This window comes from Gouania willdenowi, chromosome 4 (genome assembly GCF_900634775.1).
Source record: "Gouania willdenowi chromosome 4, fGouWil2.1, whole genome shotgun sequence".
NCBI lineage: Eukaryota > Metazoa > Chordata > Actinopteri > Blenniiformes > Gobiesocidae > Gouania > Gouania willdenowi.
In genome coordinates this window covers 2,070,285-2,131,232 of record NC_041047.1, presented here as the reverse complement: position 1 = coordinate 2,131,232, position 60,948 = coordinate 2,070,285, and the positions used below count along the sequence as shown (strand labels likewise).

The 60,948-nt window shown below is 39.9% G+C and overlaps 3 protein-coding genes across 3 annotated transcripts; all 3 read right to left on the bottom strand.

Moving 5' to 3' along the window:
• Window positions 1-1,653: 1,653 nt before the first annotated feature.
• LOC114462184 (urokinase plasminogen activator surface receptor-like) lies at window positions 1,654-6,702 on the bottom strand. Its single transcript, XM_028444879.1, has 12 exons — window positions 6,666-6,702; window positions 6,391-6,558; window positions 6,153-6,269; window positions 5,855-6,057; window positions 5,631-5,735; window positions 5,341-5,508; window positions 5,121-5,237; window positions 4,598-4,825; window positions 4,375-4,479; window positions 4,118-4,285; window positions 3,903-4,019; window positions 1,654-2,426 (listed from the first exon to the last, which is right to left on the bottom strand). The coding sequence occupies exons 5-12, from the start codon at window positions 5,653-5,655 to the stop codon at window positions 1,918-1,920; spliced, it is 1,437 nt and encodes a 478-aa protein (XP_028300680.1). The 5' UTR covers window positions 5,656-5,735; window positions 5,855-6,057; window positions 6,153-6,269; window positions 6,391-6,558; window positions 6,666-6,702; the 3' UTR covers window positions 1,654-1,917.
• A 1,042-nt stretch (window positions 6,703-7,744) lies between these two features.
• LOC114461629 (uncharacterized) lies at window positions 7,745-13,543 on the bottom strand (the record flags this gene model as incomplete). The annotated part of the gene is made up of 17 exons (XM_028443862.1): window positions 13,409-13,543; window positions 11,968-12,084; window positions 11,671-11,883; window positions 11,250-11,354; window positions 10,970-11,137; window positions 10,732-10,848; window positions 10,433-10,636; window positions 10,209-10,313; window positions 9,919-10,086; window positions 9,699-9,815; window positions 9,177-9,404; window positions 8,954-9,058; window positions 8,679-8,846; window positions 8,443-8,559; window positions 8,144-8,347; window positions 7,920-8,024; window positions 7,745-7,797 (listed from the first exon to the last, which is right to left on the bottom strand). Coding segments are annotated over exons 4-17 (1,902 nt in total), but the record flags the coding sequence as incomplete, so codon positions are not given.
• Window positions 13,544-16,191: 2,648 nt separating this feature from the next.
• Window positions 16,192-51,688, bottom strand: LOC114461628 (mucin-17-like). The gene is made up of 55 exons (XM_028443861.1): window positions 51,610-51,688; window positions 50,994-51,104; window positions 50,754-50,921; window positions 50,553-50,669; window positions 50,283-50,414; window positions 50,049-50,153; window positions 49,791-49,958; window positions 49,198-49,314; window positions 47,606-47,779; window positions 46,373-46,477; window positions 46,102-46,269; window positions 45,882-45,998; window positions 44,726-44,917; window positions 43,573-43,683; window positions 43,302-43,469; window positions 43,082-43,198; window positions 41,926-42,117; window positions 40,773-40,883; window positions 40,501-40,668; window positions 40,283-40,399; window positions 38,446-38,658; window positions 38,242-38,346; window positions 37,970-38,137; window positions 37,654-37,770; window positions 37,303-37,515; window positions 37,099-37,203; window positions 36,195-36,362; window positions 35,977-36,093; window positions 33,285-33,497; window positions 33,081-33,185; window positions 32,808-32,975; window positions 32,492-32,608; window positions 32,141-32,353; window positions 31,937-32,041; window positions 31,033-31,200; window positions 30,815-30,931; window positions 28,124-28,336; window positions 27,920-28,024; window positions 27,647-27,814; window positions 27,331-27,447; window positions 26,980-27,192; window positions 26,776-26,880; window positions 25,872-26,039; window positions 25,654-25,770; window positions 22,964-23,176; window positions 22,760-22,864; window positions 21,856-22,023; window positions 20,145-20,261; window positions 19,848-20,060; window positions 19,644-19,748; window positions 19,371-19,538; window positions 17,659-17,775; window positions 17,157-17,261; window positions 16,652-16,767; window positions 16,192-16,254 (listed from the first exon to the last, which is right to left on the bottom strand). Exons 1-55 carry the CDS (start codon window positions 51,656-51,658, stop codon window positions 16,192-16,194), a joined length of 7,815 nt encoding a protein of 2,604 aa, XP_028299662.1. The 5' UTR covers window positions 51,659-51,688.
• Window positions 51,689-60,948: the final 9,260 nt, after the last annotated feature.

Here is a 60,948-nt window from a genome sequence, read left to right as displayed (position 1 = left end):
AAAAATAATTTGTATGTGTTAGTAGGCAGTCTTCAGTTTATTATCTTATAAATCTAAAAGTACTAGTGCAGTGTCTGTAGGAAGACATCTGCATCGCAGAGAGAGAGAGAGAGAGAGAGAGTGAGAGAGAGAGAGAGAGAAAGATCGTCACTGTAGATGTAGGAATGATGACATTATCATTGTTACGGTAGGACTCTAAAGGAATTTGTGAATCATGTATGAAATAATTTATTAATGGTATAATTGCAGTCAACAAACAAATCCAAGCAGCAGCCATGTTGAAAGTCTCAGGTCAGTCTGATCCTGAGATATTTGAGGAACACACACACACACACGCACGCACGCACACAGAGATTCCTTGCTTTATAGATAGATGAAAATAGTGAACAGGTAATTTCTCAGTGGTCATCATTTTTATTATTGTTAGCATTGCTGCTAACTGTGCGCCTTCCTGTAAAACAGTATCGCAATAATTGTCGTACCGTGAGGTTAATACCGTGATTATACCAAGCCGCGAGATTTAGAAATTGTTAGATCCCTATTCATTCATCATCAGCTGACTGTAGATCAGTTCATCAGATATAAATATATATCTTTCCTAAAGGATGTCATCGCTAAATGAAAGGATTAATTTATCCATTAATACAATAATCTTTATTTCCTAAACTCAGTCGTCAGATCTGCACCAACCAGAATCTTCTAACAATGGGCAGCTCATTTTCTAAGAGATCTGATTGGTCAGGAGGCGGGCCTTTAGCACTTGCTCAGATCTGATCCACTTCATAACCTGGTCCAGACTGGGTTAGGTGTTCATCCTAAGTTACCATGGTGATTTAACCTAAGTTACCATGGTGATTTAGCCTGGTACAGGACACACATAAGAGGAAATCCAGCTTTGTGGTACAGGCGCCTAAGGTATAGAGCAGAAGTTGGCAACTTTTATCACAGATAAAAATGTGTTTGTTTGATCAGAGAGTCACATGATCAACATTCATGTCAGCATTTAGTATAATGAGTGATCTTAATTAAGCAAAGAAAGAGTTGCTATAGTAATTGTTTTTCTCTCATTCTGTGTATGTTTGTTGTTGTCTTGCTCGTTGTGAATCATTTTGTGTATTTTTGTTGTCCTTTTGTGTATTTTTCCTGTAAAATATATGTTTTTTGGAGTCATATTGTGTATTTATGCTGTCATTTTTCTTTTCTTTAATAATTTTTTTCTGTATTTCTGTTGTCGTTTTGCTTGTTTGTTAGTACTGTGGGTTTGCAGAGTCATTTTTGTGACTTCCTTGTCTTTTGTCAACTTTGTAGTCATTTTTTCTAATTTTGTATATTTTCTGAGTAATTTTGTGTATTACTGTTGTTGTTTTGTTCATTTTGTAGTCTTTTGTGTGTTTTTGGAGTATTTTCTGTGTTTTTATCCTGTCTTTTACTGTATTTTCCTGAAATGTTGTAATTATTTGTATTTTTTTTAACGTACTCTTTCTCTTGTTTTGTGTATTTTTCTGTCATTTTGTACATTTACTTTGGGGGCCGCATAAAATTAGACAGAGGGCCGCCAGTTGTTGGAGTATTTCCTCTCTGGTCCTTTCAATGACAAACACAAAATCAATCTGAGGATGAAGATCTTATTCAAGAAAGAGAAATCAACTAAAACTGGTTGCAATTGGAATTTTATTGAATGACGTTAATGAGAAGAAAATCAAGAGATTGAAATAAGGCAAAATCAAAAATCTGATGAACAGATAAAGAAATAAATTATTGCACAAATTAATCACAGCAAGATTAAAGAGCCCAACATCCCTTTCAACATTAAAAGCTAAAACTCAAAAATAGAGACAAGTCTGGAAAAGAGCGCAGTGATGTGATCCAAACTGAGGTGGGGAAGTGGGTGTGTGTGTGTGTTGGTGGTTGGTTAGGTTAGCAGTAGCAGTGACGAGCCTGGTGTTTTTGCAGCTGCCTCAGTTGTTGCTGCAGTTCCTTTATTTGGAGCTGGACTTGCTTCAAGTAGTATTGCTGTTGCTTTAGGAAGTTCTGAAGAGGCTCCAGAGCTTCTTTTGCCTTCAGCTGTGTGCGGAGCCACTTCAGCAGGTCTTGAAATTTCTTCACTAAACTTTGCAATTGTTTGAGCAGGCTTTGTAGTTGCCTGAGCAGAGTTTGTAGACTCTTTATTAGGCTTCTGAGAGTGGCATTGGCTTTGGCCGGACACTGTTTCGGGCTACACACGGGCTCTGAGGCACACTTTGGAATTGCAGTGGGAAATACAGGTGTCGTCAGATTGTTGCATAAATTCCCATGGCAGCATGTCATCCCACTGCTTATTCTATGAGCTTCGTCTTTGTACAATATGACGCCCAAAGCCTCAGGAGAATCACACACCTTAGAGGATGTGCAGCCAAGGAGCGGGACTGTGCCGTAGGAATCAGTAACTGTAAAATAAAAACAAGAGACCTGATTAAGTCTCCTTATTTGGTCCACAAAGAATTAAAAAATGGACAGATGTTATTTTGTTTTTCTTCTTTTTTTTATTTGTTTATTTATTTTAGGGACAATGCATAGACCTTCTGCATCAGGTGCAAAGGATGTGTACGCATTAAGCATGTGAATCTCCATCTGACAATGATTCGATACACACCTCGATACACTGCCAGTGATACGATACATTAGCAATACATTGAGTTCCCTGGTGATACGATGCGATACGATTCACCCGTTCAATACGATTTGATGGCGATTCAATTCTACACAATGCAATTCAATATGATGCAAAAAAATTATACCAAAAATGTAAATAGTAAATAAGTAGCTTCAATTCAGTATGGTACTAGAGGCAGAGGAATTATTGTATTCCTTATAAGCAGCAAATTTAACAAAAAAGTACACATTTTGCTTATAATCACTACTGCAACTTTGTTTCAAAAAACACAACAAAAAACAGGCCTTTTTACAAGTAGCCTTGGGATTTGGAACCAGATTCAACATAAGGAACAGGAATGGATGACCGTATCGATACGAGTCAGGCCCTCAGTTAATGCAAAGTTTATCAGCATGACAGTATTTATAAACCACCTGCATCTGCTCAAGTTTACCATCTTTCTACTTGTGATTTAAAGATTTTATGTGCGTTATGAATCTCATCTATAGCTGCTGCTGCTCTCACTGACCGTTGTGTTTTTGTAACTTTTTTTTTTTACTTACCGGTTTCAGTCCCTGTTCAAAACAAAACGCAAAGCAATGTGCCTTGGAAACACAAGATAGAATGAAATACAACATGAAAAAACCCTGAAAACAGGAACAAGTGGGTCAGAAAATGTATGGATGGATTGATGGATGAATAAAAAAATCAGTGCAACCATGGATTTTACTGATGCAGGCACGCAGTGACCGATGCATCTCGATTTCATCCATAAAATTTACCGATGCACACTGAATGAATGGATACACTCGCATCGTGCGAAGAAATGTGGTGTGCATGGCAGACTGCCCCCCCGTTTCATGCTTTGTGGTACAAAACACTAATACAGTATGTGGGGGGCATCTCTAATTATCTGTAGTTCACTATAAAACCTCTTCTTTCCTCAATTAATCATCAAATGTAATTTGCATATCCTAATGTGGGCGTGGACAGGGAGGGATTGAGTACTCCAACATGTTAGCTCATGTTCATGTTGATTTGCTTGATGAAAGGAAATGTGTTTGGATTCAGAGATCTATAGATCTCAATATTTTGGTGCGTATGACAATTTCTGGAATTCAGTGTATGCCTTTTTTCACTCAAGTCTTTGTACATGACGCCCCTGATTATGAACATCCAAGTTTGGCCATGTTAGTATAATAAAGCCCAACGACAGGTGTTCACTGGTCAGAGAGGAAAAATGTTATACTTTATCCCAGTGCAGACTCACCTGTGGCACTAAAACATTTGTCCTCCTCTCCGTGACATTTTCCAATAAGAGAACATTCAGTGCTACCAGGAAGGCAAAAGTAACAATGTCGCCCATTTTCTGGCTGGGTTGGATGAACTGACACAAAAAGATACAACAAACATGAATAAATTATTTTCCCGAAAAGGCTGTGATAACATATTTTCTGTTCATTAAATTGTAAATATTTAATTTACCAGCAGGCACTTCATAGTTGCAGTAATCAGAGTCGCAGCATTTAATAGATGTAATAGCACGTGAAGCTCCCACACTGACAGAGAAGGTGTGATAGCCTGTGGCTGGACATTTGGAGGTCGGTGCACAGCCTTTGTCGATTTTCACTGCTGGATGTCCTGGAACAGTGGCTACAGAGTGACAAAGAAACATGTTAAAGTTGACTTATTGCACAGAGAACATTTAATGACTATAATATAAATAAGACAATTATGTCTACCTTGAGTGACAGCGTTTACACACATGGTGTCATAGGGACACGTCACTGGTACAACATGTGAGCATGAATAGTCATTTGGATCTGCACAGCTATGACACTGACGTCCTGTGGGAAAGAAGAAAGCATTAAAACTAAAAAGTTACAGAACATTTCAATAACAACCATTAAACCATAACAACATTAAAACTATTTGGAACTAAAGTCAATAAAAACTGTGGCCTACCTCCAGAAAGGGGGTTTGATGTAGTTGCGATCGGAGAAGGAGGGGTCAATATTGGAGGGCCGACAGTTTTTGGGTGGTAATTGCATGAATCTCCATGGCAACAGTGCGGACCGCTGCTGACGAGGTACGAATCATTTTTGTACAGTAGGGAACCCAACTTAGAACCAGCATCACACACGTTGGACGATGTGCAGCCAAGAAGTGGAAACGTGCCAGATGAAGTCGTCACTGTGGACCAAACAAATGTGTTTGAATTATTGCTGGTTTCCACTTCTGGAATTAGGGCTGTGATCAGCAGTGTGATGGTTTTCTCAACGCTAAACATTCCTGTGGGAAAATGTCAAACTGATGCAGACCCTAAAACGATGAGGAAAGCTTATTGGTGCACAGCAGTTTAGCCTATTATCTTTGAACACCATCAAACTGTAGAGGTTATATTAATCAATCATTAGAGACCCCTCACAGCACTGATATGGGCAGGTTGGCCAAACTAAAGATTTTTGTAAGTCCTATAAATTCTCACCAGTTGCTTTGAAGCATCTGTCCTCTCCTTCATGACACTGAAGCGTTAATGAGCAGTCACTGGTGCCAGGAACACAAAAGAAACACCGCTGACCTGAATACGGTCGAGGTGGAGGCGCTGAAACACAAAACAACATCAATGAACATTGGATTAAACCTGACAGTAGCATATCTAACTGTAAAACTATCAAGGTTTCTGATATGTAACAATGAGTATGTACCAGGCAGAGAATCATAGTTGCAGTTGTCCGTGTCGCAGCATTTCACAGTGGCATAAGTATGAGAAACACCTGCATTGACTGAGTACGACTGATAATCTGTAGAAGGACACCTGGAGGAGGGGGCACAGCCCTTGGAGATATACACTGCTGGATGATCTGGTGAATTGGCTGAAAGAGTTGATAGAAATAGGACTTAAAAGAGGACAGAAACACCATTCAGAATAAACACTCATTGATGTCACAGTAAAGTAACAGATGCATGAAACAAAGCAGTGAAAAAAACACCTCACCTCTGACAGAAGCTGTGAAGCACATGGTGTGGGGGGGGCATGTCACTGAGACTTGGTGTGAACACAGTGGATCATGTGTTAGGTCACACGCTTTACACTCAAGTGCTGGAAAGAAACAAGCATCACTGTAACTGTGGCCATGTTTGTAGTGGTGTAAAATGTGAGTCTATCATTGTAGATTCCTCCAGACTTTTATTTCTCTGTGGGTTGTAACTGAGAGATACCTTTGGGCGTCTGCGGCACCGTTGGTGGTATCGGTGTAGTTTTTGCTGAGTGAGCGTTGCACAAAGCTCCGTAACAACACGTCGGTCCATTGCTGATGTAATGAGATCCTTCTTGTACATGAGGTTTTGCATTGTTGCAGCAGCGTCACACATGTTTGAAGAAGTGCAGCCGAGAAGTGGAGACGTTCCAGATGGACTTGTTACTGTTATTGAAACGCATGTTTTAGCAAATGAAGTCAGTGCAATGGAAGTACATGAAGACAGGACAAATGTTCTTGTACAGAACACAAGAACTAACCAGTGGCATAGAAGCATCTGTCCTCATCTCCACGACACTGGACAGTGATGGAGCACAGATAGGTACCAGGGATGCAGTAGTGACATTTCAGAGTGTTTGGTGGACGTGGAGCAGGAACTGAGAGAGAAACAAAGAAAATACTTCAACTAAGAACAGAATCTTCTTGATAACATTAATTGTTACTTTTATTTATTGTTAGACACAGAAATTCTAGAGAAACAAATTTATCTGTATTTACCAGGAAGAGTTTCATAGTTGCAGTAATCTGAGTCACAGCACTTGACAGATGTGAGCACGCGTGAAGCTCCCACATTGATGGAGAAGGTGTGATAGCCTGTGGCTGGACATTTGGAGGGCGGTGCACAGCCTTTGTAGATCTTCACTGCAGGATGTCCTGGAACAGTGGCTACAGAGTGCACATGACACATGTTAGATGTTGATTTAAAGCACAGAGACCTTAAAAGCACATGCCTTTATTTATGATAAGACGGACAAGAAAATAGAGACAAATACCTCGAGTGACAGCGTTTACACACATGGTGTCATAGGACACGTCACTGGTACAACATGTGAGCATGAATAGTCATTTGGATCTGCACAGCTATGACACTGACGTCCTGTGGGAAAGAAGAAAGCATTAAAACTAAAAAGTTACAGAACATTTCAATAACAACCATTAAACCATAACAATATTAAAACTATTTGGAAACTAAAGTCAATAAAAACTGTGGCCTACCTCCAGAAAGGGGGGTTTGATGTAGTTGCGATCGGAGAAGGAGGGGTCAATATTGGAGGGCCGACAGTTTTTGGGTGGTAATTGCATGAATCTCCATGGCAACAGTGCGGACCGCTGCTGACGAGGTACGAATCATTTTTGTACAGTAGGGAACCCAACTTAGAACCAGCATCACACACGTTGGACGATGTGCAGCCAAGAGTGGAACGTGCCAGATGAAGTCGTCACTGTGGACCAACAAATGTGTTTGAATTATTGCTGGTTTCCACTTCTGGAATTAGGGCTGTGATCAGCAGTGTGATGGTTTTTCTCAACACTAAACATTCCTGTGGGAAAATGTCAAACTGATGCAGACCCTAAAACGATGAGGAAAGCTTATTGGTGCACAGCAGTTTAGCCTATTATCTTTGAACACCATCAAACTGTAGAGGTTATATTAATCAATCATTAGAGACCCCTCACAGCACTGATATGGGCAGGTTGGCCAAACTAAGATTTTTGTAAGTCCTATAAATTCTCACCAGTTGCTTTGAAGCATCTGTCCCTCTCCTTCATGACACTGAAGCGTTAATGAGCAGTCACTGGTGCCAGGAACACAAAAGAAACACCGCTGACCTGAATACGGTCGAGGTGGAGGCGCTGAAACACAAACAACATCAATGAACATTGGATTAAACCTGACAGTAGCATATCTAACTGTAAAACTATCAAGGTTTCTGATATGTAACAATGAGTATGTACCAGGCAGAGAATCATAGTTGCAGTTGTCCGTGTCGCAGCATTTCACAGTGGCATAAGTATGAGAAACACCCTGCATTGACTGAGTACGACTGATAATCTGTAGAAGGACACCTGAGGAGGGGGCACAGCCCTTGGAGATATACACTGCTGGATGATCTGGTGAATTGGCTGAAAGAGTTGATAGAAATAGGACTTAAAAGAGGACAGAAACACCATTCAGAATAAACACTCATTGATGTCACAGTAAAGTAACAGATGCATGAAACAAAGCAGTGAAAAAAACACCTCACCTCTGACAGAAGCTGTGAAGCACATGGTGTGGGGGGGGCATGTCACTGAGACTTGGTGTGAACACAGTGGATCATGTGTTAGGTCACACGCTTTACACTCAAGTGCTGGAAAGAAACAAGCATCACTGTAACTGTGGCCATGTTTGTAGTGGTGTAAAATGTGAGTCTATCATTGTAGATTCCTCCAGACTTTTATTTCTCTGTGGGTTGTAACTGAGAGATACCTTTGGGCGTCTGCGGCACCGTTGGTGGTATCGGTGTAGTTTTTGCTGAGTGAGCGTTGCACAAAGCTCCGTAACAACACGTCGGTCCATTGCTGATGTAATGAGATCCTTCCTTGTACATGAGGTTTTGCATTGTTGCAGCAGCATCACACATGTTTGAAGAAGTGCAGCCGAGAAGTGGAGACGTTCCAGATGGACTTGTTACTGTGATTGAAACGCATGTTTTAGCAAATGAAGTCAGTGCAATGGAAGTACATGAAGACAGGACAAATGTTCTTGTACAGAACACAAGAACTAACCAGTGGCATAGAAGCATCTGTCCTCATCTCCACGACACTGGACAGTGATGGAGCACAGATAGGTACCAGGGATGCAGTAGTGACATTTCAGAGTGTTTGGTGGACGTGGAGCAGGAACTGAGAGAGAACAAAGAAAATACTTCAACTAAGAACAGAATCTTCTTGATAACATTAATTGTTACTTTTATTTATTGTTAGACACAGAAATTCTAGAGAAACAAATTTATCTGTATTACCAGGAAGAGTTTCATAGTTGCAGTAATCTGAGTCACAGCACTTGACAGATGTGAGCACGCGTGAAGCTCCCACATTGATGGAGAAGGTGTGATAGCCTGTGGCTGGACATTTGGAGGGCGGTGCACAGCCTTTGTAGATCTTCACTGCAGGATGTCCTGGAACAGTGGCTACAGAGTGCACATGACACATGTTAGATGTTGATTTAAAGCACAGAGACCTTAAAAGCACATGCCTTTATTTATGATAAGACGGACAAGAAAATAGAGACAAATACCTCGAGTGACAGCGTTTACACACATGGTGTCATAGGGACACGTCACTGGTACAACATGTGAGCATGAATAGTCATTTGGATCTGCACAGCTATGACACTGACGTCCTGTGGGAAAGAAGAAAGCATTAAAACTAAAAAGTTACAGAACATTTCAATAACAACCATTAAACCATAACAATATTAAAACTATTTGGAACTAAAGTCAATAAAAACTGTGGCCTACCTCCAGAAAGGGGGTTTGATGTAGTTGCGATCGGAGAAGGAGGGGTCAATATTGGAGGGCCGACAGTTTTTGGGTGGTAATTGCATGAATCTCCATGGCAACAGTGCGGACCGCTGCTGACGAGGTACGAATCATTTTTGTACAGTAGGGAACCCAACTTAGAACCAGCATCACACACGTTGGACGATGTGCAGCCAAGAAGTGGAAACGTGCCAGATGAAGTCGTCACTGTGGACCAAACAAATGTGTTTGAATTATTGCTGGTTTCCACTTCTGGAATTAGGGCTGTGATCAGCAGTGTGATGGTTTTCTCAACACTAAACATTCCTGTGGGAAAATGTCAAACTGATGCAGACCCTAAAACGATGAGGAAAGCTTATTGGTGCACAGCAGTTTAGCCTATTATCTTTGAACACCATCAAACTGTAGAGGTATATTAATCAATCATTAGAGACCCCTCACAGCACTGATATGGGCAGGTTGGCCAAACTAAAGATTTTTGTAAGTCCTATAAATTCTCACCAGTTGCTTTGAAGCATCTGTCCTCTCCTTCATGACACTGAAGCGTTAATGAGCAGTCACTGGTGCCAGGAACACAAAAGAAACACCGCTGACCTGAATACGGTCGAGGTGGAGGCGCTGAAACACAAAACAACATCAATGAACATTGGATTAAACCTGACAGTAGCATATCTAACTGTAAAACTATCAAGGTTTCTGATATGTAACAATGAGTATGTACCAGGCAGAGAATCATAGTTGCAGTTGTCCGTGTCGCAGCATTTCACAGTGGCATAAGTATGAGAAACACCTGCATTGACTGAGTACGACTGATAATCTGTAGAAGGACACCTGGAGGAGGGGGCACAGCCCTTGGAGATATACACTGCTGGATGATCTGGTGAATTGGCTGAAAGAGTTGATAGAAATAGGACTTAAAAGAGGACAGAAACACCATTCAGAATAAACACTCATTGATGTCACAGTAAAGTAACAGATGCATGAAACAAAGCAGTGAAAAAAACACCTCACCTCTGACAGAAGCTGTGAAGCACATGGTGTGGGGGGGGCATGTCACTGAGACTTGGTGTGAACACAGTGGATCATGTGTTAGGTCACACGCTTTACACTCAAGTGCTGGAAAGAAACAAGCATCACTGTAACTGTGGCCATGTTTGTAGTGGTGTAAAATGTGAGTCTATCATTGTAGATTCCTCCAGACTTTTATTTCTCTGTGGGTTGTAACTGAGAGATACCTTTGGGCGTCTGCGGCACCGTTGGTGGTATCGGTGTAGTTTTTGCTGAGTGAGCGTTGCACAAAGCTCCGTAACAACACGTCGGTCCATTGCTGATGTAATGAGATCCTTCCTTGTACATGAGGTTTTGCATTGTTGCAGCAGCATCACACATGTTTGAAGAAGTGCAGCCGAGAAGTGGAGACGTTCCAGATGGACTTGTTACTGTGATTGAAACGCATGTTTTAGCAAATGAAGTCAGTGCAATGGAAGTACATGAAGACAGGACAAATGTTCTTGTACAGAACACAAGAACTAACCAGTGGCATAGAAGCATCTGTCCTCATCTCCACGACACTGGACAGTGATGGAGCACAGATAGGTACCAGGGATGCAGTAGTGACATTTCAGAGTGTTTGGTGGACGTGGAGCAGGAACTGAGAGAGAAACAAAGAAAATACTTCAACTAAGAACAGAATCTTCTTGATAACATTAATTGTTACTTTTATTTATTGTTAGACACAGAAATTCTAGAGAAACAAATTTATCTGTATTTACCAGGAAGAGTTTCATAGTTGCAGTAATCTGAGTCACAGCACTTGACAGATGTGAGCACGCGTGAAGCTCCCACATTGATGGAGAAGGTGTGATAGCCTGTGGCTGGACATTTGGAGGGCGGTGCACAGCCTTTGTAGATCTTCACTGCAGGATGTCCTGGAACAGTGGCTACAGAGTGCACATGACACATGTTAGATGTTGATTTAAAGCACAGAGACCTTAAAAGCACATTCATTTTATATATTTGGAATATAGAACTGGAAATAAAGGGAACAATTACCTCGAGTGACAGCGGTTATACAAATGGTGTCATACGGACACATCACTGGTACTACATGTGAGCATGAATAGTCATTAGGATCTGCACAGCTATGACACTGACGTCCTTTAAAAAAAGGAAACAGGAAATAAAATATGCAGACCGAGGAACTATAATAAATGTTGATTGAAATAGTTTAACTAAAGAAAGGAGAAAAACATTTAGTTTCATACCATTTTATTGCACAGTTTTGGATACATTTTCAAATTTACAAGAGACAAAAAAATTGTCAAAATACACATAGTCCAATAATTCTTCATTGTTGTGAGTTAGACAAGATTATGTATTGAGATTTAAGGCATGGCCACATAAATGACAAGTGTAAACTCGGGTGGATTTAAATACATGTTCTATTGTATTGTATTTCAAGGCCCTGCTTTACCTCTGAGTGGGGCGGCAGTCGGGAAAGAAGGTCTCGTCAAAGGTGGGGAGAATGATGGGTACGTATTACATAGACTTCCCTGACAGCAGATTGGACCGCTGACGACTTGAGAACTACCGTCACTGTACAGAACGTTACCCAGACTTGAGGCATCATTACACAAGTTTGAAGATGTGCAGCCGATAACTGGGGATGTTCCAGAAGGACTGGATACTGAGAATGAGAAAGATATAAGATACGATCATGCAATGATTAAAAAGTACAATATTTTTATACCATGATGATTTAAAGACTCACCAGTTGCTGCAAAACACCTGTCCTCGACTCCGTAGCACTGTGTCGCAAATGAGCACTGAGTGGTCCCAGGAAGGCAAGCGTGACATTGACGGCCATTTAAAGGCAAAAGAGCAGGAGCTGAAATAGATTATAATCATTTATCAGACGTTTTTATCCAAAACGACATACAACACGAGCAATTAAGGTTAAGGCACTTGCTCAACATCCCACAGTGATAGACAGGGTCAGGTTAGAACCATTAACCCTACGTTTACATGCCTGCTTCCATTCCACGCCCACTGCCATAAAACAGATTAATCTGTTAGGAAACTGAAAACATATGTAGCCCAGTAGGAAAATGTTCACTGATTAAGGAGGTTATTTGTTTTATTATTCTCTGTACAGTTGAAAACAAATGTATTTTTCTGTTACTTGAAAAGGAATGTTTATTTTTGTATGTAAACTAAACCAATTGTATAAGGCAAAGAATATGTTTTGTTTGGTTTAAAGAGTATATGTGTGGTGACCAGAAGTGACCAGGGGAGGTGCTGTGGAGGAAAACAGCCGCGGAAAACGGGAGAGAAGAAGAGAAGAAAAAAACGGGAGAGAAAGAAAAGGAGATAAAGTTGAGAGAGAAAAGTAAAAAGGAAGTCCATGTTAAGAGTTCATGTTTTAGAGGACCAACCACACAGAAGAGGACGTGAGATTGTCAACCCGACACAGTCTACTGAGCGGACTCTGTGTGCGAGTTGGTGAGAGTTGTACATCAGCCTGTTAGCATTTAGCTTAGCTTGTCCAGCAGAGTGATTCAGTGCTACGCGTCAATCAGCCATCCACCTGTCCTGCTCGGGGAACGAGAGGAGAAACTAGGCTGGTGTGGTGTGAAGTGACTGCTGCTGTCGGAGAGAGGATTTTCACCGTTGGAGGAGCTAACACCACGTGGAGAGTTTGGACCTTGAATGCACCACGGAGATCCGCCATTTTCTATCGGCGTGGAAGTGAGGGGAGGAGAACACCCTGAAATACAGGCCTGAACTTGTTTTATTTTTATATGCCGGCTTTTTGACGGTTTATTTAGTTTTAATTTTATTTACAGTGGGCCCACATTTTGTGAGTGTTTTATTTTTACCTTACCTAACTCTTTGATTACCTAAACATTGGTTTTTTATGTTTGGTTAATTCAAAAAGAAAATAATAAGTTTGATATAAAGCATTATTAATCCCAACTTTTGGTGTTTATTATTTCTGCCGAAATTCTTAATGGGCCATAATTTTTCCTGTTTGATTTCATCTTAATAGATCTGCGGTTGTATAGGCTAATTAAAAATTCAATATCATTTAATAAAGACTTCAGGGCCTTGCTCAAAGAATTAGAGGAGCAAGAGCGCTACACATATCTTTCAAATCCTCCACAAATAATTTTAACTATTTTCACATCTGTAATTCATGTTGCTCCACTTACCAGATGCAGGTCCAGAATTGCAATTATCTGAGTTGCAGCATTCAGCAGTTTGAGTCACTTGGATAATTCCCACATTGGCTGAAAATGTAAAGGAGCCTGTGGCTGGACACTGGGAGAGGACTGTGCACACCCTCTGAAGACGTGAGTGGTGGAAGTCCAATTAGCTGAGCTGTAGATGTAGAGTAAAGATTGATGAAGTCAAATGAAATCCTTAAAACATTATAGCATAAAGTATCTGTGGTTAAAATAGATGTAGTGTAGAGATGTTACCTACCTTGTGTGTAAATGGTAGCACACATGGAACCAGAGGGACATGTTACAGATGTCTGAGTGGAACACAGGGGATCACTGGGATCTGCACAGCTCTGACACTGAAGAGCTGCAATATAGAGAAAAATGATCATTAGTAAAACAAAGAACATATGTCAATAGAGAGACATAAGGTTACTTTTCTATCTCATAATAACAATATGTGTACCTGGCGGGGTGGTAACAGGAGGTGGGGAGAATGATGGGTACGTATTACACAGACTTCCCTGACAGCAGATTGGACCGCTGACGACTTGAGAACTACCGTCACTGTACAGAACGTTACCCAGACTTGAGGCATCATTACACAAGTTTGAAGATGTGCAGCCGATAACTGGGGATGTTCCAGAAGGACTGGATACTGTGATTATAAAAAAAAAATTAATTGTTAATTTATAAGTAAAAATATTTCTTTTTTTTAACATGATGACTTTTTGAAGACTCACCAATTGCTGCAAAACATCTGTCCTCGACTCCAAAGCACCTAATTTGAAACGAGCACTGAGTGGTTCCAGGGAGGCAAGCGTGACACTCCTGACCATTTAAAGGCAAAGGAGCAGGAGCTGAAAGAGACACACAACACAATTGTACATTAAGTACCTCAACATTTCTATTGAGTGTTATTGGAAATCATTACACCAGAGGTGTATTCCAGAAAGGAGGTTCAACAAACTCTGAGTCTATCCATAAACTTTGGGTCAACATACCCCACTATGGGAAACTCAGGGAATCCAATTTCATTACAGCATGTATGAAGTGGATCAATTAACTCGTAGTGTGTAAACCTTGGGTTACTTACATGCACGAGCGTGATAAAAAGCCATCATCAATGAAGCAAAGACAACCACGAGCTACCATGGCAACCAGCCGAAAGAGAGTCATTTATTTCACCCCGATGGATTAAATAAGCTGGTGTCTATAGGGGATATGAGCATGTTTTAAGGTGGGTTCACACAGAACGCTACTTCAGCGACTATAGTCACTTAAATCGTCCGTGATGAGTCGCCTGCACTTTGTCTCGCTTTTTGGTCACTTCATCGCTTCATCACGACAGTGACGACCGGGGAATAATATGAATAGTATGAATAGCATGTGTCTGCGGAGCCGACAGCAGCGCTGGGAGGGCAGCAGCACTGAGATGGCTGATCACTTTTTCAACAGCCATACGTTTACAGCACTTTTCATAGACAGCTCCAGCTGTTACTTACAGTTTAAATGATCAACTTACAGAGTTACTAAAGGATGAGTTAACTCAAAATATACTTAGAATTTAAAATTTGTATTCAAGGAGTATGCTTACTTTGATTTGGCCCCAGTAAGTAGAGGAAGTGTACAGCCCTCTGCTGCAGCCACAGCTCTACAGACAATGACAACCACTTGACGTTGCGTCATTTACATTGATTTTGAATGTAATGTAGTCATCAGAGTCATCTGGATGTGCAAAAAAATAGTATTCTAGACGTTACAAGTAAATGTAATAAAATGATGACCCAGGTCATATTCACACTCCTGACCCAATGCTTTCAAGTGCACCTCCTTAACCCCTGCCCAACCGCCAAAACATTTGATTGTCAGACTTACTCTACAGTTAATAGTATATCCAGCTGTATTACAGGAAGAACTAATGTAAATCCTGAGCCTTAAATGTGTATCCTTTAAATTGACATATAGCTCTTTACATTTGCATTAGGTTTGTTTCCAGGGAACTTTACTACAGACGTCCAGTCGGTGTGTTTAATGCATATCAACCTTACAGAGCCTTTCCCTAAAAGCTCTGCTTCACCAATGTTGAAAAAAAAACAATTGCAAAAAGAGTAAAGCAGCACATTAGTAACGATGTGAGCATACGTTCGCAATGTGTGATGTTTACTAATGTGTATCAGAGAGAGTATCAAGATAAATTAAAGTTTTCCTTGAGAAGCGGTGTTTAAGTGGGCGGAGCCTGGTAGAAACCAGGGTTTCTTAGACAAAATCTTGCCAGCGAGCAGGTTCAGTCATGGAAAATGTTACCATCTCGACCAGACTCAGAATAGAACCTACCTCGCTTTAACAACCGCAAACTCAGAGTTTCCCTTGTTTAGGCCCGAAGATACTCAGAGTTTGAACATAACCCGCTCTTTCTGGAATACCCCACTGTAGTTTGAGTTGCTCCACTTACAGATGCAGGTCCAGAATTGCAATTGTCTGAGTTGCAGCATTCAAGCAGTTTGAGTCACTTGGATTAATTCCCACATTGGCTGAAAATGTAAAGGAGCCTGTGGCTGGACACTGGGAGGACTGTGCACACCCTCTGAAGACTGTGAGTGGTGGAAGTCCATTAGCTTGAGCTGTAGATGTAGAGTAAAGATTGATGAAGTCAAATTAAATCCTTGAAACATTATAGTATAAAGTATCTGTGGTTAAAATAGATGTAGTGCAGAGATGTTACCTACCTTGTGTGTAAATGGTAGCACACATGGAACCAGAGGGACATGTTACAGATGTCTGAGTGGAACACAGGGGATCACTGGGATCTGCACAGCTCTGACACTGAAGAGCTGCAATATAGAGAAAAATGATCATTAGTAAAACAAAGAACATATGTCAATAGAGAGACATAAGGTTACTTTTCTCTCATAATAACATTAGGTGTACCTGGTGAGGTAACCTGTGGTGGAACAGTCGTTGTAACAGGAGGTGGGGAGAATGATGGGTACGTATTACACAGACTTCCCTGACAGCAGATTGGACCGCTGACGACTTGAGAACTACCGTCACTGTACAGAACGTTACCCAGACTTGAGGCATCATTACACAAGTTTGAAGATGTGCAGCCAATAACTGGGGATGTTCCAGAAGGACTGGATACTGAGAATGAGAAAATGTATCAATCAAATTAATGTTAATATCAGAACTTAAGAGGATTCTAAAGAGATGTATTATTTTAAAACTCACCAGTGCAGCAAAACAACTGTCCTCAACTCCGTAGCACTGTGTCGCAAACGAGCACTGAGTGGTTCCAGGCAGGCAAGCGTGACACTGGCGGCCGTTCAAAAGCAAAGGAGCAGGAGCTGAAATAGACCCCACAACACAATTATTTGTTTACAAGCTCAGAATGTATTAAATAAATCGGTCTGAAGAACATGTTTGCAATTTTAACATCTGTAATTCATGTTGCTCCACTTACCAGATGCAGGTCCAGAATTGCAATTATCTGAGTTGCAGCATTCAGCAGTTTGAGTCACTTGGATAATTCCCACATTGGCTGAAAATGTAAAGGAGCCTGTGGCTGGACACTGGGAGGACTGTGCACACCCTCTGAAGACTGTGAGTGGTGGAAGTCCATTAGCTTGAGCTGTAGATGTAGAGTAAAGATTAATGAAGTCAAATGAAATCCTTAAAACATTATAGCATAAAGTATCTGTGGTTAAAATAGATGTAGTGTAGAGATGTTACCTACCTTGTGTGTAAATGGTAGCACACATGGAACCAGAGGGACATGTTACAGATGTCTGAGTGGAACACAGGGGATCACTGGGATCTGCACAGCTCTGACACTGAAGAGCTGCAATATAGAGAAAAATGATCATTAGTAAAACAAAGAACATATGTCAATAGAGAGACATAAGGTTACTTTTCTATCTCATAATAACATTAGGTGTACCTGGTGAGGTAACCTGTGGTGGAACAGTCGTTGTAACAGCAGGTGGGGAGAATGATGGGTACGTATTACACAGACTTCCCTGACAGCAGATTGGACCGCTGACGACTTGAGAACTACCGTCACTGTACAGAACGTTACCAGACTTGAGGCATCATTACACAAGTTTGAAGATGTGCAGCCGATAACTGGGGATGTTCCAGAAGGACTGGATACTGTGATTATAAAATAAAATTAATTGTTAATTTATAAGTAAAAATATTTCTTTTTTTTTTAACATGATGACTTTTTGAAGACTCACCAATTGCTGCAAACATCTGTCCTCGACTCCAAAGCACCCTAATTGAAACGAGCACTGAGTGGTTCCAGGGAGGCAAGCGTGACACTCCCTGACCATTTAAAGGCAAAGGAGCAGGAGCTGAAAGAGACACACAACACAATTGTACATTAAGTACCTCAACATTTCTATTGAGTATTATTGGAAATCATTACACCAGAGGTGTATTCCAGAAAGGAGGTTCAACAAACTCTGAGTCTATCCATAAACTCTGGGTCAACATACCCCACTATGGGAAACTCAGGGAATCCAATTTCATTACAGCATGTATGAAGTGGATCAATTAACTCGTAGTGTGTAAACCTTGGGTTACTTACATGCACGAGCGTGATAAAAAGCCATCATCAATGAAGCAAAGACAACACGAGCTACCATGGCAACCAGCCGAAAGAGAGTCATTTATTTCACCCCGATGGATTAAATAAGCTGGTGTCTATAGGGGAATATGAGCATGTTTTAAGGGTGGGTTCACACAGAACGCCACTTCAGCGACTATAGTCACTTAAATCGTCCGTGATGAGTCGCCTGAACTTTGTCTCGCTTTTTGGTCACTTCATCGCTTCATCACGACAGTGACGACCGGGGAATAATATGAATAGTATGAATAGCATGTGTCTGCGGAGCCGACAGCAGCGCTGGGAGGGCAGCAGCACTGAGATGGCTGATCACTTTTTCAACAGCCATACGTTTACAGCACTTTTCATAGACAGCTCCAGCTGTACTTGCAGTTTAAATGATCAACTTACAGAGTTACTAAAGGATGAGTTAACTCAAAATATACTTAGAATTTAAAATTTGTATTCAAGGAGTATGCTTACTTTGATTTGGCCCCAGTAAGTAGAGGAAGTGTACAGCCCTCTGCTGCAGCCACAGCTCTACAGACAATGACAACCACTTGACGTTGTGTCATTTACATTGATTTTGAATGTAATGTAGTCATCAGAGTCATCTGGATGTGCAAAAAAAATGTATTCTAGACGTTTCAAGTAAACGTAATAAAATGATGACCCAGGTCATATTCGCACTCCTGACCCAATGCTTTCAAGTGCACCTCCTTAACCCCTGCCCAACCGCAACATTTGGATTGTCAGACTTACTCTACAGTTAATAAGTATATATCCAGCTGTATTACAGGAAGAACTAATGTAAATGCTGAGCCTTAAATGTGTATTCCTTTAAATTGACATATCCCTCTTTACATTTGCATCAGGTTTGTTTCCAGGGAACTTTACTACAGACGTCAGTCGGTGTTTTAATGCATATCAACCTTACAGAGCCTTTCCCTAAAAGCTCTGCTTCACCAATGTTGAAAAAAAAACAATTGCAAAAAAGAGTAAAGCAGCACATTAGTAACGATGTGAGCATACGTTCGCAATGTGTGATGTTACTAATGTGTATCAGAGAAGAGTATCAAGATAAATTAAAGTTTTCCTTGAGAAGCGGTGTTTAAGTGGGCGGAGCCTGGTAGAAACCCAGGGTTTCTTAGACAAAATCTTGCCAGCGAGCAGGTTCAGTTCATGGAAAATGTTACCATCTCGACAGACTCAGAATAGAACCTACCTCGCTTTAACAACCGCAAACTCAGAGTTTCCCTTGTTTAGGCCCGAAGATACTCAGAGTTTGAACATAACCCGCTTTCTGGAATACCCCACTGTAGTTTGAGTTGCTCCACTTACCAGATGCAGGTCCAGAATTGCAATTATCTGAGTTGCAGCATTCAGCAGTTTGAGTCACTTGGATAATTCCCACATTGGCTGAAAATGTAAAGGAGCCTGTGGCTGGACACTGGGAGGACTGTGCACACCCTCTGAAGACTGTGAGTGGTGGAAGTCCATTAGCTTGAGCTGTAGATGTAGAGTGAAGATTGATGAAGTCAAATTAAATCCTTGAAACATTATAGTATAAAGTATCTGTGGTTAAAATAGATGTAGTGTAGAGATGTTACCTACCTTGTGTGTAAATGGTAGCACACATGGAACCAGAGGGACATGTTACAGATGTCTGAATGGAACACAGGGGATCACTGGGATCTGCACAGCTCTGACACTGAAGAGCTGCAATATAGAGAAAAATGATCATTAGTAAAACAAAGAACATATGTCAATAGAGAGACATAAGGTTACTTTTCTATCTCATAATAACATTAGGTGTACCTGGTGAGGTAACCTGTGGTGGAACAGTCGTTGTAACAGCAGGTGGGGAGAATGATGGGTACGTATTACACAGACTTCCCTGACAGCAGATTGGACCGCTGACGACTTGAGAACTACCGTCACTGTACAGAACGTTACCCAGACTTGAGGCATCATTACACAAGTTTGAAGATGTGCAGCCGATAACTGGGGATGTTCCAGAAGGACTGGATACTGTGATTATAAAATAAAATTAATTGTTAATTTATAAGTAAAAATATTTCTTTTTTTTAACATGATGACTTTTTGAAGACTCACCAATTGCTGCAAAACATCTGTCCTCGACTCCAAAGCACCTAATTTGAAACGAGCACTGAGTGGTTCCAGGGAGGCAAGCGTGACACTCCTGACCATTTAAAGGCAAAGGAGCAGGAGCTGAAAGAGACACACAACACAATTGTACATTAAGTACCTCAACATTTCTATTGAGTATTATTGGAAATCATTACACCAGAGGTGTATTCCAGAAAGGAGGTTCAACAAACTCTGAGTCTATCCATAAACTCTGGGTCAACATACCCCACTATGGGAAACTCAGGGAATCCAATTTCATTACAGCATGTATGAAGTGGATCAATTAACTCGTAGTGTGTAAACCTTGGGTTACTTACATGCACGAGCGTGATAAAAAGCCATCATCAATGAAGCAAAGACAACACGAGCTACCATGGCAACCAGCCGAAAGAGAGTCATTTATTTCACCCCGATGGATTAAATAAGCTGGTGTCTATAGGGGAATATGAGCATGTTTTAAGGGTGGGTTCACACAGAACGCTACTTCAGCGACTATAGTCGCTTAAATCGTCCGTGATGAGTCGCCTGAACTTTGTCTCGCTTTTTGGTCACTTCATCGCTTCATCACGACAGTGACGACCGGGGAATAATATGAATAGTATGAATAGCATGTGTCTGCGGAGCCGACAGCAGTGCTGGGAGGGCAGCAGCACTGAGATGGCTGATCACTTTTTCAACAGCCATACGTTTACAGCACTTATCATAGACAGCTCCAGCTGTACTTACAGTTTAAATGATCAACTTACAGAGTTACTAAAGGATGAGTTAACTCAAAATATACTTAGAATTTAAAATTTGTATTCAAGGAGTATGCTTACTTTGATTTGGCCCCAGTAAGTAGAGGAAGTGTACAGCCCTCTGCTGCAGCCACAGCTCTACAGACAATGACAACCACTTGACGTTGCGTCATTTACATTGATTTTGAATGTAATGTAGTCATCAGAGTCATCTGGATGTGCAAAAAAATGTATTCTAGACGTTACAAGTAAACGTAATAAAATGATGACCCAGGTCATATTCGCACTCCTGACCCAATGCTTTCAAGTGCACCTCCTTAACCCCTGCCCAACCGCAACATTTGGATTGTCAGACTTACTCTACAGTTAATAAGTATATATCCAGCTGTATTACAGGAAGAACTAATGTAAATGCTGAGCCTTAAATGTGTATTCCTTTAAATTGACATATCCCTCTTTACATTTGCATCAGGTTTGTTTCCAGGGAACTTTACTACAGACGTCAGTCGGTGTTTTAATGCATATCAACCTTACAGAACCTTTCCCTAAAAGCTCTGCTTCACCAATGTTGAAAAAAAACCAATTTCAAAAAAGAGTAAAGCAGCACATTAGTAACGATGTGAGCATACGTTCGCAATGTGTGATGTTACTAATGTGTATCAGAGAAGAGTATCAAGATAAATTAAAGTTTTCCTTGAGAAGCGGTGTTTAAGTGGGCGGAGCCTGGTAGAAACCCAGGGTTTCTTAGACAAAATCTTGCCAGCGAGCAGGTTCAGTTCATGGAAAATGTTACCATCTCGACAGACTCAGAATAGAACCTACCTCGCTTTAACAACCGCAAACTCAGAGTTTCCCTTGTTTAGGCCCGAAGATACTCAGAGTTTGAACATAACCCGCTTTCTGGAATACCCCACTGTAGTTTGAGTTGCTCCACTTACCAGATGCAGGTCCAGAATTGCAATTATCTGAGTTGCAGCATTCAGCAGTTTGAGTCACTTGGATAATTCCCACATTGGCTGAAAATGTAAAGGAGCCTGTGGCTGGACACTGGGAGGACTGTGCACACCCTCTGAAGACTGTGAGTGGTGGAAGTCCATTAGCTTGAGCTGTAGATGTAGAGTGAAGATTGATTGTTACGTGCATTTACACATTGCACTGTTGTGATCATTGGTGACCCCTTCTCTTTTGTTTCAAGCAGGCTCTAATCAACTGGCTGCCGCAGCTCTCACCTATCCTTGTTAGGTGGCCTGCACTAAATAAGGGTTTGGGCAGCACACTTGGAGAAGAAGTCGGGTGAGAGCTGGTCAACCTGTGCTGCTGCTGCAACTTGGTGACTTTGTGATTGTTCGAGTGGAAACTCAAACTTGTTTTGATCTCGGTGTGGTGGTAAGATGTAGGGCCAGGTAAGACGATGTACCTCCTACGCTTTGCACACCTAGTAATCTAAATGTCCAGAAACATTAGTTTAGTAGTTGGTGCCATCCCATGTAAATTTTGGCCTCTCCTTTAGTTCGTCAGTAAGAATTGTTATTTATTCTTTTTCAATATTGCTTAGTGTTAGAGTTTGATAGGCCCTGGATTGTTTTTGTTGTTTCATTTATTTGGCACAAACTCCCAGCCCTCACCTTCCCCACTCGGGAAGTGTTTGGCTTCGTATGTGAGAATTAAATGAATCCAACAAAATTGACTCGTCTACTTGGCTTTATTTTGACTGTTTGTTGCTACTCAGGTGTCGTTTCAGCAGTTGGAGCATAACATTAATGAAGTCAAATTAAATCTTTAAAACATTAAAGCATAAAGTATCTGTGGTTAAAATAGATGTAGTGTAGAGATGTTACCTACCTTGTGTGTAAATGGTAGCACACATGGAACCAGAGGGACATGTTACAGATGTCTGAATGGAACACAGGGGATCACTGGGATCTGCACAGCTCTGACACTGAAGAGCTGCAATATAGAGAAAAATGATCATTAGTAAAACAAAGAACATATGTCAATAGATAGACATAAGGTTACTTTTCTATCTCATAATAACATTAGGTGTACCTGGTGAGGTAACCTGTGGTGGAACAGTCGTTGTAACAGCAGGTGGGGAGAATGATGGGAACATATTACACAGACTTCCCTGACAGCAGATTGGACCGCTGACGACTTGAGAACTACCGTCACTGTACAGAACGTTACCCAGACTTGAGGCATCATTACACAAGTTTGAAGATGTGCAGCCGATAACTGGGGATGTTCCAGAAGGACTGGATACTGAGAATCAGAAAATTACAAGATACAATTAAGAGAAAACATGTTGATTTAATGCAATATAATCAGAGCTCAATTTGGGCTGGATCCTACCGGAGCACAATCTGGCACCTCCCAGATTTTGACCAGCACTTATTTGATTGGATCCTGCCCCTGTTTTTTTTTTTGTTTTTCTTCAGCACCTCATCTGCTTTTAGGTATTTTGATTGCATTTTGAAGTATTATATTTGGATAGCTGTGTCTTTTATTGAGTTGAAATCACTGGAAATGTCATTCTACACACAAAATTAAATGAAAACTCAGCACGACTGAGAGTAAACAATGTCAAACCACGCCCCCACGCTACGTCCTAAGTGTGATTTTGCGCAAAAATTGTTTCTCTGTCACCTTGGAAGACAGTAGATAATGGCTAAAAGAAAGCAGTTTGATATAAAGAGTTTTTTAAAGTCAATAAGTAAAGCTAAGCCTGAGGTTCAGAAGTCCAAGCTTGTTTCTGTGGAAATCACAGAGGAGAGCAGCAGCACATGTAGCAACGATGCTAATGCCAGAGAACCAGACAGGACACAGGAGGAGAACTATCCAGGAGACATGAGAATACCTGTCAAGTATCCTGTTTTGGCCAGGAAACTCCCGTATTTTACCCCTCTTTCCCGCCATTCCCGTATTTTAATGTAATAATAATTAAAAGATGCCTCACTAAACTGAACGCCGTCACTAGCCTCACGAGAACTGCCACCTTAAGTGACCTGAGTGGCAGATCTCGCAAATTAGTGTCGACAGCGGCAACAAACCAGGAAACAACTCAGAACAGAGATGATAAATGAAGACGTTCTGGTGAAAAAAAACAAAGAACTCGTTTAAATACGTTGTAAAATGTGACATAGAGTTTATCTTCATAAAGACCATCAGGATTGGACACAGTTACACGTTCTGTTGGATTAATAACTGAGATTTTAACGTCTACCACAGTGGAAGGAACCGCGTAAGCAGTGTTTGGCATAACGACGTTTAAAATAATGGCGTTATGTAACGGCGTTTGTTTTTCAGTAACGGGGTAATCTAACTAATTACTTTTTACGCCGTTACAACGCCGTTATCATTACTGAACGTTAAAAGTGGTGCGTTACATGCATTGATTGAATAAACTGTTATCTGAAAGCAACCATGGCTTCTTACTCAGCTGTTGTGAGGAGGTGGGTTAAAAACAAGGTGAGCGATTATAATTGGCTTAGGCGGCGTCATGTTTCATGGTAGCCAATCAGAGCCAGTGTTTTAGGATTTATGCTGTAAAAGTTTGTAAATATTTGGTATTTGTGGGTTTTTTGTTCTGAAAGCGTAGTGGCCTCTGTGATGAGAGTGGCTAAATTAGCTGTGATTTTGTGCTGTCTTTGGTGCTGAAACATGGCAGATTAGACAGCTGTCACTCAGAATGAGAGACGGATGCTCCGCAACGGGCAATTGTCCGTGCTTCTTTAACGCTGATTCATGATTCTTCTATTAAACATTTAGGTTAATTGGTTGTTTGTGTTCACGTGATATTATTGACTAGGGATGTAACGATTAATCGTAAGGCAGTTAAAAATCGATTCATAGGTATCACGATTGACATCGATACTTTGAAATTTGAATCGCAGTACTTTTTTTAAACAGCAGAGGGCGCTACATTTTTATCCCTTCTCTTGTCTAGCAGTGTACCGGCGGGCAGAATCTGCTACTACTTTGTTTCTGGCTGCCTTCTACTCTTACATGTTAATGTTACATGTTAATGAATGATTTATTGCCCCTTTAGCATTGAAAGAAGATCTGTAATATTACGTGAATATCTGTAAAACTCACGTTTTTCTATAAGCTCTGTCAGCAAGCACATATCATCTCTTCTTCACTGCACAGAATATCTGCATGGCAACCGGCCACTAGGTTACCAGCGCCCTCTGCTGGTCCAAACAAATATCTGACGTAAATCAGTGCATTGACGGGTTTTTTTTTTTTTTTCTTTAAAGTCCAACGGTTAAGGCACAAAATACATTTTCAGGTGCACTTTTAAAAAGAAAAAGAACTATCATGCAGTTTTGTATTGTTTACTATAGAACCAGAATTTAAATTAATAAGCTTCTTCTTCATTTGTATTATTCCTTTATTTATTTCAAAATTTATTTTTAGTTAAATTGCATTGATTTGAATAGTTTATCAAGGGATTGTTTTGACAATAGAAAATAAAAGGAAGATAATACAGTATTTTCTAGTTTTTTTCCCAAATAAAAAAGGAATATTTTTCAGTCATCATTTGACTACATTCCCATTTTGTAAAATAAATCGTGAAAAAAATCGTATCGTGAACCCAGTATCGTGAATCGAATCGTATCGGGAGTTGAGTGAATCGTTACATCCCTATTATTGACCCATATAGTTTAAAAACGGCGCTTTAAAAAAGTATTCAGTTTTTTAATTTATTAAAGGAAGATTTGGATTCAAAGACTCACCAAATGTTGCAAAACATCTGTCCTCGGCTCCAAAGCACTGAACTTGAAACGAGCACTGAGTGGTTCCAGGGAGGCAAGCGTGACACTCCTGACCATTTAAAGGCAAAGGAGCAGGAGCTGAAAGAGACACACAACACATTTGTACATTAAGCACTCCAAGATTTCTATTAAGTGTTATTGGTAATCATCACATCTGTAGTTTGAGTTGCTCCACTTACCAGATGCAGGTCCAGAATTGCAATTATCTGAGTTGCAGCATTCAGCAGTTTGAGTCACTTGGATAATTCCCACATTGGCTGAAAATGTAAAGGAGCCTGTGGCTGGACACTGGGAGGACTGTGCACACCCTCTGAAGACTGTGAGTGGTGGAAGTCCATTAGCTTGAGCTGTAGATGTAGAGTGAAGATTGATTGTTACGTGCATGTACACATTGCACTGTTGTGATCATTGGTGACCCCTTCTCTTTTGTTTCAAGCAGGCTCTAATCAACTGGCTGCCGCAGCTCTCACCTATCCTTGTTAGGTGGCCTGCACTAAATAAGGGTTTGGGCAGCACACTTGGAGAAGAAGTCGGGTGAGAGCTGGTCAACCTGTGCTGCTGCTGCAACTTGGTGACTTTGTGATTGTTCGAGTGGAAACTCAAACTTGTTTTGATCTCGGTGTGGTGGTAAGATGTAGGGCCAGGTAAGACGATGTACCTCCTACGCTTTGCACACCTAGTAATCTAAATATCCAGAAACATTAGTTTAGTAGTTGGTGCCATCCCATGTAAATTTTGGCCTCTCCTTTAGTTTGTCAGTAAGAATTGTTATTTATTCTTTTTCAATATTGCTTAGTGTTAGAGTTTGATAGGCCCTGGATTGTTTTTGTTGTTTCATTTATTTGGCACAAACTCCCAGCCCTCACCTTCCCCACTCGGGAAGTGTTTGGCTTCGTATGTGAGAATGAAATGAATCCAACAAAATTGACTCGTCTACTTGGCTTTATTTTGACTGTTTGTTGCTACTCAGGTGTCGTTTCAGCAGTTGGAGCATAACATTAATGAAGTCAAATTAAATCTTTAAAACATTATGGCATAAAGTATCTGTGGTTAAAATAGATGTAGTGTAGAGATGTTACCTACCTTGTGTGTAAATGGTAGCACACATGGAACCAGAGGGACATGTTACAGATGTCTGAATGGAACACAGGGGATCACTGGGATCTGCACAGCTCTGACACTGAAGAGCTGCAATATAGAGAAAAATGATCATTAGTAAAACAAAGAACATATGTCAATAGAGAGACATAAGGTTACTTTTCTATCTCATAATAACATTAGGTGTACCTGGTGAGGTAACCTGTGGTGGAACAGTCGTTGTAACAGCAGGTGGGGAGAATGATGGGAACATATTACACAGACTTCCCTGACAGCAGATTGGACCGCTGACGACTTGAGAACTACCGTTACTGTACAGAACGTTACCCAGACTTGAGGCATCATTACACAAGTTTGAAGATGTGCAGCCGATAACTGGGGATGTTCCAGAAGGACTGGATACTGAGAATCAGAAAATTACAAGATACAATTAAGAGAAAACATGTTGATTTAATGCAAAATAATGTATGTAATAAGTTTTAGGTATAAAAAAAACATGAAAAAAAAAAATAACGGTAAGAGTTGGATTCAAAGGCTCACCGAATGCTGCAAAACAACTGTCCTCGACGCCTAAACACTGTATTTGAAATGAGCACCGAGTGGTTCCAGGAAGGCAAACATGACAGAGTTGACCATTCAAAGTCACAGGAGCAGGTGCTAAAACAGATGGTGGAAGTACAGTCAAATACTTCAGAACTGATATAACAGTTCAATGAAACTGAAAAAAAGCATTAGTTTTTACTCTGAATCACTGTGTGTTTCAACAAAAGTATGAAATGTCCTCAGTAAACATATAGATTGATTTAGACGTAATGTTCCACATTTTTGTGGATTTAATTTGGTGATTGACACTTACCAGATGCAGGTCCAGAATTGCAATTATCTGAGTTGCAGCATTCAGCAGTTTGAGTCACTTGGATAATTCCCACATTGGCTGAAAATGTAAAGGAGCCTGTTGCTGGACACTGGGAGGACTGTGCACACCCTCTGAAGACTGTGAGTGGTGGAAGTCCATTAGCTTGAGCTGTAGATGTAGAGTAAAGATTAATGAAGTCAAATTAAATCCTTGAAACATTATAGTATAAAGTATCTGTGGTTAAAATAGATGTAGTGCAGAGATGTTACCTACCTTGTGTGTAAATGGTAGCACACATGGAACCAGAGGGACATGTTACAGATGTCTGAATGGAACACAGGGGATCACTGGGATCTGCACAGCTCTGACACTGAAGAGCTGCAATATAGAGAAAAATGATCATTAGTAAAACAAAGAACATATGTCAATAGATAGACATAAGGTTACTTTTCTATCTCATAATAACATTAGGTGTACCTGGTGAGGTAACCTGTGGTGGAACAGTCGTTGTAACAGCAGGTGGGGAGAATGATGGGAACATATTACACAGACTTCCCTGACAGCAGATTGGACCGCTGACGACTTGAGAACTACCGTCACTGTACAGAACGTTACCCAGACTTGAGGCATCGTTACACAAGTTTGAAGATGTGCAGCCGATAACTGGGGATGTTCCAGAAGGACTGGATACTGAGAATCAGAAAATTACAAGATACAATTAAGAGAAAACATGTTGATTTAATGCAATATAATCAGAGCTTAATTTGGGCTGGATCCTACCGGAGCACAATCTGGCACCTCCCAGATTTTGACCGGCACTTATTTGACTGGATCCTGCCCCTGTTTTTTTTCTTGTTTTTCTTCAGCACCTCATCTGCTTTTAGGTATTTTGATTGCATTTTGAAGTATTATATTTGGATAGCTGTGTCTTTTATTGAGTTGAAATCACTGGAAATGTCATTCTACACACAAAATTAAATGAAAACTCAGCACGACTGAGAGTAAACAATGTCAAACCACGCCCCCACGCTACGTCTTAAGTGTGATTTTGCGCAAAAATTGTTTCTCTGTCACCTTGGAAGACAGTAGATAATGGCTAAAAGAAAGCAGTTTGATATAAAGAGTTTTTTAAAGTCAATAAGTAAAGCTAAGCCTGAGGTTCAGAAGTCCAAGCTTGTTTCTGTGGAAATCACAGAGGAGAGCAGCAGCACATGTAGCAACGATGCTAATGCCAGAGAACCAGACAGGACACAGGAGGAGAACTATCCAGGAGACATGAGAATACCTGTCAAGTATCCTGTTTTGGCCAGGAAACTCCCGTATTTTACCCCTCTTTCCCGCCATTCCCGTATTTTAATGTAATAATAATTAAAAGATGCCTCACTAAACTGAACGCCGTCACTAGCCTCACGAGAACTGCCACCTTAAGTGACCTGAGTGGCAGATCTCGCAAATTAGTGTCGACAGCGGCAACAAACCAGGAAACAACTCAGAACAGAGATGATAAATGAAGACGTTCTGGTGAAAAAAAACAAAGAACTCGTTTAAATACGTTGTAAAATGTGACATAGAGTTTATCTTCATAAAGACCATCAGGATTGGACACAGTTACACGTTCTGTTGGATTAATAACTGAGATTTTAACGTCTACCACAGTGGAAGGAACCACGTAAGCAGTGTTTGGCATAACGACGTTTAAAATAATGGCGTTATGTAACGGCGTTTGTTTTTCAGTAACGGGGTAATCTAACTAATTACTTTTTACGCCGTTACAACGCCGTTATCGTTACTGAACGTTAAAAGTGGTGCGTTACATGCATTGATTGAATAAACTGTTATCTGAAAGCAACCATGGCTTCTTACTCAGCTGTTGTGAGGAGGTGGGTTAAAAACAAGGTGAGCGATTATAATTGGCTTAGGCGGCGTCATGTTTCATAGTAGCCAATCAGAGCCAGTGTTTTAGGATTTATGCTGTAAAAGTTTGTAAATGTTTGGTATTTGTGGGTTTTTTGTTCTGAAAGCGTAGTGGCCTCTGTGATGAGAGTGGCTAAATTAGCTGTGATTTTGTGCTGTCTTTGGTGCTGAAACATGGCAGATTAGACAGCTGTCACTCAGAATGAGAGACGGATGCTCCGCAATGGGCAATTGTCCGTGCTTCTTTAACGCTGATTCATGATTCTTCTATTAAACATTTAGGTTAATTGGTTGTTTGTGTTCACGTGATATTATTGACTAGGGATGTAACGATTAATCGTAAGGCAGTTAAAAATCGATTCATAGGTATCACGATTGACATCGATACTTTGAAATTTGAATCGCAGTACTTTTTTTAAACAGCAGAGGGCGCTACATTTTTATCCCTTCTCTTGTCTAGCAGTGTACCGGCGGGCAGAATCTGCTACTACTTTGTTTCTGGCTGCCTTCTACTCTTACATGTTAATGTTACATGTTAATGAATGATTTATTGCCCCTTTAGCATTGAAAGAAGATCTGTAATATTACATGAATATCTGTAAAACTCACGTTTTTCTATAAGCTCTGTCAGCAAGCACATATCATCTCTTCTTCACTGCACAGAATATCTGCATGGCAACCGGCCACTAGGTTACCAGCGCCCTCTGCTGGTCCAAACAAATATCTGACGTAAATCAGTGCATTGACGGGTTTTTTTTTTTTTTTTCTTTAAAGTCCAACGGTTAAGGCACAAAATACATTTTCAGGTGCACTTTTAAAAAGAAAAAGAACTATCATGCAGTTTTGTATTGTTTACTATAGAACCAGAATTTAAATTAATAAGCTTCTTCTTCATTTGTATTATTCCTTTATTTATTTCAAAATTTATTTTTAGTTAAATTGCATTGATTTGAATAGTTTATCAAGGGATTGTTTTGACAATAGAAAATAAAAGGAAGATAATACAGTATTTTCTAGTTTTTTTCCCAAATAAAAAAGGAATATTTTTCAGTCATCATTTGACTACATTCCCATTTTGTAAAATAAATCGTGAAAAAAATCGTATCGTGAACCCAGTATCGTGAATCGAATCGTATCGGGAGTTGAGTGAATCGTTACATCCCTATTATTGACCCATATAGTTTAAAAACGGCGCTTTAAAAAAGTATTCAGTTTTTTAATTTATTAAAGGAAGATTTGGATTCAAAGACTCACCAAATGTTGCAAAACATCTGTCCTCGGCTCCAAAGCACTGAACTTGAAACGAGCACTGAGTGGTTCCAGGGAGGCAAGCGTGACACTCCTGACCATTTAAAGGCAAAGGAGCAGGAGCTGAAAGAGACACACAACACATTTGTACATTAAGTACTCCAAGATTTCTATTAAGTGTTATTGGTAATCATCACATCTGTAGTTTGAGTTGCTCCACTTACCAGATGCAGGTCCAGAATTGCAATTATCTGAGTTGCAGCATTCAGCAGTTTGAGTCACTTGGATAATTCCCACATTGGCTGAAAATGTAAAGGAGCCTGTGGCTGGACACTGGGAGGACTGTGCACACCCTCTGAAGACTGTGAGTGGTGGAAGTCCATTAGCTTGAGCTGTAGATGTAGAGTGAAGATTGATTGTTACGTGCATTTACACATTGCACTGTTGTGATCATTGGTGACCCCTTCTCTTTTGTTTCAAGCAGGCTCTAATCAACTGGCTGCCGCAGCTCTCACCTATCCTTGTTAGGTGGCCTGCACTAAATAAGGGTTTGGGCAGCACACTTGGAGAAGAAGTCGGGTGAGAGCTGGTCAACCTGTGCTGCTGCTGCAACTTGGTGACTTTGTGATTGTTCGAGTGGAAACTCAAACTTGTTTTGATCTCGGTGTGGTGGTAAGATGTAGGGCCAGGTAAGACGATGTACCTCCTACGCTTTGCACACCTAGTAATCTAAATGTCCAGAAACATTAGTTTAGTAGTTGGTGCCATCCCATGTAAATTTTGGCCTCTCCTTTAGTTCGTCAGTAAGAATTGTTATTTATTCTTTTTCAATATTGCTTAGTGTTAGAGTTTGATAGGCCCTGGATTGTTTTTGTTGTTTCATTTATTTGGCACAAACTCCCAGCCCTCACCTTCCCCACTCGGGAAGTGTTTGGCTTCGTATGTGAGAATGAAATGAATCCAACAAAATTGACTCGTCTACTTGGCTTTATTTTGACTGTTTGTTGCTACTCAGGTGTCGTTTCAGCAGTTGGAGCATAACATTAATGAAGTCAAATTAAATCTTTAAAACATTATGGCATAAAGTATCTGTGGTTAAAATAGATGTAGTGCAGAGATGTTACCTACCTTGTGTGTAAATGGTAGCACACATGGAACCAGAGGGACATGTTACAGATGTCTGAATGGAACACAGGGGATCACTGGGATCTGCACAGCTCTGACACTGAAGAGCTGCAATATAGAGAAAAATGATCATTAGTAAAACAAAGAACATATGTCAATAGAGAGACATAAGGTTACTTTTCTATCTCATAATAACATTAGGTGTACCTGGTGAGGTAACCTGTGGTGGAACAGTCGTTGTAACAGCAGGTGGGGAGAATGATGGGAACATATTACACAGACTTCCCTGACAGCAGATTGGACCGCTGACGACTTGAGAACTACCGTTACTGTACAGAACGTTACCCAGACTTGAGGCATCATTACACAAGTTTGAAGATGTGCAGCCGATAACTGGGGATGTTCCAGAAGGACTGGATACTGAGAATCAGAAAATTACAAGATACAATTAAGAGAAAACATGTTGATTTAATGCAAAATAATGTATGTAATAAGTTTTAGGTATAAAAAAAACATGAAAAAAAAAAATAACGGTAAGAGTTGGATTCAAAGGCTCACCGAATGCTGCAAAACAACTGTCCTCGACGCCTAAACACTGTATTTGAAATGAGCACCGAGTGGTTCCAGGAAGGCAAACATGACAGAGTTGACCATTCAAAGTCACAGGAGCAGGTGCTAAAACAGATGGTGGAAGTACAGTCAAATACTTCAGAACTGATATAACAGTTCAATGAAACTGAAAAAAAGCATTAGTTTTTACTCTGAATCACTGTGTGTTTCAACAAAAGTATGAAATGTCCTCAGTAAACATATAGATTGATTTAGACGTAATGTTCCACATTTTTGTGGATTTAATTTGGTGATTGACACTTACCAGATGCAGGTCCAGAATTGCAATTATCTGAGTTGCAGCATTCAGCAGTTTGAGTCACTTGGATAATTCCCACATTGGCTGAAAATGTAAAGGAGCCTGTTGCTGGACACTGGGAGGACTGTGCACACCCTCTGAAGACTGTGAGTGGTGGAAGTCCATTAGCTTGAGCTGTAGATGTAGAGTAAAGATTAATGAAGTCAAATTAAATCCTTGAAACATTATAGTATAAAGTATCTGTGGTTAAAATAGATGTAGTGCAGAGATGTTACCTACCTTGTGTGTAAATGGTAGCACACATGGAACCAGAGGGACATGTTACAGATGTCTGAATGGAACACAGGGGATCACTGGGATCTGCACAGCTCTGACACTGAAGAGCTGCAATATAGAGAAAAATGATCATTAGTAAAACAAAGAACATATGTCAATAGATAGACATAAGGTTACTTTTCTATCTCATAATAACATTAGGTGTACCTGGTGAGGTAACCTGTGGTGGAACAGTCGTTGTAACAGCAGGTGGGGAGAATGATGGGAACATATTACACAGACTTCCCTGACAGCAGATTGGACCGCTGACGACTTGAGAACTACCGTCACTGTACAGAACGTTACCCAGACTTGAGGCATCATTACACAAGTTTGAAGATGTGCAGCCGATAACTGGGGATGTTCCAGAAGGACTGGATACTGAGAATCAGAAAATTACAAGATACAATTAAGAGAAAACATGTTGATTTAATGCAATATAATCAGAGCTTAATTTGGGCTGGATCCTACCGGAGCACAATCTGGCACCTCCCAGATTTTGACCGGCACTTATTTGACTGGATCCTGCCCCTGTTTTTTTTCTTGTTTTTCTTCAGCACCTCATCTGCTTTTAGGTATTTTGATTGCATTTTGAAGTATTATATTTGGATAGCTGTGTCTTTTATTGAGTTGAAATCACTGGAAATGTCATTCTACACACAAAATTAAATGAAAACTCAGCACGACTGAGAGTAAACAATGTCAAACCACGCCCCCACGCTACGTCTTAAGTGTGATTTTGCGCAAAAATTGTTTCTCTGTCACCTTGGAAGACAGTAGATAATGGCTAAAAGAAAGCAGTTTGATATAAAGAGTTTTTTAAAGTCAATAAGTAAAGCTAAGCCTGAGGTTCAGAAGTCCAAGCTTGTTTCTGTGGAAATCACAGAGGAGAGCAGCAGCACATGTAGCAACGATGCTAATGCCAGAGAACCAGACAGGACACAGGAGGAGAACTATCCAGGAGACATGAGAATACCTGTCAAGTATCCTGTTTTGGCCAGGAAACTCCCGTATTTTACCCCTCTTTCCCGCCATTCCCGTATTTTAATGTAATAATAATTAAAAGATGCCTCACTAAACTGAACGCCGTCACTAGCCTCACGAGAACTGCCACCTTAAGTGACCTGAGTGGCAGATCTCGCAAATTAGTGTCGACAGCGGCAACAAACCAGGAAACAACTCAGAACAGAGATGATAAATGAAGACGTTCTGGTGAAAAAAAACAAAGAACTCGTTTAAATACGTTGTAAAATGTGACATAGAGTTTATCTTCATAAAGACCATCAGGATTGGACACAGTTACACGTTCTGTTGGATTAATAACTGAGATTTTAACGTCTACCACAGTGGAAGGAACCACGTAAGCAGTGTTTGGCATAACGACGTTTAAAATAATGGCGTTATGTAACGGCGTTTGTTTTTCAGTAACGGGGTAATCTAACTAATTACTTTTTACGCCGTTACAACGCCGTTATCGTTACTGAACGTTAAAAGTGGTGCGTTACATGCATTGATTGAATAAACTGTTATCTGAAAGCAACCATGGCTTCTTACTCAGCTGTTGTGAGGAGGTGGGTTAAAAACAAGGTGAGCGATTATAATTGGCTTAGGCGGCGTCATGTTTCATAGTAGCCAATCAGAGCCAGTGTTTTAGGATTTATGCTGTAAAAGTTTGTAAATGTTTGGTATTTGTGGGTTTTTTGTTCTGAAAGCGTAGTGGCCTCTGTGATGAGAGTGGCTAAATTAGCTGTGATTTTGTGCTGTCTTTGGTGCTGAAACATGGCAGATTAGACAGCTGTCACTCAGAATGAGAGACGGATGCTCCGCAATGGGCAATTGTCCGTGCTTCTTTAACGCTGATTCATGATTCTTCTATTAAACATTTAGGTTAATTGGTTGTTTGTGTTCACGTGATATTATTGACTAGGGATGTAACGATTAATCGTAAGGCAGTTAAAAATCGATTCATAGGTATCACGATTGACATCGATACTTTGAAATTTGAATCGCAGTACTTTTTTTAAACAGCAGAGGGCGCTACATTTTTATCCCTTCTCTTGTCTAGCAGTGTACCGGCGGGCAGAATCTGCTACTACTTTGTTTCTGGCTGCCTTCTACTCTTACATGTTAATGTTACATGTTAATGAATGATTTATTGCCCCTTTAGCATTGAAAGAAGATCTGTAATATTACATGAATATCTGTAAAACTCACGTTTTTCTATAAGCTCTGTCAGCAAGCACATATCATCTCTTCTTCACTGCACAGAATATCTGCATGGCAACCGGCCACTAGGTTACCAGCGCCCTCTGCTGGTCCAAACAAATATCTGACGTAAATCAGTGCATTGACGGGTTTTTTTTTTTTTTTTTCTTTAAAGTCCAACGGTTAAGGCACAAAATACATTTTCAGGTGCACTTTTAAAAAGAAAAAGAACTATCATGCAGTTTTGTATTGTTTACTATAGAACCAGAATTTAAATTAATAAGCTTCTTCTTCATTTGTATTATTCCTTTATTTATTTCAAAATTTATTTTTAGTTAAATTGCATTGATTTGAATAGTTTATCAAGGGATTGTTTTGACAATAGAAAATAAAAGGAAGATAATACAGTATTTTCTAGTTTTTTTCCCAAATAAAAAAGGAATATTTTTCAGTCATCATTTGACTACATTCCCATTTTGTAAAATAAATCGTGAAAAAAATCGTATCGTGAACCCAGTATCGTGAATCGAATCGTATCGGGAGTTGAGTGAATCGTTACATCCCTATTATTGACCCATATAGTTTAAAAACGGCGCTTTAAAAAAGTATTCAGTTTTTTAATTTATTAAAGGAAGATTTGGATTCAAAGACTCACCAAATGTTGCAAAACATCTGTCCTCGGCTCCAAAGCACTGAACTTGAAACGAGCACTGAGTGGTTCCAGGGAGGCAAGCGTGACACTCCTGACCATTTAAAGGCAAAGGAGCAGGAGCTGAAAGAGACACACAACACATTTGTACATTAAGTACTCCAAGATTTCTATTAAGTGTTATTGGTAATCATCACATCTGTAGTTTGAGTTGCTCCACTTACCAGATGCAGGTCCAGAATTGCAATTATCTGAGTTGCAGCATTCAGCAGTTTGAGTCACTTGGATAATTCCCACATTGGCTGAAAATGTAAAGGAGCCTGTGGCTGGACACTGGGAGGACTGTGCACACCCTCTGAAGACTGTGAGTGGTGGAAGTCCATTAGCTTGAGCTGTAGATGTAGAGTGAAGATTGATTGTTACGTGCATTTACACATTGCACTGTTGTGATCATTGGTGACCCCTTCTCTTTTGTTTCAAGCAGGCTCTAATCAACTGGCTGCCGCAGCTCTCACCTATCCTTGTTAGGTGGCCTGCACTAAATAAGGGTTTGGGCAGCACACTTGGAGAAGAAGTCGGGTGAGAGCTGGTCAACCTGTGCTGCTGCTGCAACTTGGTGACTTTGTGATTGTTCGAGTGGAAACTCAAACTTGTTTTGATCTCGGTGTGGTGGTAAGATGTAGGGCCAGGTAAGACGATGTACCTCCTACGCTTTGCACACCTAGTAATCTAAATGTCCAGAAACATTAGTTTAGTAGTTGGTGCCATCCCATGTAAATTTTGGCCTCTCCTTTAGTTCGTCAGTAAGAATTGTTATTTATTCTTTTTCAATATTGCTTAGTGTTAGAGTTTGATAGGCCCTGGATTGTTTTTGTTGTTTCATTTATTTGGCACAAACTCCCAGCCCTCACCTTCCCCACTCGGGAAGTGTTTGGCTTCGTATGTGAGAATTAAATGAATCCAACAAAATTGACTCGTCTACTTGGCTTTATTTTGACTGTTTGTTGCTACTCAGGTGTCGTTTCAGCAGTTGGAGCATAACATTAATGAAGTCAAATTAAATCTTTAAAACATTATGGCATAAAGTATCTGTGGTTAAAATAGATGTAGTGCAGAGATGTTACCTACCTTGTGTGTAAATGGTAGCACACATGGAACCAGAGGGACATGTTACAGATGTCTGAATGGAACACAGGGGATCACTGGGATCTGCACAGCTCTGACACTGAAGAGCTGCAATATAGAGAAAAATGATCATTAGTAAAACAAAGAACATATGTCAATAGATAGACATAAGGTTACTTTTCTATCTCATAATAACATTAGGTGTACCTGGTGAGGTAACCTGTGGTGGAACAGTCGTTGTAACAGCAGGTGGGGAGAATGATGGGAACATATTACACAGACTTCCCTGACAGCAGATTGGACCGCTGACGACTTGAGAACTACCGTTACTGTACAGAACGTTACCCAGACTTGAGGCATCATTACACAAGTTTGAAGATGTGCAGCCGATAACTGGGGATGTTCCAGAAGGACTGGATACTGAGAATCAGAAAATTACAAGATACAATTAAGAGAAAACATGTTGATTTAATGCAAAATAATGTATGTAATAAGTTTTAGGTATAAAAAAAACATGAAAAAAAAAAATAACGGTAAGAGTTGGATTCAAAGGCTCACCGAATGCTGCAAAACAACTGTCCTCGACGCCTAAACACTGTATTTGAAATGAGCACCGAGTGGTTCCAGGAAGGCAAACATGACAGAGTTGACCATTCAAAGTCACAGGAGCAGGTGCTAAAACAGATGGTGGAAGTACAGTCAAATACTTCAGAACTGATATAACAGTTCAATGAAACTGAAAAAAAGCATTAGTTTTTACTCTGAATCACTGTGTGTTTCAACAAAAGTATGAAATGTCCTCAGTAAACATATAGATTGATTTAGACGTAATGTTCCACATTTTTGTGGATTTAATTTGGTGATTGACACTTACCAGATGCAGGTCCAGAATTGCAATTATCTGAGTTGCAGCATTCAGCAGTTTGAGTCACTTGGATAATTCCCACATTGGCTGAAAATGTAAAGGAGCCTGTTGCTGGACACTGGGAGGACTGTGCACACCCTCTGAAGACTGTGAGTGGTGGAAGTCCATTAGCTTGAGCTGTAGATGTAGAGTAAAGATTAATGAAGTCAAATAAATCCTTAAAACATTATAGCATAAAGTATCTGTGGTTAAAATAGATGTAGTGTAGAGATGTTACCTACCTTGTGTGTAAATGGTAGCACACATGGAACCAGAGGGACATGTTACAGATGTCTGAATGGAACACAGGGGATCACTGGGATCTGCACAGCTCTGACACTGAAGAGCTGCAATATAGAGAAAAATGATCATTAGTAAAACAAAGAACATATGTCAATAGAGAGACATAAGGTTACTTTTCTATGTCATAATAACATTAGGTGTACCTGGTGAGGTAACCTGTGGTGGAACAGTCGTTGTAACAGCAGGTGGGGAGAATGATGGGAACATATTACACAGACTTCCCTGACAGCAGATTGGACCGCTGACGACTTGAGAACTACCGTCACTGTACAGAACGTTACCCAGACTTGAGGCATCGTTACACAAGTTTGAAGATGTGCAGCCGATAACTGGGGATGTTCCAGAAGGACTGGATACTGAGAATCAGAAAATTACAAGATACAATTAAGAGAAAACATGTTGATTTAATGCAATATAATCAGAGCTTAATTTGGGCTGGATCCTACCGGAGCACAATCTGGCACCTCCCAGATTTTGACCGGCACTTATTTGATTGGATCCTGCCCCTGTTTTTTTTCTTGTTTTTCTTCAGCACCTCATTTGCTTTTAGGTATTTTGATTGCATTTTGAAGTATTATATTTGGATAGCTGTGTCTTTTATTGAGTTGAAATCACTGGAAATGTCATTCTACACACAAAATTAAATGAAAACTCAGCACGACTGAGAGTAAACAATGTCAAACCACGCCCCCACGCTACGTCTTAAGTGTGATTTTGCGCAAAAATTGTTTCTCTGTCACCTTGGAAGACAGTAGATAATGGCTAAAAGAAAGCAGTTTGATATAAAGAGTTTTTTAAAGTCAATAAGTAAAGCTAAGCCTGAGGTTCAGAAGTCCAAGCTTGTTTCTGTGGAAATCACAGAGGAGAGCAGCAGCACATGTAGCAACGATGCTAATGCCAGAGAACCAGACAGGACACAGGAGGAGAACTATCCAGGAGACATGAGAATACCTGTCAAGTATCCTGTTTTGGCCAGGAAACTCCCGTATTTTACCCCTCTTTCCCGCCATTCCCGTATTTTAATGTAATAATAATTAAAAGATGCCTCACTAAACTGAACGCCGTCACTAGCCTCACGAGAACTGCCACCTTAAGTGACCTGAGTGGCAGATCTCGCAAATTAGTGTCGACAGCGGCAACAAACCAGGAAACAACTCAGAACAGAGATGATAAATGAAGACGTTCTGGTGAAAAAAAACAAAGAACTCGTTTAAATACGTTGTAAAATGTGACATAGAGTTTATCTTCATAAAGACCATCAGGATTGGACACAGTTACACGTTCTGTTGGATTAATAACTGAGATTTTAACGTCTACCACAGTGGAAGAAACCGCGTAAGCAGTGTTTGGCATAACGACGTTTAAAATAATGGCGTTATGTAACGGCGTTTGTTTTTCAGTAACGGGGTAATCTAACGAATTACTTTTTACGCCGTTACAACGCCGTTATCATTACTGAACGTTAAAAGTGGTGCGTTACATGCATTGATTGAATAAACTGTTATCTGAAAGCAACCATGGCTTCTTACTCAGCTGTTGTGAGGAGGTGGGTTAAAAACAAGGTGAGCGATTATAATTGGCTTAGGCGGCGTCATGTTTCATAGTAGCCAATCAGAGCCAGTGTTTTAGGATTTATGCTGTAAAAGTTTGTAAATATTTGGTATTTGTGGGTTTTTTGTTCTGAAAGCGTAGTGGCCTCTGTGATGAGAGTGGCTAAATTAGCTGTGATTTTGTGCTGTCTTTGGTGCTGAAACATGGCAGATTAGACAGCTGTCACTCAGAATGAGAGACGGATGCTCCGCAACGGGCAATTGTCCGTGCTTCTTTAACGCTGATTCATGATTCTTCTATTAAACATTTAGGTTAATTGGTTGTTTGTGTTCACGTGATATTATTGACCCATATAGTTTAAAAACGGCGCTTTAAAAAAGTATTCAGTTTTTTAATTTATTAAAGGAAGATTTGGATTCAAAGACTCACCAAATGTTGCAAAACATCTGTCCTCGGCTCCAAAGCACTGAACTTGAAACGAGCACTGAGTGGTTCCAGGGAGGCAAGCGTGACACTCCTGACCATTTAAAGGCAAAGGAGCAGGAGCTGAAAAAGACCCACAACACATTTGTACATTAAGTACTCCAAGATTTCTATTAAGTGTTATTGGTAATCATCACATCTGTAGTTTGAGTTGCTCCACTTACCAGATGCAGGTCCAGAATTGCAATTATCTGAGTTGCAGCATTCAGCAGTTTGAGTCACTTGGATAATTCCCACATTGGCTGAAAATGTAAAGGAGCCTGTGGCTGGACACTGGGAGGACTGTGCACACCCTCTGAAGACTGTGAGTGGTGGAAGTCCATTAGCTTGAGCTGTAGATGTAGAGTAAAGATTAATGAAGTCATATAAATCCTTAAAACATTATAGCATAAAGTATCTGTGGTTAAAATAGATGTAGTGCAGAGATGTTACCTACCTTGTGTGTAAATGGTAGCACACATGGAACCAGAGGGACATGTTACAGATGTCTGAATGGAACACAGGGGATCACTGGGATCTGCACAGCTCTGACACTGAAGAGCTGTAGCTGGACAGAAAAGTAACCGGTATCTTAATCACAAAACAGTGAGTCATAGAAAGTACATTTTTAATTCTTCGACATAATTTACATTTTTTGGTCAAATTTTGTGATACTGAAAAGGAAGGTAAAAGCTCGGAGCAAACCAAACCATCTGAACATCATCTTTCTATGTCCCAGTAAACTTTCCAACATGAGCTCTCCCACTGATATCATCATTACTAATCCTGTCTATTCTGCTCAGTGAAAACCACCACATCCTCAACTCTGAACCTCCAGTTCAGTCTAGTCTGTCTCTACGTGCTGGTCTCCCATAGAGCATAGCTGTTCCTACTGCTGTCAGGTTGACTATCACAATACCCTAGCTGTACTCTTTTGTCACTGATCCCTTATGTCTGTCTTTTCCTTGCATTTTTTCACCTCTCATTCACTCCTTCCACAGATTTGGATGGTCCATTTTTAAACTCCTCTTGTGTTTCCTCACTGTCGTTACCCTTCACACATGTACTTTTGCTTCAACTGACCTTGGTTCCTCTCTTGTCTAATAAAAACCTCCACTTCTTCAGGTTCTTCTTATCCTGCCCTTACTGTCACTACAGATCCCTCTGACATTTTAAACCATCATAGTTTTGTATCCTGACCTCATCTGTTGGTCTGTCCTTGACTACTTCTGATGAGAAAACCTGCGTCACACTGACAGCAGTATCACCCTTTCTCTCCCAGCACCCTATCATTTGTTTCCTTCAAATCCTACAAAGACAAAACTTAGCTCCTGCCGACCTTTGCTGTACCTCTCCATCAACTTTCTCAATACAAATATTGTGCTATTATAGTGCTTTCTCCTAGCTTCAAGCTCTTGACACCTCTCTTAACCGAGCTTGGACAATGCTTTTCTACAGCTTCATGCTATGATTGATCCACTTGATTCCTCTGTAGTTAGTACAACTTTGTTCACTAAAGAGCTACTAGTTCACTACAGGAATGCTAAGAGTAAATGTTTTCTCTTCACTTAATTCACAGCTTTTTTTTAATTTATTTTTTTACTATGTACCTGCTGTTGTTGTAGGCACTGTTGGTGGTACTGCTGAGACACTGTTACACGAATCGCCAACACAACAGGATGGTCCGCTGCTGATGGGATGAGCTTGATCAAGATGCAGAAAAGTATTGAGGCTTGAAGGAGTATCACACACACTGGCAGAGATGCAACCCAGGAAGGGAGAAATGCCAGTTGAAGTCGTCACTTTAAACGGAAAAAGAAACCAAAGAACATCTTAAAGGAAATGTCTGATAAATATGAATGCTGTGTTTTAAAAATGAACTTATCCTGAAATAGTATTATGCAATCTTAGATAGGTGACCTTTAGAGTTGTTAATGTGACTGACAAAAATAGTGATATCTGCTTTTGTTTGTAAAATGTTGGAACAACAGAAGTAGCCTACTTATGCACCTAGCAGGACCTATAAATACATTTGTTGAAGATGCTTACATTCCTACAAATGTTATGTACAGGGACCACATTGTTTTGAATATTTTTTTTTATATATATATTTTGTGCATTTATATAGTTTACGGGCCATGGAGGAAGTTTGGACATAAACTTGTTTGGTTTATTAACTTTTCTGTTTATTCTGAGTGTGTCCTGGCTCCGCCTATAAATAGGCTGGCTGTCAGGTCATGCAGGCCCCTCTGACTGAGAACTGCCTGAGCTCCTTCTGACTCGCTTCTGACAGCCGTTCTCGTTGATGCTCCGCCTGGTTGTCAACTGTACCTGCTTCAGCGATCTGCCTCTCTCCATCTGACCTGGGGTTTGAGATATCCTTTGCTAAGCAGTGTTCTTTCATTTTGAACCATGTTTGGCCTGATGGGACCGGCTGTCTTGTTTTGGGTTAGTGTGGGTTTATTTGTTTAGTGGGGAGGGTTTTCTTTTGTTGATTGGGCACTGGCACCGGCTTCTACAGACCTATAGGGGTTAGGTCAGTGACGTTCCTTTTTGTCGGTCAACGTTTCGTTTGGACTTTGGTTTACTGTTTTTTTCGGACGGGGTGGATGAGGGATGTTGCCTGTTTTGTGTCTTTCAACAGGCTCTCCAACCAAAGAGTTAGAAATAAATAAACTTTTCTCTCTTCTGGCCTCTCATGTCCTCTGATAAATATGTTTAACAGCTCTGTTTTGAGTTGTAACACAATGTTAGGCGAAGAATTACCGTTTGCTGTGAAGCACCTGTCCTCATCTCCTCTGCAGCGTACTCTATTTGAGCAGGAGTTTGTACCAGGAATACAGATGAAACACTGCAGACTGTTTGTTGGCTGTGAAGGAGGAACTAAAATAGAAAAAACAACATTATGTTTCATTAATAGACTTAGTTTCCCTCACTATGAAGTAGAGCAACTCAGTATTTAACTTGTTTAACCATCGGTACTCACCAGGCAGAGTTGCTGAATTGCAGGAACTGGTGTCACAACACTGAACAGATGCAGTTGAAGCATAAGATATTCCATTGACTGAGTAGGTGGTAGAGCCTGTTGCTGGACATTGGGATGACGAGGCACATCCTTTGTTGATCCTAACAGCTGGGAATCCAGGAGAAATCACTGAAGAAAAAAAACCCAACAGTTTTATGCATTGTTTAAACGCATATGATCACAGCATGTTCTTTTTAATGTAAAGTATTTGGTGACGTGAGGAATGGAATACCTCTTGTTGAAGATGTGACACACATGCTCCCAACAGGACATGTCACAGTTACCTCAGATGAACACAGGAGATCACTGGGATCTGCACAGCTCTGACACTGAAGAGCTGTAGCTGGACAGAAAAGTAACCGGTATCTTAATCACAAAACAGTGAGTCATAGAAAGTACATTTTTAATTCTTCGACATAATTTACATTTTTTGGTCAAATTTTGTGATACTGAAAAGAAAGGCAAAAGCTCGGAGCAAACCAAACCATCTGAACATCATCTTTCTATGTCCCAGTAAACTTTCCAACATGAGCTCTCCCACTGATATCATCATTACTAATCCTGTCTATTCTGCTCAGTGAAAACCACCACATCCTCAACTCTGAACCTCCAGTTCAGTCTAGTCGGTCTCTACGTGCTGGTCTCCCATAGAGCATAGCTGTTCCTACTGCTGTCAGGTTGACTATCACAATACCCTAGCTGTACTCTTTTGTCACTGATCCCTTATGTCTGTCTTTTCCTTGCATTTTTTCACCTCTCATTCACTCCTTCCACAGATTTGGATGGTCCATTTTTAAACTCCTCTTGTGTTTCCTCACTGTCGTTACCCTTCACACATGTACTTTTGCTTCAACTCACCTTGGTTCCTCTCTTGTCTAATAAAAACCTCCACTTCTTCAGGTTCTTCTTATCATGCCCTTACTGTCACTACAGATCCCTCTGACATTTTAAACCATCATAGTTTTGTATCCTGACCTCATCTGTTGGTCTGTCCTTGACTACTTCTGATGAGAAAACCTGCGTCACACTGACAGCAGTATCACCCTTTCTCTCCCAGCACCCTATCATTTGTTTCCTCCAAATCCTACAAAGACAAAACTTAGCTTCTGCCGACCTTTGCTGTACCTCTCCATCAACTTTCTCAATACAAATATTGTGCTATTATAGTGCTTTCTCCTAGCTTCAAGCTCTTGACACCTCTCTTAACCGAGCTTGGACAATGCTTTTCTACAGCTTCATGCTATGATTGATCCACTTGATTCCTCTGTAGTTAGTACAACTTTGTTCACTAAAGAGCTACTAGTTCACTAGAGGAATGCTAAGAGTAAATGTTTTCTCTTCACTTAATTCACAGCTTTTTTTTTATTTATTTTTTTACTATGTACCTGCTGTTGTTGTAGGCACTGTTGGTGGTACTGCTGAGACACTGTTACACGAATCGCCAACACAACAGGATGGTCCGCTGCTGATGGGATGAGCTTGATCAAGATGCAGAAAAGTATTGAGGCTTGAAGGAGTATCACACGCACTGGCAGAGATGCAACCCAGGAAGGGAGATATGCCAGTTGAAGTCGTCACTTTAAACGGAAAAAGAAACCAAAGAACATCTTAAAGGAAATGTCTGATAAATATGAATGCTGTGTTTTAAAAATGAACTTATCCTGAAATAGTATTATGCAATCTTAGATAGGTGACCTTTAGAGCTGTTAATGTGACTGACAAAAATAGTGATATCTGCTTTTGTTTGTAAAATGTTGGAACAACAGAAGTAGCCTACTTATGCACCTAGCAGGACCTATAAATACATTTGTTGAAGATGCTTAAATTCATACAAATGTTATGTACGGGGACCACATTGTTTTGAATATTTTTTTTTATATATATATTTTGTGCATTTATATAGTTTACGGGCCATGGAGGAAGTTTGGACATAAACTTGTTTGGTTTATTAACTTTTCTGTTTATTCTGAGTGTGTCCTGGCTCCGCCTATAAATAGGCTGGCTGTCAGGTCATGCAGGCCCCTCTGACTGAGAACTGCCTGAGCTCCTTCTGACTCGCTTCTGACAGCCGTTCTCGTTGATGCTCTGCCTGGTTGTCAACTGTACCTGCTTCAACGATCTGCCTCTCTCCATCTGACCTGGGGTTTGAGATATCCTTTGCTAAGCAGTGTTCTTTCATTTTGAACCATGTTTGGCCTGATGGGACCGGCTGTCTTGTTTTGGGTTAGTGTGGGTTTATTTGTTTAGTGGGGAGGGTTTTCTTTTGTTGATTGGGCACTGGCACCGGCTTCTACAGACCTATAGGGGTTAGGTCAGTGACGTTCCTTTTTGTCGGTCAACGTTTCGTTTGGACTTTGGTTTACTGTTTTTTTCGGACGGGGTGGATGAGGGATGTTGCCTGTTTTGTGTCTTTCAACAGGCTCTCCAACCAAAGAGTTAGAAATAAATAAACTTTTCTCTCTTCTGGCCTCTCATGTCCTCTGATAAATATGTTTAACAGCTCTGTTTTGAGTTGTAACACAATGTTAGGCGAAGAATTACCGTTTGCTGTGAAGCACCTGTCCTCATCTCCTCTGCAGCGTACTCTATTTGAGCAGGAGTTTGTACCAGGAATACAGATGAAACACTGCAGACTGTTTGTTGGCTGTGAAGGAGGAACTAAAATAGAAAAAACAACATGATGTTTCATTAATAGACTTAGTTTCCCTCACTATGAAGTAGAGCAACTCAGTATTTAACTTGTTTAACCATCGGTACTCACCAGGCAGAGTTGCTGAATTGCAGGAACTGGTGTCACAACACTGAACAGATGCAGTTGAAGCATAAGATATTCCATTGACTGAGTAGGTGGTAGAGCCTGTTGCTGGACATTGGGATGACGAGGCACATCCTTTGTTGATCCTAACAGCTGGGAATCCAGGAGAAATCACTGAAGAAAAAAAACCCAACCGTTTTATGCATTGTTTAAACGCATATGATCACAGCATGTTCTTTTTAATGTGAAGTATTTGGTGACGTGAGGAATGGAATACCTCTTGTTGAAGATGTGACACACATGCTCCCAACAGGACATGTCACAGTTACCTCAGATGAACACAGGGGATCACTGGGATCTGCACAGCTCTGACACTGAAGTGCTGTGAATGAGTGAGCGGAAAGAAAACGTTCATCACAAGGACGACCATTTAATACACAAACACTCAACTGTAATCAGTATAGCAAAACACCTTTTTAAATAACAGATTTTTCAATCGAGGAGTGTTTGCGTTCGAAAAAAAAAAAAACATGTTTGAACAAAAGAAGCTGATTGTGCAGGCTTCATTGTTTGATGTAACATCTGCTTTAATGAGAACTAATTTAACCAATTTCAGGTTGGACATCTAAACCTGCCAATATCTAACCTATGAAAGCAAGAATAAATATTCTAACAATAGTTGACTTAAATTAGTAGCCTGGCAATTCTTTAAGAGTTTGGGCTCGGTTAGGGTTCGTTTTTTAAATGTTTTAAGTCATTCCTAGTTCAGTAGACAACATTGATCCATAAAAACGGATGAGGGAGGTACCGGTAATCAGTATTTCAGCATGTGCCCTGAAGAGGAAGATGAGAGACATTAGAACCAACAATGCAGATGACCTGAAGGCTGCTATCAAAGCAACATGGGCTTCCCTTGCAAACTTTTCAGAAGCACAACATTCTTGTTTAAAATGAGGTGACCATGGCTCAGTGGTAGAGTGGGTTGTATAATAACCAAATCCATCCAATCTATCCAAGTCATTGTGTCTTTGGGCAAGGCACTTTACCCACATTGCCTAGTATGAATGTGATGTGTGAGTCGGTGTTGGTGGTGGGAGGGGCCAATGGTTCACTACTGCAGCCTTGCTTCTATCAGTCTGCCCCAGGGCAGCTGTAGCTACAATAGTAGCTTTCCACCACTATGTGTGGAGTGAAAGAATAGTGCACATCAATGTAAAAAAGTGCTATAGCAAATCCAGTGCATCATTATTTTTAATAATAAAATATTATTTTTTTATTGATCAAATGTAATATTCAGATTTTCTGAGACATTGCATTTTTGGGTTTCATTATCTCAAAGCCATAATCATCAAAATTCATCAAAAAGGCTTTAAATGATTCACTCTGTGTGTATATCATATATGGGTTTCACTTTCTGAAATGAGTAAGATGTACCTGTATTCTAAAATTGACTGTGTACACTGTGGCCTTCAGTCTATAAAATTAATTTGCAGAAGTGTGCTACCATTACCGGACGGTCCTGTCAGAGGGAAAACGTTGCATAAGTTTCCATCACAGCAAGTTGGGGTGCCATTGATGGGATATGTGTCAATCATCTGTAGTAGAGTTCCAAGGCCTGCAGCATCATCACACACATTTGAAGAAGTGCAGCCCAGGAGTGTAGACGAGCCGGAAGGACTGTTGGCTGTGCAAAAATATAAAACAAGTTATAAAAACATTATACTGACACTTATTACAGTAGCTGCTTTCTCCACTCCAAGTTGCAAATGCTAAAAAATTATCAAATAGCTTAAAAAAGGTTATCGTTATTGACTTGCTGAGTTCTACTTCTGCGATCAGACGGTAAGTTCTCCCCTCATATCAAGGTTAACTTTCCAGTATTGAGGTAGATATAAGCAACAGTTCTTTGGAAACTACTGTATATAGTGTCAACATTAAAGTATTATGAAAAAATCCCATTATTATGGTTTTGCTACAGTGATATACATTCCTTTAGCCTCATTCAGAAGGTCAACGTTGAAAAAGTTCTGTTTCCTCCCTCCTGTTATTCCACATTTTGTAAAAAGTCAGCTCCAAACAGGCCAGTTGGATTTTTCTTGCATTGTGACGTCACATGGTGAGAATCTCCTCCTCCTGACAATATTGGTTCCTCCTACCCTATAAGAATGTGAGCTCCTCCCTCTCAAACTATCTCACTGCTAAAACACACACTGCGGTTTAATATAGAATATATATTATCCTTTATTGTCATATATGTAAAGCTACATACATGCAATGTTTTCGCTGCATTTAACCCCTCCCTGAGGAGCAGTGGCCAGCCACGGTGTAGCACACAGTTACAATCAGTTCCATTTTTAATACCCGTCATTTCGCCTCGTATCTCCTTTGAGATGATCTGATGTGTTTGTGACCCAATGTGACGCAGCGGTTGGACAAAACAGTGGACTGTCACCTTGATTGGACTATTCCTGTAATCAGTAGAGGAGATGATGACAAGAAAGCAACTTAACTTTTAACACTCACCGTGGAGCAGCGTTTGTTGGACTCACAATCACAATAGCCTCTTAAATAGCCATGTGTTTTACTGTAATATGCAGTTTTTTGGCTGAACACAATAAGAGTGTGTGGATAGCAAAAAAAATTGCTGTGGCAATAAAGCAGTTGTGTGGAGTCAGCGTCTATAGACACGTCCACTCATGCACATGCATGAAGGCCCCAAAACAGCCCGTTTTTAGAAGCGTCAATAAATTGACTTTTCAGAGACTAAATCTCTGAAAAACAGGTGAGTTTGGGAGAATAAACCTCAAATACTATGTTTTTGGGGTTCTTAGACCAAATGGAGAGGAATGAAAAAAAGCATCATACTGGACCTTTAAGTCATATTTTTGTGGCATTTTACGAAATACTGGATTTGATTAATCATTATCTAAGTATAGTAGTTTAGATTAGTCAAATGTGCCCTTTCAAAGGTTCTTCATGTCTACTTGCAAAATTAGAGAATTAAAGGTCAAAACCAAATGCAATTCCCAAACTTAAATGGACACATTTCTCCTAAAATCAAAATAACTATTTTCCCCCCATGTAAAGCATGAAAAGACTCACCTGTTGCTTGGAAGCATCTGGACTCGTCTCCTCTGCAGCGTATTTTAAACGTGCAAATTGTTGTGCCAGGAATACAAATGTGACACTGTCGACCGTTAACAGGCAGAGAGGCAGGCACTGAAAGGACAGAGATCACACATTAATGAAAGGACTTATGGAAACTTCTACACTTGTATCTTTAGCACAAAATAAGTCTAAAGACTTAGACAAGAATATATTAAGTAAGTAAGTTATGTTTATTTCTATAGCACCTCTCACAGACAGAGGTCACAAAGTGCTTTACATATCCGCTCATTCACATTCACACACCAATGGGACAGAGCTGCCATGCAAGGCGCTATCGTCAACCAGTGGGAGCAATTTGGGGTTCAGTGTCTTGCCCAAGAAAACTTCGACACATAGACCGGTGTAGATTGGAATCGAACTCCCAACCTCTCGATCAGAGGACGACTCTTCTACCACCTGAGCACTTAAAAAGTGCATAAAGTATGTAAAATAAAATATACTGTACAAAGTGGTAGGAGATAATCAGTGTGTATTTAGTAGTCTTTTCATTTTCTCTTTTGGGGTTAGAATGGTTCACTCAAACTCACCACTTAAACTTATGGAGTTGCAGTTACTTGTGTCGCAGCACTCCACCAATCCCAGGGCGCTATAGGACCCCCCGTTTAGTGAATACGTCTGGGAACCAGTGGCAGGACACTGAGATGATGTTGCACACCCTTTGTAAATGTGAACAGACTGGACTCTGTTTGTATTGACTGGGGCATAGAAAAGATACATGATAAGTTACATTTGTAGGAAGAAACAGACAGCATGAGATGATTGAGAAAGGAAGAGACAAATCAGACCTCTCACGTAGGATGTGACACACATTGTCTCGGAGGAGCATCTCTCTGACAACTCGTTTGAACAAAGGGGGTCACTGGGATCTGCACAGCTTTGACAAAAAAGTTCTAAAACACACAAAAATGACAGTTTAATATTGTAATAAATACACAAGCTACTTGACTGTTCTTCCTTATTTGCAACGTAAACAATCATTGAAAGTGTTGACATTAATGAAGAGACTAGTTTCATCTCACCATTGGGCGTTGTCGTGGTTGCTGGCTCACATGTTGGGCTACTGAGGCTTCCTTCCAGATAATCCTTCAATGGCAATGCATTTAGTTTTTCCGTCGATGCACACAAGTTTGCAGATCCACAGCCATTGATGGCTGGAATTGAAAATTCTTTTTAGTCGCTTTTTTTATTTAGCATTGTAATTTTATTGTCATGTACATTTTGTTTGTTATGCTGAATTCTCAGTGTGTCCCAATGAAAAATATTAAAAAATGCATTGACTGCAAACTCACTTGTTGTACTAAAGCACACATTCTCATCTCCTGTACAGTCCACTGACGATTTGCATGTTGGAGTTTCTGGTTGACAACCAAGGCATTTGAAGCCATTTGATGGCTGAGAAGCAATGGCTGAAATATAAAGGACACTTTCTTTCAGTTACACAAACAAGGAAGCTTATTATCAAATCAAAAATCCAACTAAACGTGACTTACCAGGCAGACTTTGTCCATTACAAGCATTAGAGCCACAGCACCTGACATTGGCTTGTATTTGTTTGCCCCCCAGGTTGATTGAGAACTGCTCAATGTCTGCAGTTGGGCACGTTTCCGTTGATGCACAGTTTCTGTAGAGTCGCAAAGTTTCATTTCCAGGTGAACCGGCTGTAGGGACAATCTAGGGTCAGTTGTTTATCGAAGAGATGCTTGTATGTATGTCATCAATTAATTCTTTACCTTGAATGGATGCCGTTAAACACATCGTCTGCACAGGACACAAACGCAATCTTTGACCGGCGCACAGCGGATCATTTGGGTCGATGCATTGGTAGCACAAGATGGCTTTCGCTGTGCGTAAGAAAACAATGAAAAATCAATAAATAGTTATGTAAATAACTATTTATAAACAAGTTATATTATTGTTAACGACAGGACAAATAAACCATGTATACTCCTGTATACATGGTTTATTTGTTTATTATACACCTGTATACTGCATTATGTACAGAGACAATTTACTTTTGCATGAAATTCTCATTAAACACATTGGAAATGTCCTTAAACCCTAAAGTAGCAAACTTCCAATTTAGCGCATGAGAGTTGAGAATTAGCAAAGCTACCACCACATGTTTGTGTGAGTATATCTTAACCTGCTTAAAAAATAGCAAGGTGATTTATTAGTAGATTATATAATATAGAATGTTTGTTTCTCAGTCTCCCTTTGAGCTGTTTGGAAAAGTGAAAAACAAAGTAAAGTTGATTTTTAAGAGCCTTCTTTTCTTTTTTTTAAGAGGAAGCTGATTTTTTTTTTGTGTACCTACAAAATGTTTATTATGAGCGTAAATGAAATTACCTGTGGTGCAGAGCGCCCCGAAGAGCGTCAGAAAGAGCATCAGCTTCATCCTGAAGCTTCTGATTGACTTTAACACACTACAAAGTTATCTTATTCGAAACATGACACTTTATATACCCAACATTTTATGTGATTTGTCTAAATTATTGGGTGTAATCCCATTTTACATCAGGGCCTTTTCGCCACTCCTCATAGTTTAGGTGGGAACACAATGACCACTCATTAAAACACACCTTGCTTATTTTCTGAAACTGTGGCCAATTAAAGACATTAAACACAAACTTTTGTTGGTCATCATTGGTGGACAACCTGGTTACAAACAATCCTCAACGTGACTGTGCACTATAATAATAGCAATAATTAAACTAGCAGTGCTACATGATGTGCCCTCCCTTGTGATTGTTAAAAAACAGGCAATAATGAGCAGCTTGAAGGTAAAATTCCTGCAAACAGTTTCAATCATTTCAAGTTAGCTTTATGTTTTCACACTATTTACAAAAGCTTCTTTTTTCATAATTTTCCTTTAATAGGTTTTCACAGGAGATCATCTGAGGTGTGACTCCTCCCACCCCGGTCATAAACTGTTTGAATCTCTGGATCAGGACCAGAACCTCCAGACACAAAAACAGCTTCTTTCCCTCTGCCACCATCCACATGAACACACATCCAGTCTCCCACTGAACCCCCCACCACCACCTCCATGATGACATTATCTGCTGCACTATATATATATATATATATATATATCCTATTTATCCTTTATTCTTTATCTATCCTTTATTTATCTCTCATCTTTTATATTTATCATTATTATTATTATTGTTGCTGGGTTGTTTCTTTGTTCTTTGTTTTTCTTTGTTTTTTGTTTTGTGCACCAACTACCAAGACAAATTTCTTGTACTGTCCTAAAAACTGTACTTGGCCATGAAAACATTACTGATTTCTGATCTTGTATTTTGTGGTCTGTCCCAAACTTACCAATGACAAATCACTCTCCAGATTTGTGCTGTAAAAGGTATCCAGGGTTCTCACCAGGAATTTTACACAGCATAAGGGGATCGCGTGATGCTCGAGCGAGCGCCACTGGAAGTTGAAGTTGTTTTTTTTTTTTTTAATCTTTGTTCCAGCCTTATTTTAAAGTTAAACGTTGCTTGTTGAATTGGTGAAGGTGATAATGAATGTAGTTCTAGAGTTACATGCTCGGTATATACAGTATATACTACTGTTTATATATATATATATATATATACAGTGTATACAAAGTACTCAACAAATAAATATTCACATTCACTGTAGACACAAAAAATAACTCTATATTCAAAAAACTGTTTCAAAGACATGCTTTTCAGATTCAAACAAGATATTATGTAGGACGCGGAGGACGTGTCACACACACACAAACACACACATGGAGTACGCGTGCACAAACAGATACACATTAGAGCTTTAATTGGGCTGAAAAAAAAAAGACCCGACCCGGGAGAAGATGGTCTGAACCTGTCCGACCAGAATGAAGCCGATGTCTCTTTAAGCCCAAGCACGTTTCAACCAGACGGTATTCAAGTCCATGCACGCGCATGTAGAATGATCCGTTGTAGGTTATAAACATGACAAGCAGCTTCATGAGATGCTACATGCTACGTCTGCTTGAAGCTACACTGTTTATATTGGACGGTGATTTTCACAGTTACCAAGCAGAGAATGTAGACAGGCAGCATCGGGGGCAGCTAAATTGCTGTAGGGGTCCTCAGGTAAAGACTGGAACATCCGAGTAGATTGTTTGTATCAAGTAGACAGTGCGGTTGATATATGCGTTTCTTGGTTATGCAAATTAAAGTTAAAACAACCCATGTGTGCCTGGAAGTTCCTTCTATGTCCAAGTGTGCAACAATTATTACGATGGTATTGATTAATACAGGAAAATACCACAGATCCCCCTACGTAGGGGGCGCCATCGCTCCGTAGGGGAGCAAAATTACAGCGTTGAGGGTCCCTACGCTCAACAGCGCTGGCAAGAACCCTGGGAAGCAATCCAAAGAAAAGTTTGGCTAGTTGGAGTTTTGTATGTTCCCCAAACAAATGACATTAGCAGTGCTACCTGAATGATCTACTCTTTCAAAAGCAGTCAACACTTTAGATCAGAAGCTGTTCAGTCATTCAACATCTATCTGTTCACTCGGTGTGTAAGTTTTGCAGGATCCTTTTCCACAATTACTTTGTGTCAAGTGGTTTTCCCCAAAGCTCCCCTTTCGGGCCGCTGCTGTTCACTCTCTAAATGTTTGGGTCAATCAAATGGCATGTATCACCTTTTTCCAAATGCTGCAAAATTTTGATACCCTACAATCTGCCTTTGAAAGGATTTATTCAAATTTAACAAACCTTAAGTTAGTTTGAAATTAAAGTAACTCAAAATAATGCTCTTTGCAGGAAATATGAATACCCACTAAGTTCAGAATCACTAAAATCTAAATGGCTGACATTGAGATTGTGAAATTTTTGGGAATCACTGTTGACCAGTTCTTGTCATTCTACGAACACATTGACACATTGGTGTAAAGGTTTTAAAAATAAATTGAGTTTCCTCTTTAAGATAAGGGCTGTTTGCCTCTTTAGTTGATCTTCTAAACATCTTTACCTCTGCTTAACAAAAGTAACCAGCACTTTGTGTGATTATGGCAACATGATACTGCTTCTTTTAACAGTTATAAAATCAACACAACACTTTGGTGTTCCTGAGGCTAAAAGCCTGTGAAGCCCAATATGGAGGGCTGACTATAAGAAAGCCAACGCTATAGTAAAAATTAGAAGCATAGCAGATTAATTGTGGAAAAGATGGACAGAAAGAAGAACAACAGAGAAAAAAGCTCAAATGTTTACATTGTTTTTGGTGCATTAATTTCAGAGCAAAGGCAAGGCAAGGCAAATGTATTTGTATAGCGCATTTCATACACAAGGCAACTCAATGTGCTTTACATGATAAAACATTCAATTGTTTAAAATCAATAAGAACATTTAAAATCATCAGTAAAATCAATTAAAATCATCAACAAACACATGACATCATTAACATGATCATAAATCTCTCTCTCAATCATACGCAGTAGAGAAAAAAAAGTTCCTTTAACTTTGATTTAAAAATGTTCACATTGGATGCTGACTTCAGCTCTGCTGCAGTTTGTTCCACTTCTTTGCAGCATAACAACTAAACACAGCATCACCATGGTTACTGTGAGCTCTGGGCTCCACTATCTGACCTGTGTCCATAGATCTCAGAGACCTGCTGGGTTCATACCTGACTAACATCTCACAGATGTATTCTGGACCAAACCCATTCACACATTTATAACCAGCAGCAGAACTTTACAGTCTCCTCTGAGGCTGACTGGGAGCCAGTGTAAAGACTTTAAAACTGGACTAATGTGTTCTGACCTCTTTGTTCTGGTTCAGACCTGAGCTGCAGCGTTCTGAACCAGCTGTAGATGTTTGATGAAGACCATTACAATAGTCCAGTCTGCTGGAGATAAAAGCATGGACCAGTTTCTCCTGATCTTTCTGAGTCATTAAACCTTTCACTCTGGAGATGTTCTTTAGGTGGTAGAAGATGTTTTTGATTTGATCTGATGCTGAATGTAAGATCTGAGTCAATCAGAACACCAAGGTTTTTGACTTGGTCTTTATCTTCTAAAGATCCAGACTCAGATACTCACTGACAGCAGTCCTCTTTTCCTTGTTACCAAAGACAATCACCTCCATCTTGTCATGGTTTAGTTGAAGGAGGTTTTCACTCATCCAGCAGTTTACTTTTTCTAAGCAGTCACACAACACCTCAATGGGACCATGGTCATCTGGGTTCAGTGATAGATATAGTTGTGTGTCATCTGTGTAGCTCTGATAATCAACCTTACAGTTCTGTAAAATTTGTCCTAAAGGAAGCATATAAAGGCTAAACAGAAGAGGTCCAAGAACAGAGCCCTGAGGAAGTTTCCAATGCTTACAAAATAACTTCGCTCCTCCAAGTATGACTTAAACCATTGCATTACTTTTCCATTTAGTCCAACCCATGTTTGCAATCTGTGCAACAAAATTGTATGATCTACAGTGTCAAATGCAGACTTAGATCCAATAGAATGAGAACAGATACTTTTCCTGAATCAGTGTTCAACCTTATGTCATTGATCACTTTGATCAGATCAGTTTCTGTGCTGTGATGAGAACCAAAACCTGACTGAAATTTATCAAATATTTTGTTGAATGTTAAGAATTGACTCAGTTGGTTGAAGACCACCTTCTCAATGATCTTGGCCATGAAGGGAAGGTTGCTGATTGGTCTATAGTTAGCCAGTATAGAGGCATCCAGTGTTCTCTTTTTTAACAGAGGTTTAACAGCAGCTACTTTCGGGGATTTTGGTACGGTGCCTGATTGGAATGAGCAGTTAATTATCTGACACACATCAGTGACAATTGACTTTACAACAGTTTTAAAGAAGTTTGAGGGTATTGTGTCAAGGCAACATGTTGATGGATTCATCTGCTGAACAGTTTCCTCTATTGTTTTTGGGTTCACTGTAATAAACTCTAACATTGTAGTTGACTCCTCCCTCAGTGGTTGAAGCTGTTCAAGCTTTTTGTTATTTTGCTGGTTTGTTCTGATGTTTGACCTTATTGATTGTATTTTTTCATTGAAATATACAGCAAATTTATTACATTTTCCAGCTGACAGTAATTCAGGGGCTATCTGATCTGGGGGGGTTGTGAGCTTTTCAATTACAGAAAACAACGTGCGAGAGTTGTTGACATTTTTGGCAATAATTTCAGAAAAGTATTGCTGCCTTGCTTTGAACAAGCCATCATTGAATTTTTGCAGACTTATTTTGTATAGTTCTAGAAGAATTTGGAGTTGTGTTGATCTCCATTTACGCTCAGCTCTTCTACAAACAGATTTCAAATTCTGTATTATCTCAGTCCTCCTACAAGGTGTTTTCTGTGTGTTTGGTTTTCTCTTAGTTTTGTATTAACTCACTCAGTGCCCCCGACGAGATATCTCGTCATTTCAAATCCAAACGCTCAGCACCATTGACGAAAAACTCGTCATTTGCGTTTTTTCACGGGGATTACTAGAAAACACCCTGGCAGAGGTCCCTCATCAATATCTAAGCTGTGGGGTGTTGTAGTGACCAACTGTGCCCTGACGACGGCAGCGGTGCACCTTTAGATGAGAGATTAGCCACTGATGCTACCATTAGCTGGGGAGGAGGAACAGGAACGAGTGTGATTATGGCGCTATGAAGTGATATTGTGATGTATCCAGCAGCTCACAGCTCCACATACTAACACAGAACATTTGTGGACCTGAGTAGATTATTGATAATGTTGTGATCATGAGATAAAACCATTAACTAACCGGGCTAAACGGGTCATTGCTGCGTGTCATGAGGAAGAGGAAGTTACGTGTGTGCAGACTGACGGGAGGGAAAGTTGGAGGAACGCCAAAATACAGTAAGAAATTCATTCAACTCTGACATAGACAGCAAAATAATAATAATTTTGCCATCAAAAGCCCGGTCTTAGTGTTGTTTTTTTTTTTTTTTTTTTTTTTTTAAAGGATTTTTTTGGCTCTAGTGGCCTTTATATGACAGTTGCTTGACAGGAAAGGGGGTCAGAGAGAGCAGGGAATGACACGCAGGAAAGGGTCCCAGGCCGGGAATCAAACCTGGACCCGCTGCAGGTGAGGAGCTATGGCCTCTGTACATGGGGCGGGCGCTCTACCCACTGAGCTAAACACCGCTCCCTTAGTGTTGTTTTTAATGTTTTATATAAGGAAACAATGTTCAGATGTTAGAGTTGTCACTAAAGCAAAAAAAAAAAAATAGCTTTAAAGTCACTGACAGGGTTTTTTTTTTTTTTTTACAAAAAGGCTGTTTTCTCAGCTTTTTGCTCTGAAACTGAAGATTTGTGTAAAACTTGCTCTATTCAATGGCCGATTACAAAAGAACGGAACGTGGTTTTTTTTTCATGACAGTAGATGATTCAATCTTTCAGAATCTGGTGTCAGATTTCAGATAGTCATAGTAGAAAATATTCTGTGGGTCTTTAAAATCAGTCAAAATGCTCAAAAGTGGCTGGCACTGAGGGGGGTAGAAAATTTGAAAATGGCTGGCACTGAATGAGTGAACAGATGTTACAGTCTCTAGTTCAAAAAAGACAGAAATGATCAGATAGAGCTAAGTCTCTTACATCAACAGCAGAGATATCAACACCTTTAGAGATAACCAGATCCAAAGTGTGACCTTGAGTGTGTGTCGGACCAGTCACATGTTGTATAAGACCAAAAGTATCCAGTTCTTTGGCAGTATTGTCCATGTTATTGTCTACATGAATATTTAAGTCACCTGTTTTTATTAAAAAGTTGTATTCAGTGCATACAACTGACAGCAGTTCAGCAAACTCATCCATGAATTCTCCAGAATATTTTGGGGGTCTATAAACGACTAAAAACAGAACTCTTGAATCACTTGTTAACAAGAGATCTAACATTAAGAAGAGCTAATTTTAAAGACTTTACTGGAGACACTGGTGGACTTTTTGGATGACATGTTATAGGAGTCAATTTTTTATCTCGATAAAGCTTTTTGCTTTTCTTTAATTTCACAATTTTACCTGTGTTACCTGTCACCACAGGAAATAAAGAAGCTGCATTAACTCCATAAGGCCCTGACTTTTTCTGGTTGTTCCTAAAAATAGAGCTATTGCAGTCTGGACCCAGCACACATCAGACCTGTGTCGCTCTAAGATGAACACAGCTGGCCTGAGGAGAAGAGTGATCCTGGGCCTGGTATCGTCGAGGAGGGATGGGTGGTGCAGATTGGTTCTTTAGAGGAGATAAGATGGGACCATGGTGGGGTAAAGGGTGGGGTGTCAGTCTTGTGCCAGCCAGAACCAGCTCGTTCATCTGGGCAGTTAAATCCAAGAAGGCAGGGGTAGGAGAGAAGCTGGATGAGGTGGAAGTAGGTGAATTTTGGGGTGAAGCAGGTGGGTCCTGAGACCATCATTAAATGTAAACTAATATCAAATATTTAGTCATTACTAATGTTTTTTTTTTTTGTCTACCAATTGAAACTCACATGTCACATGCTTAGATGTAATGGGTGGATGTGGGTGGAGACCTTAAAATATAGGATAAAAACAGTAAAAAAATAAGAAAAAGAAAAAATGTGACAGAGATTTTTGATTCAGTCTTTTGACCAAACAGTCTTTGTCTAATTCTTCTGAATATGTTTCACTTAGTTTTCCTCTGACAACTTCAGATTCAGTAAAAAAATAAACCTAAAAAATAAATTGTGCAATTTACTAAAATATAATGTAAAAAAGTTTTTGCTAGAATTCACCCTTTGGGAATCATTGAAGGATATCTTATACCCCATACCAGCATTCCATCTTTATAACTACTTGTAGTTCACAACAGCAGAAACATTCAGGACGCAGTGGAGATCTGTACTTATCTTTGCAGAGTGATCAGGATGAATTCACTATGATTTTCTGTTCTTATAGTTTGTCTTCAAAGGTAAATGGCTTCTCGTCACTAAAATTAACAGTGACTTTAACAAGTGTCTTAGTGATGTGTGCTAAAGTATCTGAAGCTCTTATACTTGCTAGAAAAAGGTAGACTTCATTGGTTCCAGGTCTGTTTTTCTACCCATGCTAGATTAACAAAGATACACCACACACTCATCCATCCAACTGCCAAAACTGACCAAGTTTGGTGTCATACATAAAGAAGTTATAAACTAACCATATATTTATTTTGTTCATTCATTTCTTCCATGTCTGACTGTAAATTAAACCTCTTATAGTTGATACAGTTGAGTCCAGATTGCAGATTATTTAGATCCTACAACATTTCTCAGAGAACTTGACAATGACAATGACAATGACAATTTTAGGCTTTTTGCAAGACTGCACTATTGTATATTCACGTTTGTTGACATCAAAATATATATACAACTTGCGCGTCTATATCATGTTTATATGATATATAAACATTATATATATATATATATATATATATATATATATATATATATATATATATATATATATACTATTGCCTTGCCTTGCCTCCATGGCTGGAATGTCTAACTGTCATAGAACAAAATAGGCCTTTAATGTCTTTGTAGAGTGGTACAACAATGATGCTCTGTCCACATTAGTTCACTATATAAAAAGTGATAAATATTGCAATATAAGCATGAAATGCAACTTTCACATTATATGCAACATTTAGCAATCAAGCATCATTGCCACAGGTGGCCAAAGCCATTCTCATGTGACTCATGTTGCAAGGCAGGTAACGCCCAGGGCTGCTCATCGTTCCATCATGAATGTAACGTACAGAAAAGGATAATTACTGGTTAACACCAATTCAGGCCTATCGATTACAGACATGGCTTGGTTACAAAACAGTGTATCATCCGTTTGTTGCACTGGAGTAGTACTTGCATGCATAGCATCAGTGTAGATGTGTTTGGGTGAGGGTCTGGATTTTAAAACCTCCAAAACAAGCCAAAAGACGAGTAGATGACACTCTTTTGAAAGAAAAATCTCTGGAAAACTTTCCTCTTTTCGTCACCAACCACTACTTAAACCGAAAATCTCTCATTCTTTTGTTAATAGGTTGCACCTGTATGAGTAACATGTATTCCTACGTAATACTTTATTGTTGTATTTGCTGCTGCCGTAATAAATGTTAGGGCCTATCATTTACTGTTTCAATAAGGCAAAACAAAGTGCCATGCTTTATTTATCGTGTGCGTGCTTCTTTACATTCTAGCACACACATTTTGGATGACAAAAAAGTCTTGAGGCTGAATGTTTTATGAAAATATTAAACTGAGAAAATGTTTTACTCTTAAATTCAATTAATTATTAACTCAAGAGATCTTTATTTAATACAATTTTTTGCAAAGACATTTTTAAGATCTTGCTGTGCTTTAGTTTCTTAAAGGGTTGACCTGTTTTATTCCCAAGGTTTTAAATGATGTTGAGTACAGTTACTAGAGCAGTTTCATGCAGGAAGAAACCATTGAAAGAAATGCTTGGGCCACAACAACGTTTAACCTACTGTTTTCAGGTAAAACCTTCAATGTTCTTAGTCTTAATTATTAATTCGAGCCCTAAATGTTCCTATTTTTATACACAAAGAGTACCAATCAAAGTCATTTTAGTTCAAGAGAGGCATAGTTAAATGACATCTCCCCACCCAGCCATCTGTCCACCTTTCATGGTAAACAAAAACACAATACAGGAATGCTGTTATGCCAGTATAGGTTGGGCAAATCAGAG

Coding starts and splice junctions, on each gene's coding strand:
- LOC114462184 (XM_028444879.1), bottom strand. CDS start 5,655: ATGTGCTTCACAGCTTCTGTCAGAG. Junction 5,238..5,340: donor CAACTATGATTCTCTGCCTG/GTACATACTCAT, acceptor TTTGTGTTTCAG/CGCCTCCACCTCGACCGTAT. Junction 4,286..4,374: donor TGTAAACGCTGTCACTCAAG/GTAGACATAATT, acceptor GTCACTCTGTAG/CCACTGTTCCAGGACATCCA.
- LOC114461628 (XM_028443861.1), bottom strand. CDS start 51,658: ATGAAGCTGATGCTCTTTCTGACGCTCTTCGGGGCGCTCTGCACCACA. Junction 40,400..40,500: donor CAATTCTGGACCTGCATCTG/GTAAGTGGAGCA, acceptor GGTCTTTTTCAG/CTCCTGCTCCTTTGCCTTTA. Junction 32,042..32,140: donor ACCACAGGTTACCTCACCAG/GTACACCTAATG, acceptor TCTATATTGCAG/CTCTTCAGTGTCAGAGCTGT.